This window comes from Thamnophis elegans, chromosome 6 (genome assembly GCF_009769535.1).
Source record: "Thamnophis elegans isolate rThaEle1 chromosome 6, rThaEle1.pri, whole genome shotgun sequence".
In the NCBI taxonomy this organism is placed as follows: domain Eukaryota; kingdom Metazoa; phylum Chordata; class Lepidosauria; order Squamata; family Colubridae; genus Thamnophis; species Thamnophis elegans.
Window position 1 is genome coordinate 78,675,881 of NC_045546.1, and position 60,948 is coordinate 78,736,828.

The 60,948-nt window shown below is 40.9% G+C and overlaps 1 protein-coding gene across 1 annotated transcript; it reads right to left on the bottom strand.

The window, feature by feature from the left end:
- Positions 1 to 3,918: 3,918 nt before the first annotated feature.
- On the bottom strand, positions 3,919 to 54,184 carry GALNT12 (polypeptide N-acetylgalactosaminyltransferase 12). The gene is made up of 10 exons (XM_032219960.1): positions 53,284 to 54,184; positions 49,112 to 49,281; positions 46,501 to 46,690; positions 39,250 to 39,435; positions 21,265 to 21,382; positions 16,882 to 17,058; positions 14,278 to 14,409; positions 9,407 to 9,520; positions 6,904 to 7,059; positions 3,919 to 4,403 (listed from the first exon to the last, which is right to left on the bottom strand). The coding sequence occupies exons 1-10, from the start codon at positions 53,634 to 53,636 to the stop codon at positions 4,266 to 4,268; spliced, it is 1,734 nt and encodes a 577-aa protein (XP_032075851.1). The 5' UTR covers positions 53,637 to 54,184; the 3' UTR covers positions 3,919 to 4,265.
- Positions 54,185 to 60,948: the final 6,764 nt, after the last annotated feature.

Sequence of the window (60,948 nt, forward strand, 5' to 3'; positions counted from 1 at the left end):
GCAATTCATCGCCTTATATTATAAGAATATGAAGTCATTTCTCTTTTCCCAAACCACAGATCTTAGTGTGGTGTTTCATCTTCACTAGTATCAACTTTCCAGTACACTTTCTATTTACTTCAGGAATAAGGAGGTAACAACGCACAGATAATGGTTTGTGTTAACATATAATATGACCAGTGGTCCAGCCCTAAATAAGAGCTGAAGGTGAGATGACTGGACTTTAAAATGCAATGATTGATAATTTGCATACTAAACAAAACTATTTCCAGTTCCTGTTAAGCTAGTTTTATTCACAGATGCATGCACAAAATGCCACTTAAATACCAACTCCACAAATATAAAACTACTTTAAAAAACACTTATTTTATTTTAGCACACAATCAGACATGTAAAAAATAATCCGGGGAAGAAAGCTGAATGCTACGCAGTTACTGCTGACACAATGTCGGCATATTGCCAACAATATGGGTCATTTTACCAATCTCAGAAGGATGGAAGCTGAGTGAGCCTTCAGTCCTATCAGGATTGAACTCCAGGCTGTGGGCAGAGTTTGCTTCCATATACTGTGCTTTAATCTCCGCCCCCCACCTCTTCTTCTTCCTTCTTGTCTTCCTCTTCTTCCCTACTATATTTTATTTGTTTTTTATCTCACGTTAGCTATTGCATCTCACTTCACTATAACTTATCTTATTGTATTTTACTGTGGCTGATGCTCATGCTTGATACAGTCAATTGACTAATCAATAAAGTATATTGTTTTGTATCGTATGTATAAAGATCTCTTTGTTTAAACTGAACTTTGAAAAAGAACATGAATTGCTTGCCTAAGGGTATTTCAAATTGCTCCAAAACTAAGAAGATACAACACTGATAGCATCATCATATAAGAGTCTCTCCTCTTTTGCAAGCCGTCTCCAAAAGGCGGATATTGTGTTAGATAAAGGAGAGGAAGAAAAGGATTTCTCAGGCATGAAATCCCTATCCCACACTTATACCTGCAGGGTTCCCGATGTCTGTGTGATGAAAACACTCATTTTAGCTTTTAAAGAACTATTTCTTCCACACACACACAAAAGCAGGCAGGCTGCCACTATGATTGGTATAATTCTAATTACTAGCTTCCAGATATTCTTGTGAATGGCTAAAGTAAATCCTAACCTCTGCATCCTGTCAGCAAGATCAGGATGTCAGTATTTTCAATGTCAGTATAAAGTACATCAGCAAAATTGGGAAGCCAGAGCTTGTCAGGTTATGAGAACGGGGTTCTGAAGCCAAGTGAAGTACGGTAGCTTAATATAAAATTCAAAGGGGACATTCAGAAGTTTCACTGGTGTTACTGAGCAATCTCAAAAACTTTTAATTACAACCTGAAAAAAAAAGGATCCTAGTCAATGCATTTGATTTAGTGCTTCAAAGAGGGAGTTATTTATTTATATTTCCTATTTCTAAACCACCCGTCTCTCTCAGACGCTTTGCAAAATGCATACTTTGTACATCCCTCTACTTTAAGCAAACCATTGAGTTGGTCTCCATAGTAACAAATTAAGAGTTTTGCCTCTCCAACATCATTGCCAGAATCTGACATTCAAACGATTTTAGGTTTGGAATTGTGTATGACCAGGCATGAGGTGTTTTTGATTCAAATGTAAACTCCCCAAATTTGCAGCATTTCGAGCTCTTCACAAACCATCCAAATCTGTCATCTTTTGCATCCCACCCTCTCTTGCAAAGGTCATTAGAATCATTCTTATTCTACTATCTTCATTTTCTCATCCAATCTGTCACACGTTGTTTATATTCATTACTGACCAAGCTTCTACTAGTTCACCTTATCACACAATCCTCCCCCCTCCAAATTTAGGAAAATACCATTTCCTACAGCAGGAATGTCAAACCCGTGGCCCTCGGGCCAGATGCATCACACATTGGCCACGCCCACACCTGGTTTATAGTGAAGGGGGGGAAGTCGCGATACATCATGTGATGCCGCCATGACGGCGTGAGTTTGACACTCCGGCCCGACAGTATTTTACCTTCACATAAGTTAGGATAAATTCAGTCAACACAATGGTAGTTGCCATGCCACACACATTATTTTGTATTCTGCATAAGCGTTTGTCATCGTGACCCGTCAAAACCGCGCTCGACTAAACCGCACCCGATTAAACCGTGTCGCTGACATCATCAACAGGGCGACAACAGCCAGCGCGGGGAAAGAAGGGCGCTTTAAATAGTGCTTTGAAAGCAAGCCGATTCAACTTAAGGTAAGGGTTAGCTTTAGGGTTAGCTTTAGGGTTAGGTTAAGGGTTAGGGTTAGGTTTAGGGTTAGGTTAAGGGTTAGGATTAGGTTTAGGGTTAGGTTAAGGGTTAGGTTTACGTTTAGGGTTAGGTTTAGGGTTAGGTTTAGGGTTAGGTTAAGAGTTAGGTTTAGGGTTAGGTTTAGGATTAGGTTTAGGGGGGTTAGGTTTAGGTGTTAATTTTAGGTTTAGGGTTTACAGCGTGCTTCTGTCTCCGCGCTGTTGTCGCCCTGTTGATGAGCACGGTTTTGTGGGTGAACCGTTTGTCATACCATGTAAAAAAGTTCTTTGCACCTTTTCCTGGCTAGCCATTAATTTTTGTGTGGTTATAAAATTATGGATTCAGGCAAAGAATGATTCTTTGATTATGGCTACTAGATCTCTGGTGCAAAAATCCTAGATTGCTAGAGAGTAAGAAAGACAATCATAATTTGATGCAGATCGCTTACTTCTGAATTTGATTTGTTACCTAGAAGATACCATGGCATGATTATTGAGTGTAATTGTGTGATTTATTCCCTGAAATCTGGTTCTGCAGATTTTTTTTTTTGTCCTGCTACAATTATTTTGTATGCCAATAATTTTTTTTAGAAATTGGCACCCAGTTAGAAATGGGACAGAATTTTCATTTATCTCTTTATCCGAGCCAACCAAATATACCTTACATCTTAGATCTACATGTATTAATCCAAAACATTACTTTTTAAAATTAACACTTTTCTAACATTTTACCGTAATTCTTAGATAAAAAGTACATTAAAAATTCATACATCAAGGCTATTATATTAAAATGCAAAGGAAAATGGTATACACATTTAATTTATATGGATGTTTTTAACTGGCAGACCGATATGAAAATTGGATATATATTGATTTTAAGACAGAATGTCTTTGAAACTGAGCTGAACCGCAGACAGAATGACAGAAAGCAAGGTTCAGTCATCCTTGCTTCCAATTCGTGACCCGTCAAAACCGCGCTCGACTAAACCGCGCCCGATTAAACCACGTCGCTGACGTCATCAACAGGGAGACAACAGCCAGCGCGGAGAAAGAAGGGCGCTTTAAATAGCGCTTTGAAAGCAAGCCGATTCAACTTAAGGTAAGGGTTAGGTTTAGGGTTAGGTTTAGGGTTAGGTTTAGGGTTAGGTTAAGGGTTAGGATTAGGTTTAGGGTTAGGTTAAAGGTTAGGTTTAGGGTTAGGTTTAGGGTTAGGTTAAGGATTAGGTTTAGGGTTAGGTTTAGGATTAGGTTTAGGGGGGTTAGGTTTAGGTTTAGGGGTTAATTTTAGGTTTAGGGTTTACAGCGTGCTTCTGTCTCCGCGCTGTTGTCGCCCTGTTGATGATGTCAGCGACGCGGTTTAGTCGGGCGCGGTTTAGTCGGTGAACCCTTCCAATTCATTTATTGTTTTAATTTGAAATATTTAGAACCAAGTAATTACATATTGTGCCCTATTATATCATAATAGCTTGAGTTCACATGTAATTCTACTATAATGATCTACTGTGTGTTTAGAATAAATACTGGTAGCGAGTCCTCTGTAGGCAGTTCCAGTGTACTATTTTCAGATATATGAAAAAAAATTATGATTGTTTATATTATAATAAATTCACAGCCAAAATTGTCCTTTTCCTTTTTCTTTTAATGTATTAGTCACATTAAAGTTGAACACATTAGGAAAAAAAATAAATATTTAAATTATCAAATTTAAGTGCCCCCACCCGCATTTCATTATCAAGTCTCTAGGTTATTTCTAAAATATATTAAAAAATTTGGAAAATCATATAGCTGCCAAAAGTAGATTTCCGATGTAGAAAAGTCCAGAATAACTACATATAAATGTCAACACCTGGTGGTGTTCCAGAACAACGTTGAAAATAATATAGTTCTCCATGTACAAAGGATTAACCATTTCCTTGCTTCAGATCCATAGATCATTTTGATCAACCATAAAATCAGCTTTCTGTATCAATTTCTCGCTATAAAAAACCATTTCTGGTATTCTGAATTGGAACATGGTCGTAACAAAGGTGCTGGGTATCCATTTTCTACATTAGATTCCGCTTGTAGGCACTTCTGGGTCTGCTTATGTATTAAAACTCCATCCTACAAAACAATAAATAGTTTTTATAATATCTGATAAAGACAAAGTAACCATAGTAAGAGTTAAAATTCCCATTTAAAACATTATTAACTTTGTGACCCGACAAATGCGCTCTCGACTAAAGCGCGCTGACGAAACCGCGTCACCAAAACCATGACGTCATCAATGCACCCACAACAGCGCGCCGACAACAGCGCGCCAACAGAAGCGCGATTTAAGTTAAGGTAACGGTTAGGTTCAGGGTTAGTTTTAGCGTTAGGTTTAGAGTGCGCTTCTGTCGGCGCGCTGTTGTTGGCACGCTTCAGCGCTCATTCGTCGGCGCGATTTAGAACTCGCAGTTTTGTCATTGCGGTTTAGTCGGGCGCGCTTTTGTCCGGCGCCCTTTTGTCGGTGAACCTATTAACTTCACGAAAAAACAAGCAATAAAGAACAGAATTCCTGCTAGATAATTAATTGTTCACATTAACAAAACCTGTTGTGGGTTCATGCTCACGTACTTTGATTTATTATTAAATTAACATCATGTTCATTTGATTTTATAAAGAGTTGTAAGTAGCTAATAGTGATTTGGATAGATAGATAGATAGATAGATAGATAGATAGATAGATGATAGATGATAGAGATAGATGATTGATAGATAGATAGATAGATAGATAGATAGATAGATAGATAGATAGATATAACAATAACACCATTATGCAAAGGAGCGAATCATATAGATCAGCATCAGCTAGAATTAATTTTGGCCAAGGAAGACCGTATATGCTGCTCTGCAGGAAATCTACTCTGTGTATCCTGTTGTGTCACTTTTATAGGTGCATTTTCAGAGTATAGGTGTATCTTCCAAAGGTTCAACCAGAGGGGTCGCCAGGATCTAATGCTTTCATCAAAATGATGAAAGTAGAGTCGTGCTGTAAGTTCTGCTCTTTTCATTCTGCTCTTTTCGTAATGTCAGAACACATGTTCAGAACACATGTACAAAAAAGAGAACCTCTGCCACAATAGCACAATACTATTGTTATTTGTCCTCAACCCTTGGCAGATGCCTTTGGTTCCAGCTCCCATGCAATATTATAATGAGTCAACACTGAACAAGATGGGCAGCACATACATTTAATCAATCAATCAATACTGATCTACTTATGAAGAACTAGCATTCTTTGATCATGAAATGCAATTTCTCCAAAGAGAAACAGCCATTAACACTTTTCCTTGTTTTATTATCCATCTCAGACAGTGTTTAGGAGTAGGCTACAATAACCTTAGATTTGGAGATGCAATTCAGAGGTATGAACATTCATTCATTTGGTTAAGTGGTACATTTGGCAATATTTTTGCTCGAAATGTATAAAACTGTCAATCTAAGCTCATAGTGACTGCAGGTTGTCAAAGCTGCACATGCCTTTCTTGGCTACTTCCCAAGAATATGGAATTTATCAAGACATCAAGAGTTGCTAAGAGTAATTAAAGTAAGAATTATACCATGGAAAACTGGAAGATTGTCAATATCTGAAGTAGAATATTTGGACACAGACAAGAAAGCAAATTTTCAAGCAATTGAACATTTAAACTTTTATTTAAAGCAGTTGCTTATATATTTATCTTCCTCTTTTCCAATTTCCTTTAAAAAAAAAGTCATTGTTACATATAATGCTAAAATTGCTACCTCAGCAATTCAATCTATATAGTCTGGTAATGATCTCGTTATTTCTAATTGCTATTGCTGTCATTATTTTAGAGAGTTTAATAAAGAAAAAGAAACCAGAATTTTTTAAAACAGATATGTCTGTTCTGTTTTTTGAAGTGGAAATATGAATGGTTATAGGAAATGTAGGAAAAGGGGATGAAAGAATATACAGCTCTGAAGCACCCGCCTAAAATTTATTTTTATTTATTTTAGGCAATTTATATTGCTGCCTGTTTGCACATGGCGCCTCAAGGTGGCTTACAGGAATATAAAAGCCTCATATATAGAACAATAAAAGTGAATAATCACATTATAAATGTATAAAATAATAATACAATTAGTATAGCATGGCATAGCATAATATAATATATAATATAATGGTAGGAGTACTATTTTAGTGTAAACAAAAAGTTTAGGTTTAGGTTTTAGGTTTCGTTTTATTTATATGCCGCCTATTCCCAGCGGGACTCAGGGCGGCTCACAAACCCAAGAGGGGAAGGGAAACACAAGAACTACAAATACAAGCATTTAAAATAACCAACAGACACACAATCGAGAGGGGAAGGGAACTCATCAACCCCAGGCCTGCCGACACAGCCAGGTTTTAACGGCTTTTCGGAAGGCCTGGAGAGAGGTGAGGGTCCGAATCTCGGCGGGGAGTTCGTTCCAAAGGGCCGGAGCCGCCACAGAGAAGGCCCTCCCCCGGGTAGTAGCCAGATGGCATTGTGTAAACAAAAAGTATCATTCAGTACAATGTTTAATAGCCCATCCCTACTGCAGCTTAATATTTGTTAACAAATTTGACTATTCTTACCTCTCTAAGAATAAATTTCTGATTTTCAGGAATTTTTTGGATACTATCTTCACATAAGTACATTTTCAAAAAATCAGTTCCCGGATCAACGGCTGCACAGACCTCTGGTTGACGGGTATTATAACGTATTTCATTGTTGGAGGTGTACTCAAAAAACTGTTATTCCCAAAATAAAAAGGTTAAGTAAATCTCTGTTAAATTTCAACTATGCATTTTCTATGATCAAAAAGCATTGTGAACAGAAGGATAGTAAAAACATAAAAAGCTAACTCTAGACCAAATCTGGAATTCATCAGATAATAATTACAATTTATCTACTTACTTGGAAATGTTATACGGTCATCTATATTTTATAAAACAATCCTTGACGGCTAACAATTTCAATATTACAAATATTGAAAACATGAGATGAAAACTTCAACAAAGAATCACAACACTACTCTCTCCCAAATTATCAAAAATGCTGGGTTCACCTGTTATCTTGAGGGAAGAACAGGTCTTAATGGCCTTTTGGTAGAGAAAGGGCTTGTGAGGCCTGCAATGATATTCCTTTTAGAATTTTGGCCTGCCACACTTTCTCTTATTTCATTATGCTGTTTCTTTAGTATAGTTGATGGGAGGGGGGAATAGACAGGAGTGAGATTGTGGAATGTATTGTTTTCATTCTTTACTAGAAGCCAACGTCATCCTTTGTCTCCGCACCAGGACACCTGACCGGAAGAAGCTGGGTGTGGATGCCAGCGTGGAAGAAGAAGATTGGACCATGTGATGGATTGTGGGTGTGGGGACAAGATCGTGAACTTTTAACTGGGTGGAATTCTGATGCCATTTCCAGTATTGGGATTCCATAGCATGATGCCAACATGTCCGTCTTATTAAATTGGAACTTTTAAGGATAGTTTTGCCTTGGTCTCTGATTTAATTCTGCATGATATTTGGAACGCTGACAGGGCTTGTTTCCTGGGTCCCACCAGATGACAACACGAAACAGAAAGGACTGGAGCAAGCCTACTTTATCCAATGTAGTGGGGCAGGTAAATGTCCCCAGAGAGAGGCAATCCCACAAATCACCTGGCCTTGAGCCATACAATGTGATAACCAGCTCCTTGCAAAGAAACCTGTGAAGAAAGTAGGAGTCAATCCAGTAGGGGGAGTAGTGGTGTAACATGGATGATTCGTGGGGCACCCAGAATATATGTGTTGCTGCATTCTGGATCAGTTGAAATTTCCAAGTGATCTTCAAGGGCAGCATCATGAACAGTGCATTTATTTATTTGTTTGTTTGTTTGTTTATTAGACTTATATACCGCTTCATAGGGCTTTCAACCCTCTCTAAGCGGTTTACAGATTTTTTAGCAAATTGAGTCAGCAACTTGCCCCCACAGTCTGGGTCCTCATTTCACCCACCTCGGAAGGATGGAAGGCTGAGTCGACCTTGAGCCGGTGAGATCAGAACCGCTGAACTGCAGATCACAGTCAGCTGCAGCGGCCTGCAGTACTGCACCCTAACCACTGCGCCACCTCGGCTCTGCAGTAATCCAAACAAGGCACACAAGATGATTTTATACAAAGGCTCTCCTTAGCCACAGCCATCTTCTTTGAGAAGGTGCTAGTCTGGGGGAAACCCCAAAGTTACACACTAACACTGGGAGAATGCACCCTATAAAGAGTTAAAGATGATCCCAAACTCCCAATGCAACTCCATCTGGTTAGGTTTTCTTTGCCAGCACTGGGTCAGATCCATGGTTCCCACAAATTTCCACTCCTAGCCCAATGAAGGCAGGTTGAATTCTCCCAAAACTATCAGTCAAGGGAACTCCATTATTATTTAAAACCTTGTATGGCTCAAGGTTTTGTCCCATTTGTGGGATTGCCTCTCTCTGAGGACAAAAGAGTTGCCTATCAGTCAAAGCAACTCCATTACTATAGAATCAAGTTTAGGGAGAGAAGCCACTATACCACTATACAACAGCTCTTAAATGGGCTTTTTAGAGCCCGATTTCATAAACAAGACCTCACAACCTCTTATGTTTGAGGCAGCTCCACTAAAGGCTATTAGAAACTCCCAGATGGCAAAACCCATACTCATATCTTTATCTTCAAGTATTTTTTAAAAAATATTTGTTTTACTAAGTGAAAAATCCTCTTAAAATTGTATTTCTTTCAGAAATAATTGACCTGTATTTGTACTCTAACTATCACCACTATTGTTCTGTGAAATGCTATGAAATTGTCAGCCTTCTCAAGTGGATCTTAGGGGCAGAATTTATAAGGAGCTGATCGAATCCACTAAGAAGAACCTCAGTCCAACTTTCCAATATATGTGCACACCCATATTCCTTGAACTTCTGTTTAATTCTGCAAAGGATTACAAACTAAGATTAAGTTTAATATGGGTGGTAATGCTGAAAACTGAAACGTTTTGGTGCAGTTAAATAACAGGACCATGCATTTAGAAGGAGAAAACTATTATCTGACAGTTGAATAGAAAGTAATATCTTACCTGATTTTGTCCCATCCCATGACATGGATATAATATGACTTTGTGTCCCGTTATTTCATGCTCACTGGGAGGATTGTAATCAAAGCAATAATTGAGCATCCCTCTATTCTTCAGCTAAGAGGCAACAAAAGGCCATTAGAATACATCATTTTAATCCAAACGTGTGTGTGTTTGTGTGTGTGTGTTGTGTATGAGAGAGAAAGAGAGACGGACAGATGTAGAGAGAGAGGGGGAGACAGAGGAGTGGATGCGTGTAAGGTTCCCATTATAACTGCATGCTGAAATGCTGTAAATAATTATTGTACATTTGTTTATTATCATCGTCATAATCATCATCATTCACTTAATGCTTATTGAGAATATATTAATGTCTCTTTGCTAGTATTATGCTGTAAACACAGAATTTCCCACTAAAAACCACTGCAGCACGAGCTGATCTTTTATTTATGGTGAACTCAAAATGTCAGTCCCAAGAGTTACATAAAAGCAAGAAAATTTTCCCTTCAAGGAAATTTACAGTATGATCATCAGCACAGAATTTCACAACACAAGGATCTGCCAAGAACTGATAAAACTTGTATGGAAAAGGAACAATAATATAATGTTTGAGCCTTTCAGCAAAATGAAAAGACAGCCTTGAAAACATGGATGGGTGACCTCCTTGGCATACATCAACAAGCAAACCCAGTTACATTGCACGCAACCAAATTTGATCAGCTGGACAAATTTAACTTAGGGCAAAACTGAAGTGTCGTGAGTGAAGTATTGTCTCAAAAATGCTTTTCAAAAGGCAACTGGACCTTGTTTTTTCCTTGAAAACATTTCACTTCTCGTCAAAGAAACTTCTTCCATTCTGATTGAATGGTGGAGAATGAAGGATTTATATTCTTTGCAGTTATCTGGTCATTAGCCCTTGAAGGTCGGTTGTTTGAGACATGACATGGATGATTGAGAATCTCCATAGACATAAATAAATTACTATTCACTCACCGATGCTCCAGTTTTTCTTTCCCTATGCATGAATTATTTAGGCATAGACATGAAAGTATTTCCCAAGAAAACACCTTTTCTTTTACAGGAGAGAATTATCAGTATCAGGAATAAACCTATGGCCAGCAACAGCCAGAGTTTTTATTTTGGTTATACACAAGCATCAGGGGTGGGTTTCTCGCCCCATTCCAACAAGTTCCTCGTGCACGTGCGCAGTACACGCATGCGTACTTGCGTCTGTGCGATGCTCCAGCTGCTCCTGGAGGATCGTGCAGGCGCTGAATGCGTCCTGCGCATGCGTGGAAGCGCAGAACTCGTCAAAACCGGGTAAGGAGCGCGGGCGGGCGGGTGGGCCCTTCGCCGTTCCCGGACGTTACTTACTTCCGTGTTCGCCGACTAACCGGTTCGCGGGGACCGCTGCGAACTGGTTGAAACCCACCCCTGACAAGCATAAAACAACATAAAACTGCAAGGATATAAAACTTGCAATCATCCCAGCAACTTTACAGCTCGAATATTGCAGTGCTAACACTAAAACTATTCCATGCAATAACATTTAAAACATAAAACTAATAGACAGTAATAAACATGTAAAATTATTGGAGAATCAAATTATATAATACAGTATATAGTATACATTTGTATAGTATACAAATGTAGACTATATTTACTAATTATAATACAAATACAAGTCACCCTTGATCTATGACCATAATTGTGACATAAATTTCCATCACTAAGCAACTGCAGTTGTAAAGTGCAACCACATCAGAGGTGGGTTCCTACCAGTTCGTGCCTATTCGGTAGAACCGGTTCGTCAAATCTACCGAACCGGTTAGAAGAGGTTCCACCAGTGGACCCAGAAAGCAGGCCACACCTACAGAAGAGGTTCCAAAATCTTCTTTTGGGTTTTTTCCCACTTTACAGGGCTAATCCTGTAAGGAAGGCAGGAAGGAAACATTCTGGTGTTGTTTCTAGCCTAATCTTTATTGCCCTGCTTACAGAAACTGCTTCTCCGGTTAACTCTTATTACATTGTCACAGCTAAGGCGAAGCGCCCATCGACCTGAGTGACCTTGAGTTGGCCACGCCCACCCAGTCACATGACCACCGAGCCCCACCTACCCAGTTGGTCATTAGGGCAGAGAACCGATTGGTAAATTATTTGAATCCCACCACTGCACCACACAGAGGTATTGCAGTGCAGTGGGGGAGGCCAGGGGAGGCCCAGTGCAGGCCACATGAATTGGGGGTTACTGCAGTGTGGCATGAGTTCAGAGAAGCAGGAAAGCGGTATGGATGCATGCATATGTGCAAACATGGAGAGACCGGGGAAAGAATACACTGTGGCTTCTTGCCACACTGTGGTTCTGGAGCTGCAACAAGCATCTGACCCAAAGCAAGAAGCCTCAGATACCTCTGGGAGTGTCGCCACCTCAGCCCACCCCAACAGTGTGGCACAAAACTGCCGGGGCGCCAGTAAGTCCCAACAACATGGCCCAAAGTCACCATGCCCCAGGAAGCACAAAGAGGCTTCTTGGTGTACCTGTTGCTAGCATCTGGTTATTTGCTGCTGAAAATAGGATGTTCCACTAATCTGGGAATCAAAACCCATTTTTATTCTTTCCAGTCCAACAGAAAGTTAGATGAAAGATTATATGAGGGGAGTTTGGACTCTGTTGTTTGTGTGTCCTCCTTTTCAACAAGACAGCTATCTGAAAACAAACAGTGCAGGGCCAAATAAAGGGGGAAATCCTCTGAATTGTTCCAGGTGGACAACAGTTCAGAAAGCCGTCAATTACTCTATTCTGACGCCCCTCTTCTTAGTCACATGACCCTGAGTGGAACTTCTTGGCAAGAACCCAGAAAGCATGCTTAATATCAGGGTTCGCTAAAGTGGCCACTATTGACCCTGAAGAGTTGGTAAGACTATCCAAAGAGCTGGTATTGTTATTTATTTAATTGTTGAGAGTAATATTACTTAAAATACCATTTATTAAATTATTTTCATACAATCAATGTTTAGGGGTCAATGAACAATCTGAAAATTCATGAAGGGGTTCATGAGCTAAAAAGTGTGGGGGCCATTGCTCTATTTTTTATCATCACCATCATAATTTAGTCATGGATATATCAGTGGTGGGTTTCAAAAAATTCTCGAACCTACTGTGTGGGTGTGGCCTCCTTTGTGGGAGTGGCTTGCCAGCCATGTGACCTGGTGGGAGTGGCTTGCCAGCCATGTGTTTTCTTTCTTTCTTTCTTTCTTTCTTTCTTTCTTTCTTTCTCTCTCTCTCTCTCTCTCTTTCCTTCCTTTTGTCTCTCTGTCCCTTTTTCCTTTTTTTCTTTTATCTCTCTCTCACTTTTTCTTTCTTTTTTTCTTTATTTCTTTCTTCCTTTCTTTCTCTTTCTCTCTCTGTGTCAGTCTGTGTGTGTGTGTGTGTGTGTGTATGTGTGTGTGTGTGTGTTGGGTTTCAAAAATTTTTGGAACCTCTTCTGTAGGCGTGGCCTGCTGTCTGGATCCACTGGTGGAACCTCTTCTAACCGGTTCAGTATATTTGACGAACCGGTTCCACCGAACTGGTGCGAACTGGTAGGACCCCACCTCTGATTTATATACCTTAAAGCCACTCTAAAGCAACAATTACAATTATTATCCCAACGGAGATCCCTACTAAGAGATGCTGATTTACCTAAGGCTTCCTAACAGGTTAATGCAGAAGTGTAATTGTACCTGAGTACTTTTTGACTCCCTCACACCATCTTTGCCGGTGTCAGGATTTCTTAATTTATTTATATTTATGTTCATTTATTTCTACCATCATAATGGCAAAGAAAAAGAAACAAAACATAATTTTTTTGTTAACCACTCATGGTAAAAACTTTCCCAGAAAATCAGTACAGAATATATAGCAACAAATTTTCCACATACAGGTAGTCCTTGACTTAACACCATTTGTTTAGTGTCCAAAGTTATAACGGCACTGAAAAAAGTGACTTGGAACCATTTTCCACATTTACGACCACTGCAGCATCCCCATGGTCATGTGATCAAAATTTGGACAACTGGCAGGTATTTATGACAATAGCAGTATCCCGGGGTCCTGTGATCAGCTTTTGCAACCTTCTGATGAACAAAGTCAATGAGGAAACTTGATTCTCACCTGTGTTATCAACGTAACAACTATAGTTGTTTCACTTAACAACCATAGCATGAAAAGTGGGACAAAATTCACTTAACAACTGCCTTGCTTAGCAACCGAAATTTTGTGCTCAACTGCGGTTGTAAGTTGATGACTACTTGTACTTTTTCTATTGCACCAGCTTGAGTGACTATGCAAAACCCATCTACTCAGTAATACTATTTGCAATTCTCAAACAGCAAATTTGTTCAAGTAATTCTACCTATCTGTTGTGACTCAGCAGACGTCTTCTGTGAGTCTTTTCGCGATGCAAGATTACCAGTGCAGCTGGGGCTCGTTAGTGGCATATTCTGGTGATAAAAGGATGGATGGTGCCACGCCCTGGTTGCAGGAGTCAACGTTCCTTCGTTCGTTCAACATTCATTGATCATTGGTTGTGGTTTATTTGAGATACACTTGGAGAAGTGATTTGCTTTTTGTAACCCTGATTCAAGGAGACACATGGAGAAGTGCATTGCTTTGTAAGAGTTTTGTTTGGTATTCTGTTATCTTGTCAGAGACTTTATTTATGTTTATTTTTGGGCTCGCAGCCAGTCTGAGCCGAGAACTGATAAAGAGAGTTCCTTTTAAGTTTGTCTGCCTCTTGTCTGTTAACGAGCGGAGAAGGGGGGACAGAACACCTATCTATCTTGAAAGAGTGTGAAAACCTGAAAATTCCCTTATGAAGAAGGGTTTCACTTACCATCCCAAAGAATCCAGGTCTGTCCTCTGGGACATGAAGTTCAGGATAAATATTCTCTAAGTACCATTTAAAATCCTTGCACTTGAGCTTCTCTCGAAGAAGTTTTCTTTCTGTCACATCTCCATAGGGTTCCTAAAGTGAAATCCCAGAGTAATAGAGTCAATAGAGGACTATATACAGTATTCCAGAGAGGACAAGAGCCGAGGTGGCGCAGTGGGTAGAGTGCAGTACTGCAGGCCACTTCAGCTGACTGCTAGTTCGGCAGTTGGCGGTTCAAATCTCACCGGCTCAGGGTTGACTCAGCCTTCCATCCTTCCGAGGTAGGTAAAATGAGGACCCGGATTGTTGTTGGGGGCGATATGCTGACTCTGTAAACCGCTTAGAGAGGGCTGAAAGCCCTATGAAGCGGTATATAAGTCTAACTGCTATTGCTATCTATCTATCTATCTATCTATCTATCTATCTATCTATCTATCTATCTATCTATCTATCTATCTATCTATCTATCTATCTATCTATCTATCTATCTATCTATCTATCTTATCTATCTATCTATCTAATCTATCTATCTATCTATCTATCTATCTATCTATCTATCTATCTATCTATCTATCTATCTATCTATCTATCTATCTATCTATCTATCTATCTATCTATCTATCTATCTATCTATCTAGAGCCGAGGTGGCGCAGTGGTTACGGTGCAGTACTGCAGGCCACTTCAGCTGACTGCTAGTTCGGCAGTTTGGCGGTTCAAATCTCACCGGCTCAGGGTTGACTCAGCCTTCCATCCTTCCGAGGTAGGTAAAATGAGGACCCGGATTGTTGTTGGGGGCAATATGCTGACTCTGTAAACCGCTTAGAGAGGGCTGAAAGCCCTATGAAGCGGTATATAAATCTAACTGCTATTGCTATTAAAAAATAAGATCTTAATACAATGGATTTCGCTTTGAGTAGCTCACACTTACTCACATTTATAAATTATTAAGGTGAAGATAGCCCACTAGCTCTATATTAAATAAATTACCCTAGTCAGCGGTTATTTGAATAAATACATCAGGATTAAGTTTTGGCCCCCAGGATTTCAGTTATTAGAATTATAATATTCCTATCCAATTATTTATGTTTCTATGCCTCCTTGGCCTTCATTAAAAAAAGCCTATCATTTTTCAGGCTTCCAAGTGAGCATTCAAAATGATGATGCTTTAAAGCATTTGATTCATTAAAGTTGATGCAACGCATAAGGCAGGCAGAATTTTTTCCAATGTGCAAAAAGAATGAAAGTACAGCATCCTAGTGTGAGGTCTGCAGAACACCCAAAACATTTTCTATGTACAAACAGCCTTGTTATTCATGAGGAATATTCTAGTTCAAATGGGCAATATTTTAATATAAGTATTCCTCTGGACTATTACAACCTCAGTTGAAAAGACTAATAATGTAAGTATTCCTCTGGACTATTACAACCTCAGTTGAAAAGACTAATAATATAAGTATTCCTCTGGACTATTACAACCTCAGTTGAAAAGACTAATAATATAAGTATTCCTCTGGACTATTACAACCTCAGTTGAAAAGACTAATAATATAAGTATTCCTCTGGACTATTACAACCTCAGTTGAAAAGACTAATAACTTTTCAATGTTCAGTATGTAATGTAAAGGGAAAAATGAATTAAGGCCAATCAAATTAATATGAAATGCTAAGAAATGTATTTTTATAAATTAAGTTACCTACACAAGTTTTATACTTTTATTTTGTAACATTTATTTTGACCTATTATAATTCATCTGAATTTTGCAAAATCAGCCTTGGAAACTCTACCTATCTCACCAACGTCAAAATGTTTAGGAGCTGTATTTTCTTCCATATATAAACTTACTTTTAAAACTATAAGGGCTAGAAATTGCTGGCTTGAGTTCCTCCAAAACATAAGCATCTACACTATTCTGCCTATATTTTTCTGCACTTATCCTGCAAATTTGGTTCCACCACAAAACCGCGGTAGACTAAAGCACGCTCGACGAAAGCGCGTACGTGACGTCATCACAGCGCGATGAAAACAGCACGCTGTGATCGGTAAACTTAAAATTAACGTGAAAACCTTACCCTAACCCCCCCAAACCTAACCGTAAACCTAACCCTAAGCCTAACCCTTAACCTAACCCTAAACCTAACCGTATACCTAACCCTTAACCTAACGCTAAACCTAACGCTAACCCTTAACCTAACCCTAAACCTAACCCTAACGCTTAACGTAACCCTAAACCTAACCCTAACCCTTAACCTAACCCTAACCCTAACCCTAACCCTTACCTTTATGTGAATCGGCTTGCTTTAAAAGCGCTTTTTAAAGCGCCCTTTTTTCTCCGCGGTCGTATTTGTCGCGCTGATGATGTCATGTACGCGCTTTAATCGGGCGCGCTTCAGTGGACCGCGGTTTTGACGGGTCACGGCAAATTTTCAGCATTTGCACTGTTCTCTTTGTTCTCTTGTTATATTTTTAGGCTCGTTCCTTTATTTTCTGAAAATCTAAACTTAAGACTCTCAGCTTTTCAATACATTTATTTTATCTTCTATACTTATGTCTACAGTAAACTTACCAAGCGTGCATGTGGATTTCTGTGGTAGTAAAGTTCTTTGTATGAATCCATCCATACTTCGGCAGCCCGAACAGAGTTAGCTAAAGCTTTTGCACGTGAATATGGAGCTTGCTTTGGAAAAACATGCCCTACGTGAGAACAAGGATGGATTTCAAGACTTCCTCCACATTGCCAGATCTAAGAACAAAATCAGAAAGCAGATCTGTTATATACGCCCTACTGTGCGCTGTTGTGGAATGCCTCCACCCATGTAGAAGCTGGGGAAGGAAATTCTGTATCTCTATGGTCTGGAAAACTAATCCTGCTCCTACTTTAGTTCATCAACTCAAGCAATATTTGGGAGACATCTTATACATGTGCATTTGAATACAGACAAAGGTATCATGCATTAACACTCTCGACTAATAATTTTTTATTTGAAAATTGATTAACCTATGCACTGTCCAGAATATATCATGAACAATGTTGATTGTTTTTCACATCCCAGTGATGGCTAACCTTTTTCCCATCGCGTGCCAAAAGCGGTGGGAGCGCAGGGGGGTCGTGCACAGTTGTGCCCACATTCATAATTCTATGCGTGTGACTCTCCGCATTCATCTGTGCGCAAACCCCGCCCTCCCCCGCTTTTGGGGTGTGATGGACCGGGTTTTCGCCCTCCCCGGGCTCCAGAGGCTTTCTAGGAGCCTGGGGAGGGTGAAAACGGCCTCCCCCGCCTCCCCCTGGGAGGCCCCCCGGAGGTTTCCGGGCAAAAAACTGGCCCTACAGGCAAACCAGAAGTCCTGAATTTCCGGTTTGCTTCCTTGAAGCCTCCGGAGGGCAAAAAATGGCCTTTAAAGAAGGTCAAAGTCAGCTGACCAGCGCGCACATGCACGCTGGAGCTGACAGGGCAACGCCTCGCCACCTTGCATGCCATAGGTTCGCCATCACGGGTATATCCTATACCTGGAACTTTTTTCCTCATGAGTTTTGTACATGTCAGCTTTTAAGTGAGATATGTAATACCGGTAGTCCTTAGGTTAAGACAGCAATTGGGACCAGGATTGCCATCACTAAGTAATGCAATTAAAAAACATGACATTATGTTACTGCATTGTGTAATAATGACAAACCTGGGAGTCCAGGTTGCTGTTGTTAAGGGAGAAGTGACACAGTACCAAGCAAGGAGGGGTGGGGCTGCCTCACTGATGTGGAATAATGTCATGATGGGAGCCAGGGGAGGGATTGAGAGGCTGAAGGCCAGCGAATAGCAATAGCAATAGCAGTTAGACTTACATACCGCTTCATAGGGCTTTCAGCCCTCTCTAAGCGGTTTACAGAGTCAGCATATCGCCCCCACAGTCTGGGTCCTCATTTCACCCACCTCGGAAGGATGGAAGGCTGAGTCCACCTTGAGCCGGTGAGATTAGAACCGCTGAACTGCAGATAACAGTCAGCTGAAGTGGCCTGCAGTACTGCACCCTAACCACTGCGCCACGTCGGCTCTATGAATTCATGTTCACTGCAGTCATGTGATTCTTCACTTAACAACCACATAGCTTAGTGACTGTTGCTGGTCCCACTTGTGGTTCTTAAAGTGAACATTATCTATTAATGATTTTGCTTGTGTCTCCTGTATTTTCCTTCCAAGGCTAGCTTTAATTGTATTAAACGCAACATGTATATAGATAATCCTTGCTAACCAACAGCTCATTCAATGACCATTCAGAGTTGCAATTGTGCTGAACAAGAAGTAACATATTTATGACCAGTCTTTGAAATTTTACCCATTATTATGCCTCCACAGTCATTTAATTTCAATTCAGGCCATTGTAAGCTTGTGCTTACAATGGTTGCAGTGTCTGTCCCATGATATGGGATCACCGTTTGCAGTTTTCCCTGCCAGCTTCCTACAAGTAAAATCAATGGGGAAACTGGCAGGGAAGGTCACAAGTCATTCTGTATGATCCAGAGTAAGAGCTGAGGTGGCGCAGTGGTTAGGGTGCAGTACTGCAGGCCACTTCAGCTGACTGTTATCTGCAGTTCAGCGGTTCTAATCTCACCGGCTCAAGGTTGACTCAGCCTTCCATCCTTCCGAGGTGGGTGAAATGAGGACCCAGACTGTGGGGGCGATATGCTGACTCGGTAAACCGCTTAGAGAGGGCTACAAGCCCTATGAAGCGGTATAGAAGTCTAATTGCTATTGCTATTGCTATAATTCTGTTGGAGTTGTTAAGCAAGAAATCACATGACCATAACTGGTGATTTTACCGTTGGCTTCTCCATTGATTTTTCAAGAAACGGCAGTGAAGTGACCAAAGGGACACTGCGCATATCATAAATGTATGCCAATTATGAAGCACCTGAATGGAGACTCCATAGCTATTGGGAAATTGTGACATTTGGAACTTAAAAACTTGGTGGTAATGTTAGCAGTTATAGCAATAGCAATAGCAGTTAGACTTATATACCGCTTCATAGGGCTTTCAGCCCTCTCTAAGAGGTTTACAGAGTCAACATATCGCCCCCAACAATTTGGATACTCATTGCACCCACCCCGGAAGGATGGAAGGCTGAGTCAACCTTGAGCCAGTGAGATTAGAACCGCTGAACTGCAGATAACAGTCAGCTGAAGTGGCCTGCAGTACTGCACCCTTAACCACTGCGCCACCTCGGTACTTTTCGTACTATTGTAATTTTGAACAGTAACTAAACACTAACTTTGTGGTCAGAATTGCACACATACATCAATAGATTATCATGAAGGATACTTCAGATAAAGGAGATAAGAGATGAGGTATTTTACAACATTAAATATTTATTAGCTAATGTTTGCATTGGATGCATTCAATTAGTTATTATCAAAAAGCATTCAATTAAACTTGCAACAGACTGAAGAATTACAACACGTATTAGTTTTTCTTTGAAACAAGATGAAATACAATTTCTTAAGCACTCCATGTTGCAAATTCTGGAAAAGGAAACATCCAGATAAGCATTTGTCTCAATATTTGAGGACTAAATTTGTGGATATCGAGGCTTAAGGTAGATGCAAGTAGAAAATGAAAGTTTTAAAACACTTTCCTGCATAATTTAAGTTTTCAAGAAGCCTGGAAGATTGGCAATGCTGTGTGCATGTGTGTGTGTGTGTGTGTGTGTGTGTGTGTGTGTTTGTATTTTCCCCATAATTGTAGCAGAAAAGAATCTCAAGTTCAAAACATCTAACTCTGGTATTCTGAGAATCTTTTCTGTTCTCTACCCTTAAGTCTGGGAATTAGAAAATATTTTGCCATAAACCTACATTATTTACCTAGGTCAAGCGTGATCAATTTTCACACTACCTACATAGGCTTCACTTATGATGAATTACAAACTCTTGTGTCTGGATGTTACATTATGTAAAAGGAAGTCTGCTATACAGTACTTCTATCCCATTAATTTTAAAGATGGATGATATGCATCTATCATAGAGTTTGGCTGATCAGCAAATAACCAATGAAATATTTGGACTACTAAAATAAGATGTTATGGCTGCTTAATTCCAGGTAACAGAGGCAGAATAAATACTTGAATCAAACTTGAAATTCATCATAATAAGGGACTGTTTCGTCACCTCAAGGCTCGGCTACTGCAATGCACTCTACATGGGGATGCCCTTGAAGAGTGTTCGGAGACTGCAGCTGGTCCAGAATGCAGCCGCGCGAGCGATATCAGGGGTACCTCGATACACCCGTGTTACACCCATCCTCCGCGAGCTGCACTGGCTCCCGATTAGTCTCCGGACGCGCTACAAAGTGCTGGTGATTACCTTTAAAGCCCTACATGGCACTGGACCTGGATATCTGAGAGACCGTCTCCTGCTACACACCTTCCAACGTCCGATAAGAACTCACAGGTTAGGCCTCCTCCGGGTGCCATCTGCCGGACAATGCCGGCTGGCGACCACTCGGGGGAGAGCCTTTTCTGTTGCTGCTCCGGCTCTGTGGAACGAGTTACCAACAGAGATCCGGACCCTCCCCACCCTTGCAGCCTTCCAAAAAGCCACCAAAACCTGGCTGTTCCGGCAGGCCTGGGGTTGCTGACTCAAACCAGGTCAACCCTCAATTAATCCAGATGTATGTTGTGTTTTTAAAATGTTTGTATTGTTTTATGTTCTTCCCCTGTATGTTATTTTATTTTATTCATTCTTGTAAGCCGCCCTGAGTGTCGTCCCCCCCCGCCAGGATTGGGCGGCATATAAACCCATTAAATTGACAAATTGAATTGATTGTTTTATTAACATACTGACTATATCACAGATTATTTTCTTTGAAAATATTTCCTTCAAAGAAAAGAACAAAGTGAGACAATGTGAAGGGGGATGGGTTCTAGGAAGATACTGGCAAGACTCACAAAATCATTACTTACCCGAAATGAAAATTCAAGGTTTTCCCCTCCCCAGACTTCCATTCCTGTGTCGTAAGAGCCAAGATAGTTAAAATAATTCTTGTTTACGGCAAAGAGTCCACCAGCCATTGTTGGAGATCTAACAGAAGAAAAAACAACTGCAGAATTAATTGACAAAACAAATCTCCTTACCAAGTTAGTATCGAATGTGAATCCATGTGTAAACATCATCTTTAGCAGTATATTATGAAGAATACATCTATGCAATACAATTTAATTGTTCTGTAGCTCAGAATGAAATAACAAATGCTATAGTCGAGTTTTACTCAGAAAACAGAAAGGAAGTCAAACAAGACAAACTTTGGTCAAAAAACATTGTAAAATCCTTTTGCAAGATGGTCAGCAAATTAATTAATTAATTAAAGTCAGTAAGAAACACTATGAGGGAATTCTTTACCAAGCTTTGATTTATTTTTCAGTTAGTCAATCTAAATTGTTTTAATATTTGAAATCAATAAAGCTAAAGTGAAGAAACTGTGGCCTTCAAAATATTGGTGAACAGCATCCTGAGAGATTATAAAGATTAAAATACAAAATACATAAAATACAACCAGGTTTTTAAAAGAAAAATTGTGAGAAAGAAAAAAAGAAAAGACAAAGAAGAAAGTAACTTCCTTCTTTATGCTAACAAGTAAAAACAATTTTAGTAAGTTAGCACCATCTCTAAACAACACATTATCTCTTTTTCCCTGAGCTCATTTACTAACTAAAAAAACCCTAAAATCAAAATGCAATTATTCCTAGTTGGCAAAAAAATATAATTAATTTCTTTATTTAGCTCCGGTCAAAAAAGCCAACCCTGTATTCCTTACTTAGGTTTTTAAAAACATTCTGTAACTCCTTCAAAAAAAAGTTCTGGAGCTAGCTTGATGTTCATCTCTGTTTCAAGCAAAAGTCTTTCAAATCTTTAAAAATATATTCTCTAAATCCAACGTGCAAAGTTTATCCTTATCACTTCTCATAAAGTCCTTCAAAACCTTACCAGAACTTTTTGCACATTCAATAAAGAGAATTTATACAAATTTCTGATTCAATATCTGTATCTCCTTTAGGAAATGAGTCATCGACCAGTTTCATTTGGGTTACATTCAAGTCCTTCAAAATGGTTTCACAAACATCCAATGTAGCTTGTTCTTCTATAATTTCATTGCAACATACTCTGTCCATTTTGTCAATAAGCTCATCCACTTTGTCATGAAGCTTAGTGAAAACATGAAACACTTGTAACAAAGATTTCAGCTCCATTTTCTTTACTCTTATCCTTTGACCCCTTCGAGTATCCAGTTTTCAAAGTATCACCATATTCCCATGAGAAAATTTCTTAGTTAATTCAAGGCCAATCCCTTTGGCCCCTAAATCTGTTGTTAGCTTTTCTAAAATCCGTACACTAAGAACCCTTTTGCTATATAGTCAAAAAGGTTATATATTTTCAAAACTTTTAAAATAGAATTCATATTATTATCCCCCAAGGAAGAGGAACTCACTGATGACTAGAGAAAAACCTTGCCAATCTGAAAGATCTTAATATTATTGTTATTTTTCTAATATGCAATAAAAATGATAATAATGCAAGAGTGCTTCAGAAATAGGGTTTAGATCAGTGGTGGGTTTGAAAAATTGTTCGAATCTACTCTGTGGGAGTGGCCTCCTTTGTGGGAGTGGCTTGCTGCCCATGTGACCGGATGGGAGTGGCTTGCCGCCCATGTGACCGGATATGAAGATGCCGATGACACTTGGCAGAACCACCTTAAATTACCTCACACACAGCACTGGCATGCATAAGAATATGATTCAAATTTTTTGAAACCTCTTCTGTAGGTGTGGCTTGCTTTCCGGGTCCACTGGTGGAACCTCTTCTAACCAGTTCGGTAGGTTTGATGAACCGGTTCTACCGAATAGGTGCAAACTGGTAGGAACCCACCTCTGGTTTAAATAAACTTTAGTGTTTGTAAAAATCTGCTTTGTGAGTGTGAGCTTCATGAAATCCCAAATTCCAGCCATTTCATTCATAAACTGACCACAAAATGACAATATTCAGAATCTATTCACAAGGAGTAGTTGTCCAGAAACCACATGGATACTCTTTACAATCTCTCCTTCTGGAGAGGTTTCATTAGTCCAGATCTAACATTCAGCCACAATTTCCTAGCAAATGTTCTGCTAATAAACAGTGTGTTAGCTTACCATGGCTGCCAAAGGAAGTCTTCACGTAGTGGCTAGATTTTTGTGGGTGCAATAGCTCAGTAACAATCAAAAGGCTAACAATCAAAAGGTTTATTAATCCTGGAGTTAGGATTACAAGGTATAACATTACATCAGCCTGATGTAATCCAGCCATTAGATCTGGAAGAGAAGGCATGTTGTAGCTACCATTCGCTATTGGTGAGTGCCAGGAAAAGTGAATATATTTAAATTCCAATATTCCTCCAAGCAAATTAGGAGAAAGTAAACATGGCATTTCCATGGGCAATTAATAAGCAATAACATGATAGCAATGATTTGGCAGGCTTTGGTAAAAGTGCAACTAGAAATGCATATCTTAAACTAGTTGAATACCTGTGTTCCGCTTCGAAACTATGTGATCGGGCTTGATAAATCAACACTTACAGCTTGAAAATTAATGAGTAGTTACAATCGGTCTCTCCCCTTCTCTCTTTCAGGCTTGCCCCACAGAAGCCTCTCCTCTTCCCTTCTCTCTCTCAACCTGGCCCCACAGAGGCTTCTCCTATCTTATCCCCTTCTCTCCCTCAGTCTAACTCCTTAGCATCAGAGTGTTTTTCAGGTGGGGAGGGGGAGTAGAATGTCTAAGGCCAGATGAGTCACGTGTCCCAAGTGGCAGTTGGAGCAGAGTCCTTTTCAGGTGGGAAGGGGGAGTAGAACGTCTAACTCCTTAGCATCAGAGTGTGTTAATAATAATATAAGAAATGCTAATGATCTGATGGTCATTTCAAAAAATCCTTTGTTATCGAGCACCTAGAAGCCAAGAGGAACATACGTGCCAAATTTCGAGTTTGTAGACTTTATAGTTTTGGAGACCTTGTAACGCTGCATGAGTGGTATTTCACTTTTATGTACTGTATATAGATTACAAGTTAAAGAAGCAGACACGCATTAGAAAGAGAAAATGTATAGAAAACTGAAGAAGGAAGAGTCATACTACATGAAGTATATGAATTAATTTACAACTTATTTATATTCCCATTGCTCTGAAAAAGTCTTCTTAAACTATTTTCTGGAAAAGAACAATGTTTCCTTGAGAATTTAAAGATTTTTCTACTGACTAAAAATAAATAAGGCATGGGTATCTGAAGAGACACCTCACCAAAATGAGATTAGCCCACCTCACTCATGCCAGCAGAACAGTGGTGGGTTTCAAAAATTGTTTGAACCTACTCTGTGGGTGTGGCCTCCTTTGTGGGAGTGGCTTGCCACCCATGTGACCGGATGGGAGTGGCTTGCTGCCCATGTGACTGGATATGAAGATGCCGATGACACTTGTCAGAACCACCTTAAATTACCTCACACACAGCGCTGGCATGCATAAGAATATGATGTCAACTTGTTTTTTAAAAGGCATCTTTGGTTTGCGTTAAAACAACTTCAACACACGCAATGTTCTGATTGCACCACAAACGCAGTAGTCATCCTTACCTTTCACAGAGGCACTGAGTTTTATAAATATGAGCATGATGGTGTAGAATAATCATATCCAAGGACCAGTGGTGGGTTTCAAAAAGTGTTGGAACCTCTTCTGTAGGTGTGGCCTGCTTTCCGGGTCCACTGGTGGAACTTCTTCTAACCGGTTCAGTAGTTTTGACGAACCGGTTCTACCGAATAGGTGCAAACTGGTAGGAACCCACCTCTGCAGCAGAAGGTCTGCTACAGACCACATCTGCTAAAGGATTTTGGCAGTGGGGTCAAAAGGTCTTTTTCTCAGTGGTCCCAACTCTGTGGAACATTTTATCACCAGAAGTGAGAACTGATCTCACTCTTTTGGCCTTCTGGGAGAGTATTAAAACTTGCTCTTGCCGGTTGGGTTGGGGTCACAAGGAGAATGCTCACCACTGGAGGTGGTTGACAGGATGAGAAGACCTTATCCCAATGTTGTTTTCTTGGTTCTGGTTTCTTGCATAATTTAAAATTTTAAATGTGTGTACTTCTACATTTTTAAATTGCTTTTGTATTTATCTTTTTATGTTCTGTAATCAAGCCAAAGTTGCCCTATCAGAGTATTCGCAGCATATAAATTTAATTAATAAATAATGCAGCATTGGAAGACGATAAGCTTTCAATTTAAATGACAATTAAAGCCCTCTACCTTTTTCTTCAACATTTATTTTTGAAAATGAATGTTCAGCACTGCAGCCAAAACTAAATATCAAATTAGGCCGAAGTTGACTATTATGCTGACTCTGACTTTAACAAAAGTTACAATTGTTCATAAAATATATCATTATGAGCAAGCTCAGACATCCCATTAAAATTTATAATTGATGTGTTAACTATTCAGCAACTATTCAGCAATTATCATTCCTATTATAAATTATAATCAATGCATAATTTGTGTAATTTATTATAAACCTCATAATTTATACCACAAGAGATAAAGTACTGTACTGAAAACAATAGACGTATCGTATATATATATATATATATATATATATATATATATATATATATATATATATATATATATATATTACTCACTCTTATTACCAACCACTAAAATAATCATTTGTTTTCATGACTGCACACAATGTTATTTTTTCTTAATTTTATAGACATTTATGATATACATTTTTTATAAAACTACAAAGTAAATTTTACAAAAGCTTTATGAGGTTAGATGAAATTAGAATCCTTCAATGGCGTATTATGAGTTAGCGGGAGCTTAACCTACAATCTTCTTAGACTTATTAATCACATGGCATAAGTTACATAATTTAAGAACATAAATAAGTTGATAAATAATAAAAATACCACAGGCTTTTTGAAGTCTGCTGGCATCACCTTATTCACAGAGAGGGGCAGACACCCTCCTACTCTCTTGTTCTTTATTATAGAGCCGAGGTGGCGCAGTGGTTAAATGCAGAACTGCAGGCTACTTCAGCTGACTGCAGTTCAGCAGTTCGGCTGTTCAAATCTCACCGGCTCAGGGTTGACTCAGCCTTCCATCCTTCCGAGGTGGGTAAAATGAGGACCCGGATTGTTGTTGGGGGCAATATGCTGACTCTGTAAACCGCTTAGAGAGGGCTGAAAGCCCTATGAAGCGGTATATAAGTCTAACTGCTATTGCTATTGTTCTCTAAAGGAGCCAGGAAGGGCAGAGGTACAAAGCACAAGGGCACTGCGTCAGTCTCTCTCAGACTACCCCATCTCACAGGTTTAATGTTGCAGGGAAAATAGGAGGCAAGAACAGTGTGTATGTTGCCTTGAAGTGTACATAAAACAAAGGCAAGATATAAATCTAATAAAAAGAAATGTTAGAACGTATCCCACCTACATCAATATCTGTTGTGGCCCAGCAGGAGCCGTTGGAGCTGCCACCAGACTCCGACAGTGAGGGGCCCTATGAGTCGGCACTGGAGGATGTGGCGGACCTTGGACAGGGTTCCAACTCCGAGCAGGGCACAGAGAGGCTGGTTGGCCACCAGGAGGCGCCTGAGCCTTGGACCAGTGGGGAGGAGCCAAGGGAGTTGTTCCTAGATGCCCGGCACTGAAGAGCTGATAGGCGTAAGGAACAGTTGCGCAGTTACAGGAGATAATTGCACTCAGCTGGTGGTAATTAGGCTCCTCTCAAGACTGTAAGAGGAATGCTTGTGCACACGCCCCGTTGCAGGAGTCATTGACTAAAAGTTGGAGAACTTTTGTGGTTAGCTTGGCAGGCTGGATTGCTGCCAAGGCTTGTCTGTGCTGGTTTGCTGCCAAGGACCTGTCTGTCTTTTAATAAATTCCTTAAAGTATCTTTGGCTCGGCGTGTTTTGGTGTGGGACGAGGGGGGTCAGAACAAATATCCATAGACAAGAAGGGTGTCACGTAGCATCTTATCAGACCCTGCCCATGAACTCACTTTTTGGGCAAACTATCACATTGAATGGTTGCAGTGGCCAAACAACAAATCACACAATTTAATTCTTCCAAAAAGTGAGCTTATCATCCTGAACATCCATAGCAGAGGTGGGTTCCTACCAGTTCGCACCTATTCGGTAGAACCGGTTCGTCAAATCTAACGAACCGGTTAGAAGAGGTTCCACCAGTGGACCGGGAAAGCAGGCCACACCTACAGAAGAGGTTCCAAAATTTTTTGAAACCCACCACTGGTCCTTGGATATGATTATTCTACACTATCATGCTCATATTCATAAAACTCAGTGCCTCTGTGAAAGGTAAGGATGACTACTGCGTTTGTGGTGCAATCAGAACATTGCGTGTGTTGAAGTTGTTTTAACGCAAACCAAAGATGCCTTTTAAAAAAAGAAGTTGACATCCTATTCTTATGCATGCCAGTGCTGTGTGTGAGGTAATTTAAGGTGGTTCTGTCAAGTGTCGTCGGCATCTTCATATCCGGTAACATGGGTGGCAAGCCACTCCCATCCGGTCACATGGGCGGCAAGCCACTCCCACAAAGGAGGCCACACCCACAGAGTAGGTTCGAACAATTTTTGAAACCCACCACTGATCCATAGACAAGACAGCCTACCAATGGAATAAAAAAGTAAAACCACTTTTCCTGCCTTACTGCCATAGCAAGGAATGAATGCGGGTTGTGCCCTTGTCAAGTTTGCTTTCCATCTTGTTCCCTCAACATCCCAGCATATCCATTTACTGCTTTTTTGGGATCTGCACTGTGGATCTGTACTATAAACCAAGCGACACACCCACACATACACACATCTAATGTTTAAGAGAAATACAATGTTTGAAATTGTGTAGATAGGATTTATTTGAATTACGACATTGATAGAATAAAAAAAAACTGAGACAAAATTTGAATAAAATATTTAAAAGATACATCTCTGCTGCTGTTTAATTTTTACCAATGCTGTTTCCTATACTGTTAAATGTTTTATTTACAATTATGTGATTATACAGCATTATTCTTCAAAAAAAATATATTAATGTTCCTCACCAGGTTGGAGTATGTGAGCAATTCAGCTGCAGAATATATTCAGCAGAAATGAATTACCTCAAAAATAATATTTCTAGTCCCATAAAGTGTTCTGTCTTCCCATTCCTTAAGCTATCCAAGGAAAACATCTATTTAATTATTAATCTGCTTCTGAATAAGATTGGCAAAAATCCAGCCTTCCAAAGACTGTAAATGTGCCAACAGTTTTAGATTAAGAAACACCCCACTTCTATTCCTTTAAAGTTATATTGTGCTTGAAAATTAACACTGCTTTTCTTTTCACTGAGATAAGGAGAGATTTTGGATAGGAAATGAAAAGTCATCTAAGACTAATCAGTAAAATATAGCTCAAAAACTGATAATTTTGTCGTTTCTAAGGTTAAATCTCTACGTATTCCTACTTAATTACAGAAGTGCATTCATCTTTAAGCTATAACATTGTGAGAGGTAAGATACCTTACAGAATTATCCATTTATTGTTTTACAAATAATTTCTGAATATAGACATTTTTTAAAAAATAGGGTCAAAGACCTGTACGTCAAGGTAGGGAAGCATTTTAGAAAACAATACGTTTTAGTTTTCTGGCAAGTAAAAGGAAAATATAGAAGTTTGTAAGATTCTGATAATATTCAAGGTACTAATTATGACCTTTAAAGCGCTCCATGGCTTAGGCCCAGGATACCTGCGAGACCACCTACTGCCACCAGTAGCCTCCCACCGTCCAGTGCGATCCCACAGAGTTGGCCTCCTCAGGGTACCGTCGGAGAGACAGTGTTGGCTAGCGACCCCCCCAGGGGGAGACCCTTCTCTGTGGGAGTGCCTTCCCTCTGGAATGAGCTGCCCCCGGAGCTTCGTATAATCCCCGACCTCCGGTCCTTCCGACACGCCCTAAAAAGTTGGCTTTTCCAGCAAGCCAGCCTGGCCTGAACAAAACAAAACAAATTATTGATCACTGTTAATTTTAATTCGGTTTTTTTTAAAAAAAAAATATGTCATTGTCAATTTTAATTGGGTTTGGGATATTCTGTTTAATTTTTTAAAAACTTTTGTATTATTTGTTTCTTTTAATGTTGTACGCTGCCCTGAGTCCTTGGGAGAAGGGTGGCATATAAATCTAATAAACCTAAACCATAATATAACCTTACAATAAAGATTAGATTAACATTAGCATTCATTGTTGTGCTTCTTGCCTGAGAGGCTGACAGGTAGGTTCTGGATGTAATTCTATTTTTATTTATTCTATTTTTATTTATTTTATGAAATTTGAACAAAGAAACCATAAAACTGTGAACTTCTGTGAGCTTTTTGTGAGCCACAAAAATAAGGCTGGGGCCACATACTTTAGCCCATCTCTAATCTATAAGAAGGGAACCCTAATACATACAAGCCACCAGGGGTGGGTTGCTAATCCCGTTCCAACCGGTTCGGTTGGAACGGGGCGGCGGCGTCCTCGTGCATGCGCGCAGTTCACGCATGCATCTTAGCACCTGCGCGATGCTCCAGCTGCTCGCGGAGGCGCTGTATGTGCCATCCAGCTGCTCGCGGAGAATCGCGCAGGCGCTGTATGTGCCATGCGCCTGCGTGGAAGCGCAGAAGCCTTCAAAGACCGGTAAGGAGCGCGGGTGGGCCCTTCGCCATTCCCGGAAGTTACTTACTTCTGGGTTCGCCGACCAACCGGTTCGCGGGGACTGCCGCGAACCGGTTGAAACCCACCCCTGCAAGCCACTCATTTTGAGTAACACTTTTACTTATATTTAACTGGAACTATTAAACCACACATAGCAGTTGTAGAAAATGATACCTTAGTTTTAGACTTAAAATTACATTTTACTGTCTATAATATTTGCTTAATTCCTTTTCACGTTACTGACCTATTTCATAACTTAAGTAAACTTTATTTCTTAAGCATGAATTTAAATACATTATTTTCTATAAGCTGTACTGATGCTGCGGGGAAAAAAAACATATACATTCAAATAAGGTGAACTAAAGAAGGGCAAAATTAAATTAGAGCTTATCAGCAGTAAGTAATTATTAACAGAACAGTGTTCAGGCGCAAACATTGTGTACTGTTATTCATCACTCCAACAAGGAAATGCCATTTTAAAAACTGATTTTACAAATTATTTTCCAATGAGTTCTAATCTTCAGTTACCAATGTTTGATTAGGATAATTTGATCCATTTTAACAACTTTTATTACTTAAATTCACAACTTCCTACTATCTCTATATACATATGAAATTCCATGAATGACAGTTTGAAGCAAGGCTACCTTTCCCCTTCTATGTTTTCAGAAACGTCTGAAAAAACCTGACAGAACATTTGTTAACTAACCTGCCATCTAAACTGAAAAGTTAGGCTGTTTAATCATTAGTAGATCTGTTCATAGATAAGTGTCCCAATATACCTTTGCAAATTTTTAACTGCCTCTGAAAACTATTTTTCTTCAATTTAATGCTAAACCTCGGGGGAAATACTGTTATGCAACAATGCAAAAAGAGAAAATGTAGCTGCTACCTCCAGGAATTGACTTAAAAGAAAGGATTCCAACCAGTCATGTCAAGCAGTTATTTTTTCCAATAATTGATCTAAGACTTGAGACAATTGACTGAAGGGAGTGTAGAGCATTTACTCAATTTCATTGAATGCTGCATACATTCAAATACCAACTATACTGGGGTGAATAAACTGAAATTAAGTCATAAAGTTTTACTGCTCATTAAGTACGAAACTGCGGATTGGAGTTGCTTGCTCTGCACAGTGACTTCACTCCCTTGGAAACAAAAAAATAATAATTGAGAAGTAATTTTTTTCCTGATATTTAAACCCGATTCTGCAAAGCCCTGATAGGATTGTATCTAGTAAGACAAAATTGGCAGAGAAAGGACAATACAATCACATCAGTACACTTCCTTTATTTTTATATCAGTTTTATTTTTGCTTCCATCCTCTGTGTCTCTCATTCTTTATCTGTCTACTTGCAATAATAAGTATTTTTTATTGTGCTGCATTTAATTAAATAAAAATTATTTATTTAGATTTAGATTTTAGATTTTATTGACATTTGTAGGCCGCCCTTTTCCCTGAGGGGACTCAGGGCGGCTCACATAAAATCAGGGAAGGGGAAATGCAGACAATAACAAAGACACATATAATAAAACAGTAACCAACATGCATTCATCATTCGGGAGGGGCAACTATCTTCATCCCCAGGCCTGACGGGCTAGCCAGTTCTTCAAGGCTGTGCGGAAGGCCTGGACGGTGGTGAGGGTACGAATCTCCACGGGGAGTTCGTTCCAAAGGGTCGGGGCGACTACTGAGAAGGCCCTCCTCCTTGTAGTTGCCAGCCGACACTGGCTGGCCGATGGAATACGGAGGAGGCCCAATCTGTGTGATCTTATTGGTCGCAGGGAGGTGATTGGCAGAAGGCGGTCTCTCAAGTATCCAGATCCACTACCATGTAGGGCTTTATGGGTGATTAACAGCACCTTGAAGCGCATCCGGAAATCGACAGGTAGCCAGCGCAGCTCGCGGAGGATAGGTGTAATGTGGGTGAACCGCGGTGCACCCACAATCGCTCGCGCGGCTGCGTTCTGTACCAGCTGAAGACGCCGGATGCTCCTCAAGGGCAGCCCCATGTAGAGCACATTGCAGTATTCCAGCCTAGAGGTCACGAGGGCCCGAGTGACTGTTGTGAGTGCCTCCCGATTCAGGTAGGGTCGCAACTGGCGCACCAGGCGAACCTGGGCGAATGCCCCCCTAGCCACAGTCGTCAAATGGTGGTCGAACGATAGCTGTGGATCTAGGAGGACTCCCAAGTTGCGGACCCTCTCTGAGGGGTATAGAGTTTGACCCCCCAGCCTGAGAGATGGAATATTGGTGGAATCCCTGGGAGGGAAACACAACAGCCACTCGGTCTTTTCTGGGTTGAGCACAAGCTTGTTAGCCCTCATCCAGTCCATAACCGCCTCCAGGCCCCGGTTCATCACGTCTGCCGCTTCATTGAGTTGGCACGGGGCGGACAGATACAGTTGAGTATCGTCCGCATATTGATGGTATCTGATCCCGTGCCTGCGGATGATCTCTCCCAGCGGTTTCATGTAGATGTTGAATAGTAGGGGGGATAAGACCGAACCCTGAGGCACCCCATATGTTAGGGGCCTAGGGGACGATCTCTGCCCCCCCACTAACACCGACTGCGACCTGTCTGAGAGGTAGGAAGAGAACCACCGCAGCACGGTGCCTCCCACTCCCACCCCTCGCAGTCGTCGCAGAAGGATACCATGGTCGATGGTATCGAAAGCCACTGAGAGGTCAAGGAGAACCAGGATGGAGGGAAATCCTCCATCTCTGGCTCTCCAGAGATCATCAGTCAATGCGACCAAAGCGGTTTCTGTGCTGTAACCGGGTCTGAAGCCTGACTGGAAGGGGTCGAGATAGTTTGCTTCCTCCAAGGACCGCTGGAGCTGAAAGGCCACCACCTTCTCAACAACCTTCCCAAGGAAGGGAAGGTTGGAGACTGGACGATAGTTATTAAGGACAGCTGGATCCAAAGATGGCTTCTTTAGGAGGGGTCTCACCACCGCCGCTTTCAGTGCGGCGGGGAAGTTCCCCTCCCGAAGAGAGGCGGTCACGACCGCCTGGATCCAGCCTCGTGTCACCTCACTGCTGCTGGTAACCAGCCATGAGGGACACGGGTCCAGTACGCAGGTGGAGGCACTCACAGCCCTCATGGCCTTGTCCACATCCCCGGAGGTAACATCCTGAAACTCAACCCAGAGATGTTCCATCTGATCCTCTTGTGCCTCGGCTGGAACTGCAGGGGTGGAGTCCAAGTCCGACCGAAACCGAGCAATTTTGTCCGCTAAGAATTGGGCATAATCCTCAGCTCTGCCCTGCAAGGGTTCCCCCGCCTCCCTTTTATTTAATAGGGAGCGGGTTATCTTAAACAGGGCGGCTGGGCGGGACTCAGCGGACGCAACCAAGGTGGCTATGTGGGATCTTTTCGCTGCCCTAAGTGCTCTGGTGTATTCCTTGGTGCAGGTGGTTACCATTGCTCGGTTCGATTCGGACTTATTGGACCTCCATCGGTGCTCTAGGCATCTCCTCCGGCGCTTCATCTCCCGGAGTTCCTCGGTAAACCAAGGGGGTCTCCGGGATCCGCCGCCTCGGAGGGGCCGTAGTGGCGCAATCCGGTCGAGGGCCTCTGATGCTGCCGAATGCCAGGCAGCAGCCAAAGTCTCTACCGGATTGTGGGCGAAAGAATCAGGAATGACCCCAAGTTCCGTCTGGAACCTTAATGGTTCCATGAGTCGCCTGGGGCGGAACCACCTGGTCGGTTCCTCCTCCCTACAGTGGGGGTTTGGTCTCTGGAAGTCGAGCCTCAGTAGGCAATGGTCTGACCACGACAGGGGTATGATGTCGTTACCCCTCAGACCAAGATCACAAATCCACTGCTCCGAGAGGAATACGAGGTCGAGCATGTGACCCGCCGAATGGGTTGGGCCCCGAATTACTTGGGTCAAGCCCATGGCTGTCATGGAAGCCATGAACTCCTGCGCCCCATCAGAGTTTTCACCGAGCGAAGGCAAATTGAAGTCCCCCAGGACCATCAACCTAGGGAACTCAATTGCCAGCTCGGCTACCGACTCGAGGAGCGAGGAGAGGGCTGCTGCAACGTTGTTGGGAGGCAGGTACGTTAACAGCAAACCCACTTGACCCTTGAGGTCCAACTTTATCAGCAGAGACTCACACCCGACAAGCTCCGGAGCAGGGACCCTACGAGGAACTAACGACTCCCGGATAACAGCGGCCACACCCCCACCCCTTCCCTGGGCTCTCGGCTGGTGCAGCACCTGAAATCCTTCTGGGCACAGTTCTACAAGGGGGACTCCTCCCTCTGGGCCCAGCCAGGTTTCAGTAATACATGCCAGGTCTGCCCTCTCGTCTAAAATTAAGTCCCGGACGAGAGGAGCTTTATGTACCACAGACCTGGCATTTAGCGACAGCAGCCTGAGTCCAGGGTCCTGATTACTTGCGCCATCTGGTCTCGGAGTGGGACTCACAGGGCCGGAAGGAGGGATCTCTGTAATGTAGCGAACCCTCCTTCCCCGGTAATGGCCTGCCCTGAAGTCCCCGCCGTATCTGCCCCTCCCTGTTACGACCATAATACCCCGACCCTCTCCCGTGTCTCTAGTTCCCTCAACCACCCCCATGGCCCCCGCTTCTCCTGGCAGGTCCTCCGAATCAGACATACTCATTCATTCACCCAAGCAGTCCCCACAGAAAGTTAAAACACATAAAAATACAATGATAATGAATAATAAAAGTGGGATCATTCACTCAAGCACATACAATCCCATGCACTCATCATACCAGATAAAAAATTGCGCGGTTAAACGGTTGTGCGAATTGGTGAAGGCAGGATCTTAGGATTGGCCTTCTCGTTAATAAGGTCTAATGGGAGTCCGATAGAAAGCTGTAAATGGTCCAGAAAAGTATATGTCCAAAAAGAAATACTAACAATGTCCACTGGGGGGAGTCTAAGTTCTTGGCACACTGCCTCTCTGATGTAATAGTGCTGGATGATGGTAAAGGTTTCAGATAAGTACCCGTAATGGCCACTAGAAGGAGTTCAGTTTCCCAGCTAACACAGCACTCCTGAGGCAGTGATAATTGTAATGGTGGCAGCTGATGGTAATGGCTGCCACAGGGAGTCCGTAAATTAGTTCTTCCAGTTTTACTCCTAAACCAAGCCGATAGATGGTCAGACCTTTTAAGGTCCTGCAGAAACAGCGTTGAAATCGTGGCAAAACGCCCTTTTAAAATGCAGGGGGGGATAGGAGCGAAGCTGTAACGGAGACAGGAAATCAATTCCTCTGCCTCCCGGTCCCAGTCCCAGTCCAGTCTAGACATCTCTCCTGGGCCTCCCACCTCCTCTTCGGGGCATAAGCCAGCCCCACGATGTTGGTCAGTCAGTGAGGGGGTTCGGCACTCCTCCAAACGGCAGGGCCAAAGCCTCCGCCTCTCGCACAAAGCCGTCGCCGCCGCTTCCCAGCTGTTTAGAAAGTCTGATGCAAAAAGCCACGCCAGGGAGGATCTCGTCGTTCCGGAGCTGTTCCTGGAGCCGCTTAAGGGCGGTCCCCTCCCTAAACGACCACCTCCCTGGGAAGGCTGAAGGCTGGTGCCCAAAAGGAACCCCTCCGTTACCATGTTAGGGGTCCTGGGCGCCACGGTTAATATCTTCTTGGTCGCAAGCATTCGGAGCGGTGGAATTCGGCGGCCATTCTATTTCCCACGCATGCGCAGTTCATTTATTACTACAGAGTTGGTTTGTACTAGCAGACACAAAAAATTGCTGGATACCTATTCCCCTAGCAATAGAGAAAAGTAGAATCATTTATGGTTCTATATTATTTAGATACCAGGCAGTGGTGGGTTTCAAAAATTGTTCGAACTTACTCTGTGGGTGTGGCCTCCTTTGTGGGAGTGGCTTGCCACCCCATGTGACCGGATGGGAGTGGCTTGCCACCCATGTGACTGGATATGACGATGCTGACGACACTTGTCAGAACCACCTTAAATTACCTCTCACACAGCACTGGCATGCATAAGAATATGATGTAAACTTGTTTTTTAAAAGGCATTTTTGGTTTGTGTTAAAACAACTTCAACACACGCAATATTCTGATTGCACCACAAACGCAGTAGTCATCCTTACCTTTCACAGAGGCACTGAGTTTTATAAATATGAGCATGATAGTGTAGAATAATCATATCCAATGACCAGTGGTGGGTTTCAAAAAATTTTGGAACCTCTTCTGTAGGTGTGGCCTCCTTTCCGGGTCCACTGGTGGAACCTCTTCTAACCGGTTTGGTAGATTTGACGAAGCGGTTCTACCGAATAGGTGCGAACTGGTAGGAACCCACCTCTGATACCAGGTGAAAAAAATGCTTACTCCCCATTCAAGTACAACCACCTGTCTTAAAAAAAAACCTCTTATCCAGGGTTCCCAGAAACAGGGAAGGGGGATGATAGGATAAATATTGTAGGAAGGGAATCCCAGACCTGGGTTACCACTGTGATAGATAACTTCCTTCTTGCATGTAATTTAACCATTTTTAGCATAAAGACAAAAGTAGGCCATAGGACAAAAAAGATAATTGTTAATTTAATGAGTAGATTATATACTGTATACTGTTTTGTCAATTCTCATTTCCACATAATAGAAGCACATTTTTCTACTCAGTGATTTTGACAAACATCCTTTCTTCACAACGGACTACATGCTATTACGGTAACTACCTTTCCAGTCACATAATATATTACATATCTTAAGATCTCTCCATTCATATCCCCATTTTTAGTAAACATTCTACCTAGGGTTACAAATTCACCTTCTTGTTTTTCGTCAAGGCATATACCGTTGCATCAGATCAAGGAACCAACGACTCTACGGGTGAGGTAAGGCACCTTACATGTTAGTATTGTGAGCAAATAAAGAATCTTAAAAACTGAAAGAGGAATTTCCAACTCTCATTTATTGCTAAATCCATTAAGGCAGAATCTCTTGGAACATTTTGAATTGGTTCTTTTTTCAGATTTGCTGAGAACCCACTTTACAACGTTGAATGCAAACACCAATTGTCATGAGAAACGTAGTCTTGTGATTAAACTATCCCAGCTAAAGAGTTTTGCAGTCACCTGGAAACATGGTTCCACCACAAAACCGCGGTAGACAAAAGCGCGCTCGACGAAAGGGCATACGTGACGTCATCATAGCGCGACGAAAACATCGCGCTGTGATCGATAAATGTAAAAATAAAGCGAAAACCTTACCCTAACCCCGCCAAACCTAACCCTAAACCTAACCCTAAACCTAACCCTTCACCTAACCCTAAACCTAACCCTTCACCTAACGCTAAACCTAACGCTAACCCTTAACCTAACGCTAAACGTAACCCTAACGCTCTAAACCTAACCCTAACCCTTAACCTAACCCTAACCCTAAACCTAACCCTTACCTTTATGTGAATCGGCTTGCTTTAATTTTAATTTTATTTCAATTTTTAATTTTTTTCATCGTGCTGTGATGACGTCAAATGCGCGCTTTCGTCGAGCGCGCTTTTGTGGACCGTGGTTTTGATGGGTCACGGGAAACATAACATCAGAGGACTGAAAATCTTTAGCCAATAGGATGGTATCTCCAAAATCTAAGATCTTATGGGCATTGGTATCTTGACAGACGCTGCCATGAAGGCAATAGGTGTGTCAGAGGTGAATTATACTCCTGAGTCCAAAGACTGAACATTTCATCAGCTGAGAACTCTGAATAGAACAGAACAGGAGCTGAGGGACTTGGAGTAGGAACAGGACAGAGCAGACATAAAGGAAAAAAATGCAGAAACTGAAAGATCAGGTCCTGAGGGAAACGTTGCTGATGCTAAGTTACTCTTAGCATCAGGAGACCAGTGGAAAGCAATGTGATCAGAATACAAATGCTCTCACTAAAGAACTATACAATAAACACAAGGCAGGGAAAAGAATCTTTGTAAATTTGTTTCTCATGAGAAAGTGTTCTAGTCTACCAAGTGTTTGGCATGGGTTCTATATTTGTGTCAAATGGGAAGAGGAATAAGAATGTAAAGGAAATAATTTCTGTAGGACATTCCAAAAAGAACGAGGCAGAGGAAACCAGCTTGTAGAACCAGATATAGCTAAGAAAATTAATTGCCTCATTAATAATTACAGAATGTTTCTGTTTTAAGTAATAGATAAAAAGCTATATTATTCTGGTTGCCGCACAGTCAGGTAGATGTTTAGACTGGATTTTTTAGCCACCTGTCAAGTTCTTTCCAAGGACTTGGGATAGGAAAATACTGTTGCTTGATGGTATGAAAAGTATTGTCGCAAAGATGTAAACTGTTCCATGCAAAGCTGCCTTTTGCAATTGACTTTTGTAATTTTATCAATGCCAATGGTCTTCAAGTGGCACACCAGATGTTTGGGGATTGCACCCAAAGTGCCTATTGCTACTGGTACTAATAGCAGTACTGCAGCAACTAAACCAAATTGTGCAAAAAATAAAATTCCGTGGAGGACAGATTATTGTTGTGGCCCAGCAGGAGCCGTTGGAGCTGCCACCAGACTCCGACAGCGAGGGGCCCTATGAGTCGGCTTTGGAGGATGTGGAGGACCCTGGACAGGGTTCCAACTCCAAGCAGGACGCAGAGAGGCTGGTTGGCCACCAGGAGGCTCCTGAGCCTTGGACCAGTGGGGAGGAGACAAGGGAGTGTGATCTGGACGTCAGCAATGAGTTGTTCCTGGATGCCCGGCACCGGAGAGCTAATAGGCATAAGGAACAATTACGCAGTTACAGGAGGTAATTGCACTCAGCTGGTGGTAATTAGGCTCCTCTCCAGACAATAAAAGGAATGCTTGTGCACACGCCTCTCTTGCAGAAGTCAACGCATTGACTAAAAGTTGGAAAACTTTTGTAACTAGCTTGGCAGGCTAGATTTCTGCCAAGGCTTGTCTGAGTTGCTGCCAAGGTCCTTATCTGTTTGTTATGCTTGGCTTTCAGCCACCGAGGTTTTGGTTTCTTGCTAATAAAGTACTGTGACATTCCAGTTAAGCTTGTCTCGGCATTCGTTACTGGACGGAGGAGGGGGTCAGAACAGATTATTATAGATCTTATTTTTAAAACAAAATTGCCAGTATAATAATCCAGCATGACAGTATTGCATTTGATCATTATTCATCCCAACAGGTTTATCAAAATATAATTTCAGATGGAACTCAAAATCAATCTAACCTGATAACATCAGTCTTGGATCTTCGGTGTTGCTGCTCCCGTTCTGGTACCACGTGCCAAGTGAAAACCAGTCTCCAGTCAAACCCACCAATCTGTGGCTCTCCAGCATTTCCCAAGAATTCAAAGGTGTTCCAGTCAATTACATCAATCACAGGACAGACGACAGCTGATGGTTCTTCTTTAATTCTATGCATGTTTACAAAGAAATGTTGTTTGTATCCTGATGGTAGAAACTAAACATGTTGAATAGATTGTAGAAGACCACACAAATATCCTTTTTCTAGAGTAGTTTTCAGTTGTCCAAACTTTTACAGACATTTTACAATATTTTCCAAACAATTAAAGAAGTACCTAACCAATTTCTATCTACAAAGTAACTAGTATAAAGATGTTTATGTCTAAAAGGTGCATTTGGATTGCATTCCCAAAATTTCCACCCAGTATAGTTTCAAACAGATTTGAACAGTGGTGGGTTTCAAAAAAATTTGGAACCTCTTCTGTAGGTGTGGCCTGCTTTCCGGTCCACTGGTGGAACCTCTTCTAACCGGTTCGGTAGATTTGACGAACCGGTTCTACCGAATAGGTGCGAACTGGTAGGAACCCACCTCTGGATTTGAAGTATTCCAGGTTGGGAAAGACTAACATACAATTAGAAAGGTTAATGATTTGTATATTTTATTTTTATGTATCATATGCATTTTCTGCATATGCATTTTCTGGCCCTACTTTTTGACAGTGTTTCGGAAGGCTCTAAATACTTAGCAGTTAGACTTATATATACCGCTTCATAGGGCTCTCAGCCCTCTCTAAGCGGTTTACAGAGTCAGCATATTGCCCCCAACAACAATCCGGGTTCTCATTTTACCCACCTCGGAAGGATGGAAGGCTGAGTCAACCCTGAGCTGGTGAGATTTGAACAGCCGAACTGCAGTCAGCTGAAGTAGCCTGCAGTGCTGCATTTAACCGCTGCGCCACCTCGGCTCAGTGCCATCGGGCTTGAGGAACCCAGAGTGCAAGGGAGCCCATCAATGACTTTTTTAATCGTGTGCTGCAACCAGGGGGATGCGTGATTGATTTTTTTTTTTTAATTCTTATTTTTTCTATTGTGTTTTTATTGATTGTTAAGCTGGCTAGAGTCGTTGTGAGTGAGTAGGCAGCTATATAAATTTTATTAATAAATAAATAAATAAATGTTTCTCAATAGTTCCAAGTATATTTTCTAAGTAATCAAAGATGTTGGGGGGGGAAACCCACCACTCTCCATGGCGTAAGAATCCTTACATGATTATTGTACCCAACCATTGGCTTGCTCAGATAAGGTGCCAACGGTTTTTAAATCAGCTGAGCGTATGGAGCCTCACAGCCTGCCGGAAAAACTAAAGGAAGGGATGAAAAATGTTTACCTTTATACCTTCACAAGCAATGATATTAATAAATGTGAAGGATCACTAAATATTACCTTTCATACTCTATTATACTGAGTTTCAGTGCTGTTGCAAGAGGCAAACAAGCAGACATGTGCATATCTTCTGTTAGTCAAGATTCAATGAACCTGTCCTTTTATTTCTTTGCTGATATCATCAGGTCAAAAACTTTCAACTATCTCCTCTCTAAGCTCTTCTACTTTACAGCTTACCCAAGGCATCTTGCTACATAATCTGAGAAACTGGTTCTATTCTAATTAAATACAATGATGTATGTGTAACAGGGGTGGGTTTCTCGCCCCGTTCCAACCGGTTCGGCTGGAACGGGGCCGGCGGCGTCCTCGTGCACGCGCGCAGTGCACGCATGCGTACTAGCATCTGTGCGATGCTCCAGCTGCTCCTGGAGGATCGCGCAGGCGCTGTATGCGTCCTGCGCATGCGTGGAAGTGCAGAACTTGTCAAAACCGGGTAAGAAACGTGGGCGGGCGGGTGGACCCTTCGGCGTTCCCGGAAGTTACTTACTTCCGGGTTCGCCGGCCAACCGGTTCGCGGGGACCGCCGCGAACCGCCTGAAACCCACCCCTGATGTGTAACTAATAAAATTCCAGCAATAAGTTTGCATAATTAACTGTTAAATGGTTTAAACAAAGGACACAAACCATCATGTATGAAATGTCTACAGGGAAGCAACAAGCAGAAAACTTGTAACAAAACTTGTTCTGTAAAAGGAAGACAACATAATATACTACCGCTGGTGATCTAAGGAATTTTTTTAGATTTATTCAACCAATCATACCTATTTTCCTCCTTCTGAATCCTACACAGAGTAGCCAATGTAGCCAAGAGAACTTATTAATATTTTAAATTTTAGAGGCAAAAATAATGTGGAATATTATTTATCACTGACTGTTGCCTCTCTTCGTCAGAATAATCAAGATAATTTTTTTAAAAATGAAATTTCGTATCGTCAACCAACATCCACAGGTATCACTTGGAAGATAAAACCTTTATAGATTGCGGCAATTTGCTTTGTAGTAAATGAATTAATTAATAACTTACAGGAGCAAATAAAAACGAAAGTGGGAGGAAATGCATTATTCAGCTTTTTTTTTTTCACTATGCATTCATTATGATATTGATAATCATCTTCCAGAAAAGAAGAAAGAGATAAAAGTTTGGAGTAGATAAAACGAAGCCAAGCTGAAGAATAATAGAACGTTCATCAATCCTAGCATTCACAAGCACAAAGAGACTCATGTTACTCACTCGCCAGTCCATGCAACTTCAAGAGTTCAGTGGCCACTCCTTCTGACGGTGCCTGTCAGTGAAATGGCCATGCTCCCACCAAGCTGCAGACTAAATGCCAAACAACCACAGATAAAAGATGAAGGACACAAAAGAGGGAAAAGAAGATGGAGTCAGGGATGGTGAAGGAAAGAAGACCAAGAGAACTTGTATTTGATTAAAATTATTCAAGCAGTTATACTGGATTAAAATGATGCAACTAGAATACAAAAATCTGGAGCAGAATCTATGTAAGGACATATTGGTTATATTTTTTATTTCCTCTCAACTTCTACCTAGAGAACGGAGAGCAGCAAGCACAATTATTTCTAACATCAAGGTCAAGTTGTATATCAAGGAATCATTTGCTTCTTGATCATGTTATTTTATACAAAGTCAACATTATTGCACAAACTCCTTCCAGCTCTTCGTTTCTAATCCCAGCACATGTTGTACATTTTGTACATTAAAACAATAAATCAATAAATCCTGCCATTCTTAATCCCTCCTCAAGCTTGCAGTCAATTCATTTAAGTGAAGTGTGCATTGAAGGAGCAACACCAAAAAACAGGAGTTTGGGCCAAAAAGATACTTGCATGGCACAAATCACCGTGTAGCATTATAGACACTATGAAATTGGCCTGCCAGGACTCTGTAGCCCACAAAATATCCAGCTATGATATGACATCTACTCTTCATCTTATACTCTTAGGGTTGCACAATGCAGGAGCCCAATTCAAGGCCTTTCTCGCATTCTGAAACATCACATCTCAGGAACATGGTTATGGCAAGAACAAATGAAGTCTTCAGAAAGTTGTTACTTCAACTATCTGGATGCTCTAGAAACACAGTCTTCCAGGATTTCATGTTTCTTATCAAGAAAAGCAAGCGCTTAACACCACCAGTCTAAGAGAACTACTGCTTCAACGTGGCACGACAAAACCGCGGTCCACTAAAGCGCGCCCGATTAAAGCGCGTACCTGACGTCATCAGCAGCGCGACAAATACGACCGCGGAGAAAAAAGGGCGCTTTAAAAGGCGCTTTTAAAGCAAGCCGATTCACGTAAAGGTAAGGGTTAGGTTTAGGGTTAGGGCTAGGGTTAGGTTAAGGGTTAGGGTTAGGTTTAGGGTTACGTTAAGCGTTAGGGTTAGGGTTAGGGTTAGGTTAAGGGTTAGCATTAGGTTTAGCATTAGGTTAAGGGTTAGGTTTAGGTTTAGGTTTAGGGTTAGGTTAAGGGTTAGGTTTAGGGTTAGGTTTGGGGGGGTTAGGGTAAGGTTTTCGCGTTAATTTTAACTTTACCGCTCACAGCATGATGTTTTCGTCGTGCTGTGATGACGTCAGGTACGCGCTTTCGTCGAGCGCGCTTTAGTCTACCGCGGTTTTGTGGTGGAACCCTGCTTCAAGACCACTGTAGTGATTTCTCATGGGCAGTTTATAGGGTATTAGAAGGCACAGATATGGGGAAAGTACCTAAGTGGTAATTTGGATTCCAAGCACACAGGAAACTGTTGTGGCCCGGCAGGAGCCGTTGGAGCTGCCGCCAGACTCCGACAGCGAGGGGTCTTATGAGTCGGCCCTGGAGGAGGTGGAGGACTCGGGATAGGGTGCTGACTCCGAGCAGGGCGAGGAGAGACTGGTTGGCCACCAGGTGGCGCCGGAACCTTGGATCAGAGGGAGTGATCCGGAAAACACTTGTGAGTTGTTTCGGGATGCACGCCGTCGAAGGGCTACTCGGCGGCAAGAACAACTGCGTAATTATACGAGATGATTACGCTCATCTGATGCTTATTAAGATCCTCTCCTGACTATAAATGAGACTGCTTGTGCCACGCCCTTTTGCAGAAGTCAACGTTCACGATTAAGAGAAACCAACTTGGAGAAGTGGTTTGCTGTGAGAGCTTGTTTTGCATTGGCCTAGGTTTGTAGGACTTGCTGCCAGAGTGCTTATCTCTTTGTTTATTTTGGGCTTGCAGCCAACGAGAGTCTGGACTGTTTAAAAGTATTCTTATTTACGTTTGTTTTTGGCTTTTGTTCCTGAACGGATAAGGGGGGGTCAGAACAGGAAGCTGTCAATTATGACTCATTGCTTCATGTTTGAACTTATAACGGACCCAATAAAGGTGCAGGTAGTCCTTGAAGTTACAACCAGCGGTTAAGTGCAGTCATAAAAAGACCTCTGCAGTTGTTAAGTGAACTAATGGATCACTATAGTTTTGCCAAAACCTGCAAGTAAATGCCTGTTCTCAGGACAACTGTCGTAAAACAGTCACATGACCATGGTGTCGGGCCTGCATTTATATTCCTTTTAGAATTTTGGCCTGCCACACTTTCTCTTATTTCATTATGCTGTTTCTTTAAGTATAGTCAATGGGAGGTGGGATTAGAAGGAGTAGGATTTTGGAATGTATTGTTTTTCATTCTTTGCTAGAAGCCAAGGTCATCCTTTGTTCTCCACACCAGTACACCTGACCGGAAGAAACTGGGCATGGACGCCAGCGTGGAAGAAGGAGATTGGACCATGTGATGGATTGTGGGTGTGGGGACAAGATCATGAACTTTTAACTGGGTGGAATTCTGATGTAATTTCCAGAGTTGGAATCCCCACAGCTATGTGCCAACATTCCTGCTTTATTAAATTGGAACTTTAAGCATAGTTTTGCTTTCAATTCTGATTTGATTCTACATGGTATTTGGAACGCTGACACATGGGACTCTACAAACTAATGTAAATTTGGGCTGGCTGCTGAGTACCTGAAGTGGCCTATGTTTACAGGCATTTGCACCATTCAGTGATCCCATGATTGTGAATTAGAATGGTGTTTGTTAGACACCAGCATTTACTTCCAATTTACAGCAAAAATGCCCATTGTGGACAATGGGTTCACTTAACAACCAAGATATTTACTTAATAATCGCACCATTTGCTTAGCAACTACCGAAGTCATAAAATCAGGTGTGGTTATGTGATGGCCCACAATGGCCATCCCAACTTACAAATGTAATTTTGGGCTCAATTATGATTCTAAATCTAGGATTATCTATACAGATTGATGCAATAATTTATTGGTTGTAGAAAATGGATATTATTATTATAGTTTAACAATTTATTATTTAACGCAAATATATGGAAGCTGTAGTTTTAAAAACCATAACTGGTAATATATGAATTATTGCTGTTGGTAGCGGAGTATGAAGAACCGCACCTTCAACCTATATCTTACCCTATACTGCCATCTTGTGGAATATTCACAGTATTAAGTGTTATATCTTTGGTTACTTCAAAAAGGTTTCAAATATAAATGTCATACAATAAACCTCTACTGTACTGCTGTTCACTGTGGTTTGAACAGGTAAGTTAAATAATTAAATAAAGGTGAAGTATAAGTTAATATATTTCCTTTAAAATATTACATTTACGTATTACAATAATATTTAACAGACTAAATATTGCTCAAATAACCATTAAAGCAAAATTATGTCATTTGTAATAGCTTACATCATTTATAATGACGCTATTAAACACATTATGTAAACTGATATAAATGACATAAATATAACTTAGCATACTATTATGTGCTTTATCTGGGAAACTTTAAATGTAATAACATCTCTGTAATTATTAAAAATATTTGGATACAAATGCTGTCTGTTTTGTTCAGGTTTGCTAAATTGGGAGATATTAAATCAGGAGCTTACAATATGAACTATATGTGTGATTTTATAGTATTTAGAAACTCACTCATATTCTACCTGCCTTTTTTTTGAAAATCTCCATTTTTATCACCACATACTAGTAAATCCACAAACTCTTTTACTTTTTTTGCTTTTGGATCACTGAAAAGCATCTCTATTTCATGTTTTTACAATCATGCTGTGGCAATATGTGGGAAACCCTGCAAATGTTATAAGTATATTTTAATTACAGTACTTTTATTAAGTATAATTTTTTTTTGGTAATTATTATCACATATCGCATAATGCTTTTATTGTCCTTCTCTCCTAAATCCTTTCTCCCGTGATTACTACTCTCACCCTGCCACATAATGGACTGTTACATAATGCAAACCTCCTTCCCTTCCTCAATACCAGTAATTGAAAATACACATCACATAAAAATGTGTAATCCTACAGCTACTCACTAAAATCATTATAACAGAGCAAACCAGGCTATGCCTCTTTAATTTACACCGTCATAATGATTTCAGTATTGATTACACCTGAAATATAATATTCCAATGTCATTTATTTATGTGATAAATTCAGATTCATTTACTATTTTGAGTCTTTATTTTGGTGCCCGTCGTATTTTTCTTCACCGTGTATTTATTATTTCCATGTAAGTAATTTAAAACCTAGTATCATTTATTATAAGAAAGACGAATGAAAATAAACATCAAGATCCTTGCACTCTAACAATATATTCTACATTTCAGAAATAATGAAGAGAACTGTAAAATAGAAGGCATTCCCTTAGCTGTAAAGAAAAAAAAAGCAACACAAATTATCAAATGCTTCTAATTTTGGAATATGACATTTATTTACCTTTCTAATAATGGTTCAAGCCACTCTTCATGGCATTCACAATGGCAATCGAGAAATGTAAGGACATCTCCTCTTGCTACGGAAGCTCCCAGAAGCCTTGCTCGAACTAGCCCTTCTCTCTTATTTGCTCTGATAAGCCGTACCTTGAGCAAATCCGCCAGATAGTTTTCCAAAGCTTCCTTTAAATGTTCTATTGCAAAGAAGTAAGAACTGTTAACTGTTAAATCTAAGGAACATATAGTAAATGGGCCACGAGCATGCCTTTTTTTTTTTTTTTTACATTTATTTGCAACTGAGCAGAGATAGAGATAGGCAAACAGCTTCGGACAGGAATTCAACTGAAAAGTTTAGTTAGTTTAGTTTAGTTTATTTGGTCTTGTATGCTGCCCACTCCCGAAGGACTCCGGGCGGCTTACAATAAACAAGGGAAGGGGATAAATAAACAAAACAACACTTTAAAAAACGCAACATTCACCGTTTCCATGGGGCTGGATGTTTCACAAGCCCCCCGGCCTGCTGGAGCAGCCAGGACTTGGTGGCTTTGCGGAAAGCCGGGAGGGTAGTAAGGGTCCGGATCTCCACGGGGAGGTCGTTCCAAAGGGCCGGAGCTGCAACAGAGAAGGCTCTCCCCCGGGGAGTCGCCAGCCGACATTGGCTGGCAGATGGAATCCGGAGGAGACCTAACCTGTGAGATCTAATCGGTCTATGGGAGGTAATCGGCAGGAGGCGGTCTCTCAGGTACCCAGGTCCGATGCCATGTAGGGCTTTATAGGTGACGACCAGCACCTTGAAGCGGGTCCGGAGACTAATGGGTAGCCAGTGCAGCTCGCGGAGGATAGGTGTGACTTGCCTTGCATGTTCACATACAATGATGGATTCAAAACATGGTGTCCTTGTTTTGAAGCCCTCAGAATGAGTTTTTCTCACCTGTTCTGAGTCTCAAAGAAAATTTTCATGTTCTAAAGCATTTTGATATCGGAACTTACTTTATAATTGTCAAAATAACTAGATCATTCAGTGTTTTTTGGCTGTGATTGGCGTGTTCTTTATGATAGCCATTTCCATCATTATCAACCACCAATTTAAGATATGATGAGGGAAGTAATATAAGAAACCAAGTGTCACACAAACTTTTAGGAAACTTAGCTCTCTCTCAACCAACTTATAGACATTTTCACTTGCATTCTCTGCATATCAGATTTCTGAAAAGTACTATTCTGAAATCTAGCAAATTACTTTCAGATATCCATCAGTATAGTATTTCCTTCTTTTTAATAATTAAATAGTTTTATAAATGGATTTTCCAACAGACATTCACCAAAAATGAACAATTTACCACATGCAAAAACAAAAAGTTACACAAGTAAAGTGATATAAAGAGCCAGTTCGGTGTAGTGGACAAGGTACCAGATGAGAGACGGAAAGTTCTAGTCCTGGCCTCGGCATAAAACCAAGTTGGGCCAGACACACCGTCTCACCCCAGGAAGCAGGGAATTGCAAACCACTTCTTAAAATCTGCAGGAACTTGTCCCAGCAATCATCAAGTCAAAAATGTACTTGAAGACATCAAAACAAACAAACCATGCACACATAAATACGTTTTAAAAATCGTAATTTCAACTATATCCCAAATCCACCTGATTTTCTAAGACTTTAAAAGTGGAAAGTAAGCCTTCAATATTGACCAGACCAGTCCATGATTTTTCCCCCCAAATAATGTGACATTTCTGATTAAGAGTATACAATTGGATTTCAGAGATGTGTGCTTTAGGATTTTTTGAGTGTAATATTTATTACTTGCAAATTCCCAGTGCTGCAACATTCTTCAAACCTGGTATTCAGATAACTGTTCACAAGGCTGATTGGTAAAACTGTTTAATTATTGCATTGAGCACATATTTAACAAGGTATTATTTTAAACGGGTGGGAAATAATATCATGGCATACGGTTGAACTAGTACATCATTGAACCTTAAAATAATTTGCAATAATACTATGCAAGGCTACACTGAAGGTAAATCATTTACAATATATCTCAGTATAAATCCATTTTATATATAAGTGTTTAATTTTAACAATCTACTCTCAAAATGTTCCTGATTATTATAAAATTACACTAGATTGTCTTAAATACAGGAATTATATTTATTTACAGCCAAATAGAGACTCAGACATTGCATTCCAGTTCTACAACAGAATAATATATGATTTATCTATATGAACATGCTCCATTATATTATTAGCAGTGTAATGTATACTGACAGGAAGAAAAGTGGTGTGGCTAATTTTAATTCCAATATATTACAATTAGCATACTTTAGGGAACTATATCTTGTTTCTTCAGACTTATACTCTTTATGATGATAAAGCTGCTGTTCGTTTTATCAGACAGATATTTTTAATTTAATGAGTTAACTAAATTGAGTGTATGCTGTTGAAGAAGTATAGAAAACTATTTTGGCTTTCTGTTCAGTTTACTTATTCTTATTTTTAATAATATATTGTACAATAAAAATGTTTTTCCTGCTAAAGCTAATGCTATTAATTTTTTTTCTTTCATTGGAAATCCTATGCTCTCAAAGAGTCTCTATAAAATACCTGTTGAGCTTACCTTTATCACTATAATCATCTACAAGGATAATTTCTTCTAGAAGAATATCGGGAGATGTCTCAAGAACACTATGAACTGTTCTCAGAAGTGTTGACCAGGCTTCATTATAAAAAGCTATTATAACCGAAGTCTTTGGCAAGTTGTAATAATTATATTTTTTCTCTTTACACCTGCAAGAAAAGCACATTGTATTACACTAATTTAAAATCAGGAAATTGATCAGCAATTAATACAGTTCTGAAGCATACATGCCAAAAAAAAAATGTATTGCGTGTAGAAGTTGGTTCACTAATTAAAATTTCATTTTATATATACATTTATCCATATGGAAACAAATATCAACTCCTTAAAGAGTACAGTACTTGTGCACCCTACTACGGGTGATGTGTGTTTTCTGCAATTTTAGTTCTTCTATCAGAGGCTCGGGAGTTTGAGGGTTCTGAATAGTATCTTAGCTGTTACTAACATTGCACTTTTGTGAACACAAACCTGTTGTTCTTGGGATCTATTGGAACTATTCTCCTAGGTGCAGGGGTGGGTTTCAACCGGTTCGCGGCGGTTCCTGCAAACCGGTTGGTCGCCGAACCCGGAAGTAAGTAACTTCCGGGAATGGCGAAGGGCACGCCCGCCCGCCCACAGTCCTTACCCGGTTTTGACGAGTTCTGCGCTTCCACGCATGCGCAGGACGCATACAGCGCCTGCACAATCGTCCAGGAGCAGCTGGAGCGTCACGCAGACGCTAGTACGCATGCGTGCACCACGCGCGTGCACGAGGACGCCGCCGGCCCTGTTCCAACCGAACCGGTTGGAACGGGGCAAGAAACCCACCCCTGCCTAAGTGACTATTAAAGTTCAATTAGCTGGACTGGAAACTTTATCTAATGTAGTGTCAGAATCAAGATACCGTTGTAAAATCAAAAGGCATAAAAGGCAAAAGTCATTGAGGCTGCTACGTAAAAGTCTTGTTTGGTGTTCATTTTGTGCATATATTCCTATAAGCACCCCATCAAAACCTAACATGTTGGAAACAAGCCCTACCTTCCCCACCAAAATGTTCCTGATTATTATAAAATTACACTAGATTGTCTTAAAGTACAGGAATTATATCTATTTACAGCCAAATAGAGACTCAGACATTGCATTCCAGTTCTACAACAGAATAATATATGATTTATCTATATGAACATGCTCCACTATATTATTAGCAATGTACTGTATACTGACAGGAAGAAAAGTGGTGTGGCTAATTAGTTTTCCATAAGCAATCTTAAATCCTGCTATTAAAAAGTTTTGAAAAGAAGAAACAGAGTCAAATATGACAAATTATTGCCAGCGTTTCTATGTATGATGTAGGATATTTTCTTTTGAAACCCTGACACTGAAAAACTGAAAAAGCAATTAGCAGTACTGGATGTGGAAACAGCTCATTCAGATTTCATCTGTTTAGCTGATACACTTTAAATGTCCAACTGGAAAGCCCTATCAAAAACCACAACAAAAGCTGGATGAAATCAGTCAAGAATAAAAACATGATTCTAAGTACATTTATCAAACAGTCTCCCATGTTCATTAACATGTTACTGTTTTGTATAAACTTAAGACTACAATCTAAGAACTATTTCAATGGAATTGAGTTATGGCGTTTGCATAGGTTTAGAAACATTTAAAATGTACTAGGTGCTTCTACATCTTCAGACTTTTAAATGTCAGGAAAATATTCTTTCCTAAAAATGAGTAAAGATTCCAGAGATGAAGATTCTCAAAATTCCCAAAAGGTTAGACATTGACAGAAAACTGGAAAACAAAATGAATGTAAAGATGACACTCCTTTGGAGAATAGAAAACTCTTCCCTAAATTCTGCATTATTTGCTAAGGGTTATTATGGTTTACCTAGTTTGGCCCAGTCTTTTGTATGAATGTAATAGCATGCAAAAATTATACAAATTAAAATTGGCTGAATTTTAGTTCATGGCCTTGAGAATGTATATCTCATGTTTTTATATTACAAATCTGAATGTAGGAAGCGACAGGTCAATGGTTTTGAAAGACTTTTTAGTAAAAAGGTGTTTTTTTTTAAAAAAATAAACTTTTTATAAATCAAAGCAATTGTGGGAAGCGAGGAATCATGGAATATAGAATGATCAAAAAGGAATAGGCAGGGTGGAGAAGGTAACCAAATTATAGAAAGTAACTTTGACAATCCTGTCTGGATTTCATTTTCTTCAAATGATAGTCTAGCTAGCCTACCATGTGGACAGTTGTAAATATGTTGAGTACAAGTAGTCCTCAATTAAGAGACTATTTGAAATTACGGAACTGGAAAAAAAGTGGTTTTTAATTGTTTTTCACACTTATCAACCATTGTAGCATTCCCCATAGTCACATCATCAACGTTAAAATGCTTGGCAACTGACTCATATTTATGACGTTTGCAGAGTCCTGGGGTCATGTGATCCCCTTTGCAACCTTCTGACAAGCAAAAATCAACGGGGAAGGCAGATTCATTTAACAACCGTGTTACTAACAATTGCAGTGATTCACTTAACAATGGTGGCAAGAAAGGTCATAAAATGAGGCAAAACTCACTTAACTACCTTGCTTACCAATCGAAATTTTGTGCTTAATTGTGGTCATAAGCGGGGGACTACCTGTACAGCCAATTCAGTTCATTTCTAATTTAAATTTAGAATTAGCATATTACATGGACTCTCCCCCCCCCCCTCTCTCTCTCTCTCTCTCTCTCTCTCTATATATATATATATATATATATATATATATATATATATATATATATATATATATGCAACATAATGCAAGATAGATAGATAGATAGATAGATAGATAGATAGATAGATAGATAGATAGATAGATAGATTTATGTTGCATTTGTGCTGATAAATAAATAAATAAATAAATAAATAAATAAATAAATAAATAAATAAATAAATAAATAAATAAATAAAGGGAGACTAGTATAGATCTATTTCAAGCTATTTAGCTCTCATCAGTTAGTCATACCCTTACTGGGATTCGAACCTGTGCTGTTCAAATATGTATAAGTATATATATTTATACATATATGTAAATGTATATGTATATATAATGTGTATATGTATATTTGTATATTTGTATGTATGTATGTATGTATGTATATATATATATGTATGTATGTATGTATATATATATGTGTGTGTCTGTGTGTGTATATGTATATGTGTGTCTGTGTGTGTATATGTATATATTTGTATATATATATGTATGTATATATGTATGTATATATATATATGTTTGTGTGTGTATATATGTATATATTTAAATATGTATATGTGTATGTATGTATGTATGTGTATATATATATATGTATATGTGTGTGTATGTATATGTATGTATATGTATGTATGTATATATATATATACACACATACACACACATATACATATTTAAATATATACATATATACACACACACATATATACATACATATATATATATACAAATATATACACACACAGAGACACATATATATATATATGTATGTATATGTATATGTATGTATATATGTGTGTGTATATGTGTATATATGTGTGTATGTATGTATAATGTATATATATATATGTATGTATGTGTGTGTCTCTGTCTGTGTGTATGTATATGTATACGTGTATGTTTGTATGTATGTATGTATGTATAATGTATATGTATGTATGTATGTATGTATATATCTGTGTGTGTATGTATATGTATACGTGTATGTATGTATGTATGTATGTATGTATGTATGTATGTATGTAATTTTCTCTTAACATACAATAAGTGCTTAGTGAACAGATACTCAGTCAGTCTGTTTATAGAACAATCTTAAGCTCCGAGAGGGGAAGATCTACTTTGCAATTCTTGCTTTAACCTGGCGGGGCTGCATTTGAGGCTCCAATTCAGCACATTTGCAAAGGCGACCTACGGAGCCTCCTCTTAGAAGAGCCCGAGAGACTCGGGCGCCGCTCAAGGAAGTCCCGGGACTTTCCTTATTCTGGGGCATGAAGTCGAGCGCTGTCCCGGTGAAGTGACACCGTCCCTCCCCTTTTGCGCCTCCTTCCCCCCCTCCAGCTAACCCCGCCGGATCCCGCCGAGGGAAGCGCCCTCTGGGCTCCCCTGCGGGCCTGGCTCTACTCACAGCGGGTTGCGCCGCTCGGGCAGGCGGCGGTGGAGGGAGATGCGGTCGCTGAGGAAGACGTTGATCTGGTGCAGCTGGATGCTCTCCTCCTGCCGCTCTCGCTCGGCCTCGCTCAGCTCCAGCCGCGCCGGCCGGCCCAGCTCGCCCACCTCGCTCTCCCTGCCCAGCGGCGGCTTCTCATAGACGGGTCTGCGCAACAGACGCTGGGCTGCTTCGGGCGCCAAGGAAGGAGGCGCCGCTCTCCCCGAGCTCCCCCGCGGCTCCCAGCGCCACAGCAACAGCACGCCCGCTACGCCCAGCGCCGAGCAGAGCGCCACCGCCAGCGACCACCCTCCTCGCCGGCTCCGCCGCATGCCAACTTGGCCAGGAGCTTCCCGGGTCCCCTTTTGGGTGCTGCCCGCAAAGAACACGGCCGTCCGGGGCAGGCGGGGGGCGGACCGAAGCAGCAATAAAAGTTAGGCAGAGAAGGACCGCCCAGCCCCGGCTGCCTTACCCGGACTGATCGCGGAAGCGGCTGGTGGTGGCCTGCTCGCCTCCGGGTTGTTGGCTTACAACGTGGCGGGGCAGGGCAGGCATTAGAAGCCGTAAGCAACTCTACCCGGGTCCCCCCTCTCTCTCTCTCCCTTCTCCTGCCAGGGAGGAAACCGAGGGAGAAAAGGCAACCTTGCATTTTTCCCTCTGAACTTCAAACTTGGGGAACTTCACCTCCGTTGATAAGAGTGGAAGATGGGTTGTGGCTGGATCATTTGGAGGAGGAGAATCATTTTCAGGAGTGGGTTCAATGTAGCATCCTCCTATAGTCAAATTGGGTGGGTGATTGGTTTTTTTTATGGCCGATAAAAAGAGCTTCCCATGAAGAAGGAAGGGAAAGGAGAGGAGGGTGGAAGGGAGAGAAAGAGAAGGAGAGATAGGAGGAAAGGAAGAGGAAGAGTGGAGGAGAGGTAAGGGAAGAAGAAAGAGGTAAGGAGAGGTGGGTGGAAGGAAGAGAAAGAGAAGGAGAAGAGGGTGGAAGGGAGAGAAAGAGAAGGAGAGATAGTAGGAAGAGGAAGAGTGGAGGAGAGGTAAGGGGAGAAGAAAGAGGTGAGGAGAGGTGGGTGGAAGGAAGAGAAGGAGAGGAGGGTGGAAGGGAGAGAAAGAGAAGGAGAGATAGTAGGAAGAGGAAGAGTGGAGGAGAGGTAAGGGGAGAAGAAAGAGGTGAGGAGAGGTGGGTGGAAGGAAGAGAAGGAGAGGAGGGTGGAAGGGAGAGAAAGAGAAGGAGAGGTGGGTAAAAGGAAGAGAAAGAAAAGAAGAGGGTGGAAGGGAGAGAAAGAGAAGGAGAGATAGTAGGAAAGGAAGAGGAAGAGTGGAGGAGAGGTAAGGGAAGAAGAAAGAGGTAAGGAGAGGTGGGTGGAAGGAAGAGAAGGAGAGGAGGGTGGAAGGGAGAGAAAGAGAAGGAGAGGTGGGTAAAAGGAAGAGAAAGAAAAGAAGAGGGTGGAAGGGAGAGAAAGAGAAGGAGAGATAGTAGGAAAGGAAGAGGAAGAGTGGAGGAGAGGTAAGGGAAGAAGAAAGAGGTGAGGAGAGGTGGGTGGAAGGGAGAGAAGGAGGGTGGAAGGGAGAGAAAGAGGAGAGAGGACAGGAAGGGGAAGAGGAAGAGTGGAGGAGAGGTAAGGGAAGAAGAAAGAGGTAAGGAGAGGTGGGTGGAAGGGAGAGAAAGGAGAGGAGGGTGGAAGGGAGAGAAAGAGAAGGAGAGATAGTAGGAAAGGAAGAGGAAGAGTGGAGGAGAGGTAAGGGAAGAAGGAAGAGGTGAGGAGAGGTGGGTGGAAGGGAGAGAAAGAGAAGGAGAGGAGGGTAGAAGGGAGAGAAAGAGGAGAGAGGGCAGGAAGGGGAAGAAGAAGAGTGGAGGAGAGGTAAGGGAAGAAGAAAGAGGTAAGGAGAGATGGGTGGAAGGGAGAGAAAGAGATGGAGAGGAGGGTGGAAGGAAGAGAAAGAGAGGGAGAGAGGGCAGGAAGGGGAAGAGAGGGTAAGAGTAGGGGAGAGGTAAGGGAAGAAAGAAGGGGAAGGAGAGGAGGAAGGAAGGAAGTAGGGAAGGAAGGGAGGGAGAAAAGAAAGGGAAAATAAGGTGGTGTTACAACAGGTGCTAGGGATGGTAAACAAATCAACCCAAACTGTATTATATATTATAACCTTTTAAATGGAATAACAAAAGTATAAGAATGACAAAGGAAAATAATAAATATGTGAATGTATACCTATAATTGTATGTAAGAGAATAAATGACAGTAAGAATATAAAACACAATAAAGGTAAACAATATTTTGGTATAAATAGCTAAGTATAAACAAATATAGAATTGTACATAAAAATAGATAACGAATAGAGACCATGAATGCAAGATAGAAATGTATAGAAGGGAAAACACTAACTGCAAAGAAACCTATACGGAACTGCTGTATGATATATGTTGGAACCTCTTGTTCCTATGTTGTCTTAAGTCATGTCTTTGTTTTTGTTTATGTGTTTAAAATAATTTTTTTTAAAAAAACAGCTTCGCATGATTTACCTCCCTTTCCTCTGTCCTAATGCAACTTTCCTGTCTCATGAATGCGTTCACACATTGTTTTTTGTTGTTAGTAATTTACCTAATGTCTGAAAAGCACAAAAAATGATGAATCTTAAGTATTGCTTCCTGTATCATTTGTCTCAAACTGATATAGAAAATAGAGGTACATACAGCAATACAGTTGGGGAAGTAGAAACAACAGCAAAATCCAGAAAACACTATAATGAAGAAAAAAGATTTTTCACAGATATCTAAAAGATGTAACAGAGCAGGCCTTATGAATCATTCTTAAATTGTGGTTTGAATACCTTAAGTCCTGACAGCAAGTTGATTCATTTCTTGCAACATACTGTAACCCAAAATTTACAAAACGATTCCCCTCATTCACACCTGTCTTATGTATATTCCCTATACTGTATTTTTATGCTGTTATAATTATAGTCACAATTCTGAATTCTACTAGAAGATGCTATGAAAACATCCTACTTTGCTGCTTATATCTCATCGACTGTTAGTATCCCAGATTGAGGGACAAGAAGAAAAATTAAATTAAAAAAAACTTTTGTACTTTTTGCGGAACCTGAAGGATTAGATAAAAGATAAGCTTCGTGAAAAATGGAATCGTGAATGTAAAAAGAACAAAAGTGCTTTAAAGACAATGAACACAAATCCTCCTTGCAAGTAAAAGAAAGGAGAAATCTATATAAAATAGCAGTAGACTTATATACCGCTTCATAGGGCTTTCAGCCCTCTCTAAGCGGTTTACAGAGAGTCAGCATATTGCCCCCAACAATCTGGGTCCTCATTTTACCCACCTCGGAAGGATGGAAGGCTGAGTCAACCCTGAGCCGGTGAGATTTGAACTGCTGAACTGCTGATCTAGCAGTAGCCTGCAGTGCTGCATTTAACCACTGCGCCACCTTGGCTCTTAAAAGAATGAGAGGGGAAACCTTCAAAGAAACCACAAATCTTTTACATTTCCTTTTTCAAATTGAAACAATATTAAAACCCTTTTTATTTACAAATGTAGATCCCTGAAGAGCCTGAGCTAATTTTGCAATCTGCAAGAGTAAAATAGGAGTTTGTAGAAATTGAGCAGCACTGCATGTACAGATTTGAATGTACTTGTTTTTGCACATTATACTGCTTAAATATATTCGCTTAATCCTCCAACAGTAGCAATATTTGATAGGGTGCAGAAAATAAATTTTACTGCATTGCAAATATTGCAAATTGACTGAATTAAATTTTCTAAGGAAACTTAATCAAGACTTATTTGAAGCAAACCACTGAGCAAGGATGAAACTTTTCCTTTAATCCAAAAAAATATATATACAAAGAAAGATGAACAGTTGTAAAAGGAAACAGAAAAAGCACTATGGAGTTACTAAAATGGAAAAGCAATGATTCAAGAGATTGACAATCTTCCAGGTGAGATCGTGCAAAATATCATACTAAGCAATATTAAAGCTGTAAAAAGCGAAACAGGTTTTCATGAAGCAAATGTTAACAGCAGACCAATACTTGTAAAACGGAAAGCTTTAGAGAAAGTGTTACGTTACCCCCTTAATCGAATAGACAACTATGGAAATTTGCCTTTATTATTAAGCCAGTTAGAATAAAACTATGATTACCTTCATTTATCATCTATTTGGCAGCCTAAAATTCTTATTCATAAGATCAGAGACACCTATCCTGAGGTTTTGTCTGCACAGCTGCTTTAAGATGCTTGTCTCTGCTGAATCTGGCTAGAAATAAAACTAGTTAAAAAGAAAACCAATTCTTTCGTGACATTTGGTAATTATTCTGGCCAAAAATACTGTGGAGGTAAGATGCCCCTAACACCCCTTGATGTGTGTGTGTGTCTTGGCATGCAGGTGGCATGTAGAACCCAGCGCACACACCTACTGGCCAGGTGATTTTCAGGTTTTTGCTCCCAAAAGGCTGCAGGGAGATCGTCTAGGCCAAAAATGGGGCGTGGAGGAGTTGTGTGCGTGGAGGTGGGGGAACACACAATACTATAAATATCATTCATTCTTTTTCTGTCTAATACAGGATTAGGAAAAGTAAATATCCGGGCAGCGCTGGTTTATCAGCTAGTACCTTATATTTTCCCTGTTAAATATTATTTTTTTCCTTACCGGCCAGCCTTCCAACTTGTCCAGCAATCTGATGCTGCCTTCCTGGATGTTGCCCAGAATTCCCTATTTTGTGCCAGTAAAAAAAAAATAGTTGGGTAATAATCCAACTCAATGTTGCTTGCGAGGTGGGTGCTGCATTTCTGAATGCTTAAGGACCAAACCAGCTGTGGATCTTCCCTACCGTAATACCAGTCAATCAAATTTTATCAACTTGTAAGTTAAAAATTAGTAACTTTTCCAAAAACTTCGCTAAAATCAAAATCAAGTTAGACTGGAAGAAGATTTTTAACTTTTTATATGAAAACTGTGATGAAAGAAATGTCCTTCTGGGTTCGGCTCCAAGTGGGGGAAAAGACACTGGAGACATGGAGGCTGCTTGGAAAGATGGTTTATTGGTGGACAGGGCCATGTGGCTTGAGCCCTGAACAGAAAAGGGGATTGCATGCTTCAATGTTGGTGGAGAAGAAGAGAAGGGCGGAGGGAGGGGCTTGCTAGGCTTTTTATAACCTGTTCAGTCCCACCTCTCTGTTTCCTGTTCCTGTGTAAGAAATGTATTCTGATTGGTTGTCAGACTCCCATGGGCCCATGCAGGGGCAACTCTCTAGGCTGCGTTTTGAATCCAGGTTTGGTTGAGTTCTCAGGCGCCACGTGGTCAGTTGGGTAAAGTTCCTTAATCCCAATCCCCTGGAGCTGAAGGGGAGAACTCTTTATTATGTAAAGGGACTAGCTTGGCCTTCTTAATGGCCCATTGACAAAGTGGGGATGGGCAGGAAGCTGCAGGCAGCTATTCTGTCTTTTAAAACACGTTTCTTTCTTTTCACATCCAGAGAAATATTCTGCCTTTTCAATATTTCCTAGGATGTTTCATTTTTCTGGGAGAGGGCTGGGTGATAACTTCCTACAACTGTATGCTGTGCTTAAAAAACGATATAAAAGTGGGAGTCCTGTTTAAAAACTCACATTTCAAACGTTTTACAAGGTCTCCTTTAAAAATCCTAAACACATACCACCTATCACATAATAATCTTAAGAATGTGAAATTTTCTGCTGTTTCCGAGGAAGCAATTGTGGCAGGAATGGAGAAAGAAAACTTATTATTTTTAAAAAAATATTTTTATTAACAAACATGTAAAATACACACACACACACAAATTAGACATACACCGCATTTATACAATACAATATGAACAGGAACTTCTGTTTCCAATGTCATGTAGTTTAGTATCTTTATTGTACTTAGTTTTTTTATATATTTTTTTTAATTTTTATTACATAGACAACACATACACACAATAATAAAGGGAAAAAAAACCATCATCACATATAGCATGTCGTTTGGTTACAGGTGTTTTAACATTTATCATTCTTATACATTTATTATTTCATTTAATAGGTTATAATATACTGTTTGGGTTGCTTTGCTTCCTCCTGTTGTAACACCACCTTATTTTCCCTTTCTTTTCTCCCTCCCTCCCTTCTCTACTTTCTTCCTTCCTCCTCTCCTTTCCCTTCCTTCTTCCCGTGCCTTTCTCCTACTCCTGCTCTTCCTCTTCCCCTTCCTACCCTCTCTCCTCCTCTTTCTCTCCTTTCCATCCTCCTCTCCTTACTTCTTTCTTTTCAGCCTCTCTCCCTTCTCTACTTTCCTCCTTCCTCCTCTCCTTCCCCTTCCTTCTTCCCTTACCTTTCTCCTACTCCCGCTCTTCCTCTTCCCCTTCCTACCCTCTCTCCTCCTCTTTCTCTCCTTTCCATCCTCCTCTCCTTACTTCTTTCTTTTCAGCCTCTCTCCCTTCTCTACTTTCTTCCTTCCTCCTCTCCTTTCCCTTCCTTCTTCCCTTACCTCTCCTTTACTCTTCCTCTTTCCCTTCCTACCCTCTCTCCTCCTCTTTCTCTCCCTTCCATCTTCCTTTCCCTTTCCTTTCTCCCTTCCTCCCTCCTCTACTTTCCTCCTTCCTCCTCTCCTTCCCCTTCCTCCTTCCCTTACCTCTCCTTTGCTCCTGTTCTTCCTCTTCCCCATCCTACCGTCTCTCCTTCCTTTTCTCTCCCTTCCATCCTCCTTTCCTTTCTCCCTCCCTCCCTTCTCTACTTTCCTCCTTCCTCCTCTCCTTCCCCTTCCTTCTTCCCGCATTGTACTTAGTTTTGATTTGGAGGTAAGTTAGCCAGTTAGTTGACACTAAGTGCCTGGATTAAAAAGCAGAGCTCTGGGTCCCAAGCAGAAGACCTCATCCGATTCCCTTTCCCAGATTAATTGAAACCATCCTTCTCTCCCTCCCCTTCCTTCTTCCCTTACCTCTCCTTTGCTCCTGTTCTTCCTCTTCCCCTTCCTACCCTCTCTCCTTCCTTTTCTCTCCCTTCCATCCTCCTTTCCTTTCCCTTTCCTTTCTCCCTCCCTCCCTTCTCTACTTTCCTCCTTCCTCCTCTCCTTCCCCTTCCTTCTTCCCTTACCTCTCCTTTGCTCCTGTTCTTCCTCTTCCCCTTCCTACCCTCTCTCCTTCCTTTTCTCTCCCTTCCATCCTCCTTTCCTTTCCCTTTCCTTTCTCCCTCCCTCCCTTCTCTACTTTCCTCCTTCCTCCTCTCCTTCCCCTTCCTTCTTCCCTTACCTCTCCTTTGCTCCTATTCTTCCTCTTCCCCTTCCTACCCTCTCTCCTTCCTTTTCTCTCCCTTCCATCCTCCTTTCCTTTCCCTTTCCTTTCTCCCTCCCTCCCTTCTCTACTTTCCTCCTTCCTCCTCTCCTTCCCCTTCCTTCTTCCCTTACCTCTCCTTTGCTCCTGTTCTTCCTCTTCCCCTTCCTACCCTCTCTCCTTCCTTTTCTCTCCCTTCCATCCTCCTTTCCTTTCCCTTTCCTTTCTCCCTCCCTCTCTTCTCTACTTTCCTCCTTCCTCCTCTCCTTCCCCTTCCTTCTTCCCTTACCTCTCCTTTGCTCCTGTTCTTCCTCTTCCCCATCCTACCCTCTCTCCTTCCTTTTCTCTCCCTTCCATCCTCCTTTCC

Coding starts and splice junctions, on each gene's coding strand:
- GALNT12 (XM_032219960.1), bottom strand. CDS start 53,636: ATGCGGCGGAGCCGGCGAGGAGGGTGGTCGCTGGCGGTGGCGCTCTGC. Junction 46,691..49,111: donor AGATGATTATAGTGATAAAG/GTAAGCTCAACA, acceptor TCTTTGCAATAG/AACATTTAAAGGAAGCTTTG. Junction 9,521..14,277: donor GACCTGGATTCTTTGGGATG/GTAAGTGAAACC, acceptor GTTGCCTCTTAG/CTGAAGAATAGAGGGATGCT.